Source organism: Callorhinus ursinus, unplaced genomic scaffold (assembly GCF_003265705.2).
Source record: "Callorhinus ursinus isolate GAN/ISIS: 27379988/994484 unplaced genomic scaffold, GSC_fseal_2.0 scaffold38, whole genome shotgun sequence".
Taxonomy (NCBI): Eukaryota; Metazoa; Chordata; class Mammalia; order Carnivora; family Otariidae; genus Callorhinus; species Callorhinus ursinus.
Genome location: NW_027397100.1, coordinates 2,086,892 through 2,156,251, shown reverse-complemented (window position 1 = coordinate 2,156,251; position 69,360 = coordinate 2,086,892). Strand labels below are relative to the sequence as shown.

The 69,360-nt window shown below is 51.0% G+C and overlaps 3 protein-coding genes across 5 annotated transcripts; 1 reads left to right on the top strand and 2 right to left on the bottom strand.

The window, feature by feature from the left end:
• Window positions 1-16,383: 16,383 nt before the first annotated feature.
• Window positions 16,384-28,005, bottom strand: MATN4 (matrilin 4). Of its 2 annotated transcripts, none has more exons than XM_073880361.1 (11): window positions 27,877-28,005; window positions 25,533-25,646; window positions 24,264-24,833; window positions 23,408-23,530; window positions 21,531-21,653; window positions 21,317-21,439; window positions 21,101-21,223; window positions 19,364-19,777; window positions 19,106-19,258; window positions 16,613-16,719; window positions 16,384-16,516 (listed from the first exon to the last, which is right to left on the bottom strand). In XM_073880361.1, the coding sequence occupies exons 2-11, from the start codon at window positions 25,609-25,611 to the stop codon at window positions 16,457-16,459; spliced, it is 1,875 nt and encodes a 624-aa protein (XP_073736462.1). In that variant the 5' UTR covers window positions 25,612-25,646; window positions 27,877-28,005; the 3' UTR covers window positions 16,384-16,456. The 2 variants fall into 2 exon arrangements, with proteins under 2 accessions (XP_073736462.1, XP_073736463.1); XM_073880362.1 differs by lacking the exon at window positions 27,877-28,005 and adding an exon at window positions 27,029-27,039.
• RBPJL (recombination signal binding protein for immunoglobulin kappa J region like) lies at window positions 26,541-35,871 on the top strand. Its single transcript, XM_025875655.2, has 12 exons — window positions 26,541-26,618; window positions 27,845-27,953; window positions 29,219-29,344; window positions 30,501-30,571; window positions 30,741-30,856; window positions 31,116-31,290; window positions 33,183-33,320; window positions 33,689-33,798; window positions 34,077-34,229; window positions 34,934-35,089; window positions 35,210-35,313; window positions 35,402-35,871. The coding sequence occupies exons 1-12, from the start codon at window positions 26,597-26,599 to the stop codon at window positions 35,673-35,675; spliced, it is 1,554 nt and encodes a 517-aa protein (XP_025731440.1). The 5' UTR covers window positions 26,541-26,596; the 3' UTR covers window positions 35,676-35,871.
• Window positions 35,872-42,651: 6,780 nt separating this feature from the next.
• Window positions 42,652-61,811, bottom strand: SDC4 (syndecan 4). 2 transcript variants are annotated; one of them, XM_025875407.2, is made up of 5 exons: window positions 61,698-61,811; window positions 50,000-50,138; window positions 48,864-48,910; window positions 47,859-48,057; window positions 42,652-44,772 (listed from the first exon to the last, which is right to left on the bottom strand). In XM_025875407.2, exons 1-5 carry the CDS (start codon window positions 61,764-61,766, stop codon window positions 44,621-44,623), a joined length of 606 nt encoding a protein of 201 aa, XP_025731192.2. In that variant the 5' UTR covers window positions 61,767-61,811; the 3' UTR covers window positions 42,652-44,620. The 2 variants fall into 2 exon arrangements, with proteins under 2 accessions (XP_025731192.2, XP_073736460.1); XM_073880359.1 differs by lacking the exon at window positions 61,698-61,811 and adding an exon at window positions 55,488-55,640.
• Between the last annotated feature and the right edge of the window lie 7,549 nt (window positions 61,812-69,360).

The window sequence follows — 69,360 nt, the reverse complement described above, 5'->3', positions numbered from 1 at the left end:
TGCCTTCAGCTCAGGTCATGATCCCAGGGTGCTGGGATCGAGCCCTGCATCGGGCTGCCTGCTCCGCGGGAAGCCTGCTTCTCCCTCTCCCACTCCCTCTGCTTGTGTTCCCTCTCTCGCTCTCTCTCTGTCAAATAAATAAATACAATCTTTAAAAAAAAAGAGAGAAAAACAAGTCTATAATTCTCTTCTCAAACTCTAATTATAATATCAAACATATGATATAAAAAATAAAAGCCACAAAGTTTCTATCCATGCTTTCTTTGTTCTAGTCTCTGAAATAGCTTGGGATAGAAATTGTCTCTTTATTATAAGTTTGGCAAAAAACTAATCCACCACCTATCATTTCCATATTTGAAGAGAGAAATTTAATCACCGAATTGAAATATCTTAACCTATTTCATTTTACGAAGGGAGAAATTTAATTACCACTTCGAATTCTTTAATGATTATAGCTTTATTCAGGTTTTGAATTTCTTCCCGAACCCAGAAAAGACAAAGAGGGAGGAAAGACTGGTCATATCTTGTCCCCACTAGAGCAGTTCAGTGCGGACCCTTGTTACAACTCCTGAAAAATGAAATCAAGGAGCATCTCACCCCTGTGTGTGCTATCTTAATTTCTGAATAAAGCCCAATAGAAAGTCCTAAACCTGACCGTCAATAGCAATTAGGAACACTTTCAATCGGAAGTGGAGTGTGCATTGGTGTAGAGAAGAACCTGGAGCTCAGCCTAAAGGAAAATAAATATGTACCATTATTGTCTACAATCACTGTGTACTCATCTCAGAAACATAACATCTTTAATGCCCACCACCATAGAAGAAAGCAAGTATTATTGACCAGTTTACATGCCTGGAAATGGAGGCTCAGACAGGTGAAGTCATGGGCTCAGCATGTGAGTGCTAATAATGCACAACTATGATTCAAGCTATGATCTGTCTGACTCAGAGCCCTCTGTTCTTTCCACTTCTCATGCTGAGAGAGGAAGAACACAAATCCCATTACCTCTCCCACCTTTCCCTCTCCTTCCATCATCCCACAGGTCCTGGCCAGACTTCTGTCCCAGACAGAAACTGAACGTGCAGAAGGCATGTACTGATTCACTGTGTGTATTACCCACTATGTGCCTGACCCTGAGCTGAGTGCTCGGGGCATGCAGATGAATGGAATCCACAGTTATTCTTGAAGGATGTGCTCACACTAGGGACAAATCCTCTGCTTTTCCATCCAGGGAGGAGAAAGAGAGTCCTTGGACCACAGGACTGCACACTGTACATCCATTCAATCATTCAACACATACATGTTAAAACCAACTATGTGCCAGGCACTTTCCTACGCGTGGGGAATTCAGCAGTAATGAAAACTCTGTCCCTGTCCTCTTCAACCTTGTAGAAAATGAGGAGATTATGTTCTACTGAGAGCAGTTTCCACTCTCTCCCGTTGGTGGTGGGAATCAAGTTTGGGGGATGCAATCAGGCCCATGCTTCAGCATTGGGGACCTGCTGTGTTTTCTTCCCAACCTTAGGGTTCAATGGGATGGATGGAGGCTCAGCACAGAAAGACCACCAGCTTGGGTTGGAGAGAGGCAAGTTCTAACCCTGGCTTCACCTGACCCCCTGTGTGAACAAACAGTCTTCTCTGGGCCTCAGCCTCTCTAGTCACAGAACATTGAGATCCCATCCATGATCTCAGTGGCAGTGGCAAAGCTCCAGAGGACTTTGGAAAACCTGTAAAGGTGTTTTGGGGCTTCAAATGATTGTGGAGGAGTACTCACCTCTAGTGGATGAGGGCTGAAGATGGCAGACATCATATGTTGCACAGAAAATCTTTCACACCTAGCAAGTGTCAACATCTTGCATGACTGTCAAAATGTCCCGTATCTGTGAGTCATGCTGCTATGAACATTCATGTATAAGTATTAGTTTAAATACTGTTTTCAATTCTTTTGGGTATATACATACCTAGGGCAATATTGCTAGGTCATATGGTAATTCTATGTTTACCTACTTGAGGAAGGACTGAACTGATTTCCACAGTGTTGGTACATCCATACAATGGAATATTATTAAGCCATAAAAAAGAATGAGGTCCTGATCCATGCTAGAATGCGGACGAACCTTGAAAACACTATGCTAAGTGAAAAGTCAGATACCAAAGATCACCCACTTTTATGAATCCATTGTATGAAACTTCCAGAATAAGTAAATCTATAGAGACATAAAGCAGACCAGTCATTCCCAGGGGCTTGGGGGAGAGGGGAATGGGTAGCAACTGGTTAATGGGGGGACAGGTTTCCTTTTGGGGTGGTGTCTCCAGACAAAACAGAGGTGATGGTTGCACAACACTGTGACTACAGAAATGTCACTGAATTGTGCACCTGAGGATGGTCAACAGTAAATTTATGTTATATGAATTGTACTTTCATTATAAAAGGTTTTTTTAAATGTCTTACGGACATTTTGAAGGTGAAACATCTGTTTATATGAGCCTGGTACTAAACTCACATTATGTATAAGCACAAAATATTCTTTGTCCAGTTTTAATAACCTTTTTTTTTCTTTTCCAGAAATGCAACCACCATCTAAGTTCAGGGAAGTTTATCTTTTGCTCAGAATTTTATCAAGAGCTGTTGACCATTTACAACATGATATCCGCAAGAGAGACACTTCCATAATCTTTGAGTTGTAACTACAACCATCTGCATTTGTGGACATCACATCCCAATATAACATGAGATCTTGACAACATCATCATATCTCCGAGTAGCCCTGGTGGGGCATTTAATTATTGGAACAAATATCATTTTACTATAAATTTTACTTTCCTTTCACTTCATTTCTATCATTATTGTTAGTACATGGTAGTGACCTGCTTCTGGTATTACACATGTAGATTAGTTAAGGGGATGCAACAAAAGATTTGTTACTAAAAGGGTGCAGGACATTGGGTCCATAGGGTTGAAAAGCACTTATTTAGATCACCTCCAGAGGGACTCTGACTATGAAACAAGTTTGGGCTTGACTCTAGGCAGCAAGCCCACACTCATTCCCAACCCACTCAGAGACCCCAGCAAACCACTTTTTTGTGGAGAGGAGAGGCTAAGGCAGAATCTGTGGATTGATTCACTCACTATCCATTTCGACCTCTTTCTTTCTGGCATAACTCTCAACAGCACAGAGGCTGGAAAGCTAAAAGTTACATTGCCATGATCCCCCAGAGCTGGAGTTCTGGCTGTGATTTGGGTTTCACCAACCAGATGCACTCTCTAAAACATTGAACCAAAGCTTAGTGGGGAGGGACACAGAGCGCAGGGCACAGACTGTGTTCGGCAGCATGGTTCTCCAGTTGTTGCTTCCTGAACTGTGCCAAGGCAGTGTGACTCAGAGGAGGAAATTTTCCCAGAAACTCAGTTTACAGCCTCCACCAGCCCTCTGAGAGATTTCGTAGGATACCAGTTTCTGATAATAAATCACTCTCTGCTTAAACTAGCTAGAGTGGTTCCTGGTTTTGCAACCAACCCTTAACCAGTATCGACAGTAAGAGAGATACAGGGCTTGCCTGAGGTCAAATGCCAGTCAATGGTAGAGCTGAGGTTCGAATCCAAGGCTCTTTAGGATGTGGCCTCCATCTCCCCAGCCCCAAGCAGCTCTCACTCCCAGAACCCCGATAAGAGGGGACTGGGGTAGAGGTGCTTCTTGAGGAGATCTTGTTGGTGAAGGAGGGATTCCTGCCCTGGCGTATGAGGATGGTCAAACACATAACCCCCAATGCTGGACAGATGATAGCAACAGCAGCTTACCAGTCACATACACTCACAGCTTGAGGGAGGACACCACATACTGCACAGTGGCACATGGTGGTGGCACTTGAAAACAGAGCAAACCACCAAGGGTTGTGGGAGGATGGATTTGTAGTATCAAGAGGGTGGGGTATCCCCTGGTTCCCATGTCCATAATTGCAAGGAACTGAAATGGGCTACTTAGGAGTAAGCAAGAAGTGTGCCTGGTTCTTTGACAAAGGGGTTGTTTAGCTCAGAGACTTTATCAGTGGGTGCAGAGAGGGATTGAGGAGAGACTGAGGTTCGGACATTCTAGGTTTCCCCCACTCTTACCAGTCGTCAAGGCAACACATAATATTGAGTCTTAATTTGACACCTTACACCACAGCGTTTTGTGCAAAATTGTTGAGGTGATGGAAGAAAGTGTTGAAGATAGAAATGCCGGACAGGTGCTCCCCTAATTGGTAAACAGGCAGATTGATCTCTTATCCATGGCCCAGGGCACAAAAGGCTGTGGTCATAAGGGAGTTGCGTGAGACCAGCCTCCCCTGGATCTTTCACAGTGGGAACACATGTCTGTCCACACACACACCCATGCAGCCCTGGCCTTTCATCTCATAGCTGTGTGGGGGTTCAAACATCATATACTCACCTCTGGGTACTTCCAGCCTTCCTTCATCACAACAGGAGCAAGCAAGACCACAGGTCATCCCCATCACCGGGGGTCTTCCCCACCTCTCCTGTAGGTGCAATAGATCCTGAGGATTGCCTTCCAGAATGAGCAATGCCCCTGTGGGCCATTGTTGGAATTTCCCTGCCAATACAGCCCATAACTTTAGTCAGTTTCTGGCCCATTTGCTTCCAGTCAACTCTGTGAACTTGTACCCAAAGCCAAGTATCTTGTTGCATAGATGTGAATTTATCCATTCTGCTCCATACTTGATGTATGCGTTCAATGTGAACACTCACATCTTCCTTTGATTCTGGAAAATCCTCTCCATTGCTTCTTTGCATTATCTCTTCTGACTTTTCTTTTCTCTCACTCTACAACTTGAGCTGTGTGTGTTTTTTTTTCATATTTTTTTCTTTCTTTCTCCCATATCCATCAGTTCTTGATTCATATCCTCCTATTTTTATTTTATAATCTCTTGTTCTTTTTTGTGAATGTTATTCCTTTTATCCTCTCAAGGGTCTTAACATTCTTATTTCAAAGTTATTTGGGGGATTAGACCGTTATTTACATTTTGCCTTTCATGAACTCATCTCCTAATTGTTAAATTTGTTGGCTGTTTTTTCAAGAGATCCTTCATCAAAATGCCTTGTATAAGTCTGAGACCCAGCACTCACAATAAAACTGTTTTTCTCTCTACTGGTTTAAAAATAAATTAATAGAGGGGCGCCTGGGTGGCTCAGTCAGTTAAGTGTCTGACTTCAGCTCAGGTCAGGATCTCAGGGTCCTGGGATGGGACCTCACGTGGGGCTCCATGCTCAGTGGGGAGCCTGCTTCTCCCTCTCCCTCTGCCCCTTCCCCCACTCACGCTCGCTCTCTCTCTCTTCTCTCAAATAAACAAAATCTTTAAAAATAAATTAATAGAGTATAACAATTAAGCAATCACACCAAGGTCCTTGCTCATTTTTCAGAAATATAAACCTTACATGTAGCAACAACTAGAACATGAAATGACTACAAAATATCCATGAGAAGTTCCTCTGGGCCAACACTGGACCAGCTGGCTGATTTGTTTAACGTCCGGGAGCAGAGAAGGATGTGCCCATGGAACCTGCCTCAAGGGCAGTAGTGGGATGAAAACAAGTCTCACCACAGCCAATCAGTTGTGTGTCAAGAGAGGTTAGGAAAGGGAACAGGGCCCCTCCCTTCTTAAAATTAAAGTTATAAAGGGACACCTGGGTGGCTCAGTCCGTTAAGCATCCGACTCTTGATTTCAGCGCAGGTCATGATCTCAGGGTCATGAGACTGAGCCCTGCGTTGGGCTCCGGGCTCAGGAGGGAGTCTGCTTGATGTTCTCTCTTCTCTCCCCCTCCCTCTTCCTCTGTCCTTCCCCTCCCCCGCTCCCCTGCTCTCTCTCCCTCTTAAAAAAAATATGGTGATGACTGAACACTGTTTGAGGAACAGACTCAGAGAAGAACAGAAAAACCATTTGATTAGTCCCTAGGTGAGTGGTTTTCTAAACCTTCAGCCTCATGGATTGTATTAAATTAACCAAAATTAGCCTTAGCTCAAGAATAGGGGGTCTCCCTTAATTCTGTCAACTGCCAAAAACAACTGGCTTTCCTAGTATTATTTTTATGCACATGGGTTCCCATTTTAGTGTGTGAACTTGCCTAGGATGGAAAGTTTCTGTTTCCCTTCTCTATATTTGTCCTTCTTGATTTTGTGGTCACTTTCCTCGAGCCCCCAAGGTCCCTCCAAGCCAGAATCAAGTTTTGTATCCACAGCTCAGAGCTACCCTGATCTGGCTATAATTAGTTCTAAATCCTAAAGCCATAGCATGTTAGCAGTGGAAGGGGTCTCAAAGATCATCTAGGCCAAACTAGTCATGTCTCCAAGAAAGAAAACGGACTCTGAAGACAAGGGGCCTTGCCCAGGTCACCTACAGGGAGATGTTACTCCCAAAGCCTGGTCTGTACGACCATACCTCTCTTGACCAGCTCTAGCTCCTGGAATCCAACCAAGGCTTCTCCACCCAGCTTCCAACACCTCCTCCTCAATCTTCTTTCCTCCTTCAATCCCTCAAAAATGCCTCCTGCATCGTGGCACTGTGCACACTGGGGATGCAACTGTGAATATGAAACACATAGATGCAAAGCAGCTCAGAGGTGAACTGTGAGTCAGAATGGCCTGGACTCCAAGCCTGACTCTGCAACTTGTTTCCTGTGTGATTTCGGCAGATCAAGAGACCTCTGTTATTTCTGGGAACCTATGTAAAATAGACATCAACATTCATCCCTTATTTAGGGCCATTGCTTGAAATAAGTGATGGGACAGTCATAAGGCCTCCAGCTCAGTGTCTGGCAGGCAGGGAGTCGAAAACAGTAGTTCTCATTATTATTACAATTTCCTTCCTGCATGCCTGGAGCTCCACGGGGCGGGGGGGGGGGGCAGGCTCTTCTATCACCTCAGAGTCTCATCTCTGGGGCAGCCTTGCTCAGGCCAGGTGACCATCAGCCCCGTCTGGTCCTGTTCTCTATCTAAGTCTACAGTTCTCTCTCCACAGCCTAGCAGATGCCGTCTTTAACCTTGACCAGAGTCCCATCCTCTCTGAACTGGCAGCTCAGAGACCTGGATCCTTGAGATTTTGTCCCTGACTTACTGCACAATCTCAACATAGGTGCTGCCTCTCCCTGAACCTCAACTTCCTCACTTGTACAAAGAGCGTGTTGGGTTGGGTGAAGGTGAAGACGCCTCCTAGCACTGACACCCCTCAGAGTGTCAGAATTACCATGCTCTCTGCATCCTCCCAGGCCCAAACTCAGGATGGTCAGTCTCCCAATAGAGGAGAGCCCTCATTCTCCCAGGTCTACATTAGCCAGCTTCAGGGAGGTTTCTCAGAAGCAAGATGGCAGAAGGGATCCTCCTTAAATGGAGGCATGCTAGCTAACTTCTGACTCCAGAATGGCCCTGAGGCTCTACACCTCTGTGAAGGCTTCTTTATCTGAGATCCAAGGATCCCTAATGGGATTTATAAACCCCAGGAAATGGTATGCAAATATACACTTTTCAGAGGAGTGAGTCCATACCTCTATATCTCTCATCACAATCCCAAAATGGTTTGGACTCCAAAATGGTTAAGACCCATGGAAGCCTAGTGCATGCCTCTATCCCATAACCTCGAATTTCCTTGTCCATGTTGAAAGGCAGAACCTGGAATCTGGAGTGAAGGTAGCAAAAGGTCCACCTCTGTGGTAGAAGAGGGCACAGACTGGAAGAGCTTGAATGCCTTCCCCACCAATAACTCCATCCAGAAATGATTTGTGAAGATGTCAGAGATACATCAGGGCATTTCTGGCAATCCCTCCAGGGCTCAGAAGAAGGCATCCCTTCTTCAAATTGCAAGCGAAAGAAGCTGCAATCTCTCACGAGGAAATGATTTAGGCCCCTGACAAGACTGAGAGGAGATCATTGAGGATTAAGCATCTGTCAACCAGAGCTGGACACTAACCATAAGAGAGGCCTCTGAACTACAAAGCAGCATCAGTGATTCTTCATTTTTTTAAAGATATAATTTATACTCAATAAAATGCACAGACATTAAATGACTCTTTGATGAGTTCTGATAAACGTGCACAGGTAAGTAGTGTCCCAACAAGATACAGAACATTTCCAGCAACCCAGAGAGTTCCTATAATCAATTTCACCGCTCTCCATGGTCCCAGCCCTAGAAAGCCAATGATCTGCCTTCTTTCATTATAGATTAGTTTTGTCTGTTCTGGAATTTCAGGTATATGGAGTCATATTTACGGAGTCTTTCGTGTCTGGCTCCTTTGGTTCAACATAGTGTTTTTGAGATTCATCCATGTTGTTGCCTGTGTGGGTAGTCTGTTCCTTTTCACTGCTGACAGTATTCCATTGTATGGATATATCACTGTCTGTGTATCCATTCTCTTGTCGATGGGCATTTGCATTGTTTCCAGTTTGGGGCTATTATAAGCAGAACTGCTGTGAATGTTCTTTTCAGATCTTTCCATGGATATTTTCTTTTCTTTTTTTTTTAAAGATTTTATTTATTTATTTGAGAGAGAGAGTGAGAGAGAGAGAGAGCACATGAGAGGGGGGAGGGTCAGAGGGAGAAGCAGACTCTCTGCTGAGCAGGGAGCCCGATGCGGGACTTGATCCCGGGACTCCAGGATCATGACCTGAGCTGAAGGCAGTCGCTTAACCAACTCAGCCACCCAGGCGCCCTCCATGGATATTTTCTTTATATTCTTTTCGGTAAATACCTATGAATGGAATTTCTGGTCATTGAGTAAGTGTATATTGAACTTTATTATAAACTGCCAGTCTTCCTAAGTGGTTGTACCATTTTGCATTTTCTCCAGAAGAGTAAAGAATCCTGGTTGCTCTGGGGCACCTGAGTGGCTCAGTCGGTTAAGCATCGGACTCTTGATATCAGTTCAGGCCATGATCTCAGGGTTGTGAGCCCTCAGAGGTGAGCATGAAGCCTGCTTAAGATTCTCTCTCTCCTCTCCCTCCGCCCCTTCCCCACTCCCCCCACCCCGACGCTTTCTCGCTAAAAAAAATTCTGGCTCCTCCACATCCTCACCAGCACTTGATATTGTCAGGGTTTGTTGTGTTTTTTTTGTTAGCCATTTTAGTGCATATGATATGATATCCCATTGTGGTTTCAATTTGCATTTTTTGGTAATTAAGGATATAGAGCATCTTTAATGTGCTATTGGCCATTTATATACCTTCTTTTGTGAAATATCAATTCAGGTCTTTGTGTTTTTGTGTGTTTAGTCCTTGACTGAGTTGTAGATGCTCTTTATCTATCCTAATAGTTTATGTGTACCCTTTGTCAGATATAAGTATTCCTTGTTAGGTATGTGTATTGTAAATATCATTTTCTGTGTTCCTGTATCTGACCATCCTTCCTAATGGGGGGGACATCCTTTGCATAGATGTACATGTCCTGCCTTAGGAAAAATGTCCCAGATAGAGCAGTAAGTGAAAAGGACAGTTTCAGCTAATGTGTGGAGTGTGATTCCATTTTTTAAAAAGAAGTTTAGGGGCGCCTGGGTGGCTCAGTAGTTAAGCGCCTGCCTTTCGCTCAGGTCATGACCCCAGGTTCCTGGGATCGAGCCCCACATCGGGCTCCCTGCTCCGCGGGAAGCCTGTTTCTCCCTCTCCCACTCCCCCTGCTTGTGTTCCCTCTCTCGCTGTGTCTCTGTCTGTCAAAAAATAAATAAAATCTTTAAAAAATAAATAAATAAAAATAAAAAGAAGTTTATAGGAGATGGCAAGTGAAGTGTGTGCATTTTTGACAACTGTGTACTTTTCTGGTGACTGTACAGTGTGAAATACCATTTTTTATCAAGTTTTATAAAAATGCAGAATTTTCTTTTACTTTTTTTTTTAAGCTATGTCATTAGCACACCGAACACTTCATCGTTGTTTTGGGGAAGGGTATATGTCATGATACAATATCTCCAAAGCTAGATTGAATCCAAGGGGAAAAACCTCTTTCTAGTTTTGAGGAACTTCCTCTTGGTTCGCAGAAGGAAGGATTCCTTGATGTTGACACACATGAGCCATCTTGGCACAAATGCCTTGTGGTGTGGAAAAACTAAAATTCATTTTTTATGTCCTCTACTCCCTGTCTGCCTTGCACATAGACTTGAATCCCTTAAGCCCAGAGACCTGTTGGAACCTGACCCCAAAACCTGGTTCCCCATCAGGTAATCTGGACTTTCCAGTGTCACCATGGAGAGGGCATACCTCCAGAAAATTCTTTTTTTTGGTTTATGGATCTTCAGATGGATAATTCTGCCATTTTCACCTCAGTTCCTGAATGTCAGGGTCGGCTTGTGAAAAGTTATTGAACAACATGCCAAATATGAAGTGTCAGCCCTCACTCTGAACTTTCCCTGTTCAGAGCATCACGTGAAGACTTCATCAGGTTTGAAGCCACCTCAGTGACTTTCTGATGGTGGTAGTCCACTGAAGAAGGGAATTTGAAAGTTGTTGTCTACTGTTGACGATCGTCTGCCCATGTCCTGCCTAAAATACCATGATTGCTTATGAAAAGTATCTTTAATAAAGCTGGATACAGTTTGGCTTGGAAAAAATAAAAATAAATCAAAAGAAGTTTATAAAAATACATACTGAAATCACGTATACAGTGCTGCCCGGATGCTGAGCACTGAAAAGTTTACCTGAATTAATTTCCTTAATCCTCAAGACAACTCTACGAGGGTCGTACTATTATTAACTCCATTTTATGAATGAGGAAACTAAGACAACTGGCCCAACGCATTGGGCAAACAAGAAACAAAGTCAGGATTCCAAACCAAGCACACTGGCTTCAGAGCCCTGCACAGGGCTGCCTCTGGGAGCACAGGAAATGTCTGGAAAGAATCACAAGGAACCACTGTCCTGTGGTTACCTCTGGGGAATGGGGTTAGGAGAGCCAGGGGATTTTCTTTTTCACTTAATACTCTCTGTGCTATTCAAGTTTTATTTAAGTAATGAGCCTGAATTACTTTTATAATTACAAAAAAAAATTTTTTTTAATACAAAGAATTTATTTACCAGTTGTTGTTTTTTTTTTAAATCTGTGTAATGTGGAGCTAAAAGCAGAGCCCGTCCTGGGGGGAGGAGGCTCGGGAGAACGGTGAGCTCTATCAGGGCTGGGGGCTGGGGACACTGTTGGGGGAGCTGTGAAGGAGGCTGAGGAAGAGGAATTGAATGCCATCACTCTTGGGCGCGGGTCACCGCCGGGGGCGGGGGGCGGGGCTGTGGAAACACGGATTGCAGGGCCCACTCTCAGAGGGGTGAAGCAGTAGATCTAAGGTGGGACCTGAGAATATGCATTCCTACAAGCTCCCAGGTGATGCTGAGCCTGGGTCCACACTCAGAGCCAGAACTCTAGCCTTCTCTTGTGGGCAGCATTTTAAGTTTAGAAAGCATTTGAACGTCACCGTCACCTGGTCTCATCGGATCCTCCCCTCCCCTGAGAGAGAAGGGGGCAGGCAAGGGAAGGGCCGCAGAGGTGCAGACTGAGCAGGGCCTCCAAGAGCACATCCAGCGCTGGCGCAGCCCAGCTCTCCTCCCCTCACAGGGTATGTCTCTCCCCACCTTCAACTCCCACCCCGCTGTCTTGCCCACCAAGTTCCAGCCCCGGGGCCTTCTTTCCTTGGCACTGGGGTCACTGGGCTGGTTCACCTGCAGCCCGGCATTTACACTCTCGTCCCGGAACACTGCAAGGCTGGCCCCCTTCTCCTCACTCGGACCTCAGCTCATAGATGACCGCCTGGGGCAGTCTCCTTTCACCACCCCTTCCGAAGCCCTCCCCTCTCTCCCCCCCTACGCTGCCGCATACAGTAACCAATAACCACATGGGGCTGTTTAATGTGTAATTAATTAATTAACAAATTAATTAGGACACTATTTAAAATTCAGTTCCTCGGCCACACGAGCCACATTTCAAGTGCTCAGTAGCCACATGCTGGCTACTAATATTGGACAATGCAGATACATACATGCTGCTGAAGCGAGCACTGGACAATGCAGATATAGAACATTTCACGGAAATTCTACTGGACAGCACTGCTCGTACATTTTATTATCTTCTTAGTATTTATCACTATTTGAACCTTTATTCGTTTACTTATTTGTTGTCTGCCTTCCCCTCCTAGAACATAAATTGAAGACAAGGAGTACGATCCTCTTTTTTACCACTGCATCCCCAGTGTTTAGTATAATAGCTAACATATCTCTGAACTAGACATTCAAGAAATACTCACTGGGAAGGTATTTTTTGAACACCTGCCAAGATTAGGATTAGTTGTCCTCTATCAGAGGACAGAGGCCACCCTGAGACTCTCTTGTCCATCTGGGAGGAAACGGACCTGACTGTCCTCCGAGTGTTGTGTGATGGCACTGGTACCTTCCTCTGCCAGTTCCCTCCACGACTCCCCACCCCCAGCTCAGCCGCAGGGGAGAACTTCACCTGCCTTGTGCCCCCTGGTGGGGGCGGAGGGGGAGTCCCAGGGGAGCCACGGAAGGTTTTATTCACTTCAGGAAAAAGACTCTCCCTGGACCTGGGAAAGGCAGAGCAGGGCATGGGAGCAGGTAGAGAGGGGCTGCCCAGGGCAGGGCGAAGAGCAGGAAGAACAGTGACCCACCGACCTGGGAGTTTTAAATGTGCCTGAGATACCCCTCAACAGAGAACCACCATCCCGCCCCCTCCTCCCTTCCATACCTTGGGCTTTGCTTTGGCCTGCCTTGTAAGTTTCCCAGTAAAAGTTTACTTGAAAAAGTTCAGCTTTGTCCCCGATGACTTGAAAGGTAGAAATGTGAGTGGGGCATACTCTGGGATCAGGGACACCTGGGTTCCAATCCTAGCTCTGAAGCTCTGTGAACTTGACAACTGGACTCTTCAAAACTGTTTTCCCTCCTGTAGGTTGAGGGATTTAAACAAGATGGTGCAGGTGCAAGGCATAGCATGGTCCCTGGCACACTGTAGGTGTTTTGTGATTGATAATTCTCTTTTTTCCTTTTTCTCGCTATCTTGGGTCCAAAGACCCAGAAGAGTAGATGACCCTTGAAGAGAGCAACTCTGTCAACCAGAGAAACTGAGAAGAGCTTCGAGCTAGAATAGAAAGATAAAAATGCCAAAAATCACGGAGAAACAGAGAGAGGTGGAATTCAGAAAGGGTTCAGAAGGACTAGCTGAGGCTGCAGCCCTTCCTGCCCTTGGCTTTTCCGTCTGAGACCAGGTCTAGTGCATGTTACCAAGGATAAGAAACAGCTCCATGAGTGACCTCTCGGTCAAGCACTGCAGAAGATACTGTCCTTTTTAAATATTCAAATCTGCAGGGAACCAAGAGGGCTGAGGGCTCTGAGTTCCCTCCAGGACACCTGGGCTCAAGAGTCCCCCAAAACATAATTGCCCTGTGGCCAGACTGACCAGATTCTGAGAGCCACATAACCTCCCTGCTTGTCTGAACTCAAGGAAGACCCGTGTCTGTTCAGGCTCCTCTCCTGAAGACCCGTGTCTGTTCGGGCTCCTCTCCTGAAGACGCATGTCTGTTCGGGCTCCTAAGTTTGCTTGGCCGTGTTGCTTTTCCTCCACTGTTACTTAGATTCTGATTTTCTGTTCTTGGGTTAATGGATATTTGTTTTGCTGAACCGATGAGCCTTTTGTAAGTCTTCTATCCTTTGAAGGAGGAGGGGGCAAACAAAGAAGCGAGGGCTAGCTCTCCATCTGTGGGACATTCTTTCTTATCCAACGGATAAAGGGAATACAAAGAAAGGGAAATGAGGGGGGGGGGCAAGTTGGGGGATGGACAAGGCAACCAGCAGCTGTCAACACCAGACACACAGCTGGGGAGGAGCAGGGCTGCTCTACAAATCCAGGAGTGTATGGCCAATGCCTAAGGAACAGAAGCAGCTTCTACGCTCGGGTTGTGGGTCTCCCAGAGTGGGGAAGGGGTCTCAGAGGAAAGGAGGATCTTACGGAGAAGAGCAGACCTGGTTCATCAGACCAAGCGCCAGGTGCCAAGAGCCTGTTAGCGCTCTGGGACCCAACTCCAAGTCAGTGCTCCGGGCGCCATCCAGTGGCCGCTAGGGAGACTGCAGGAGGAAAGAGCTGGCGAGGAAGGAAAAGCCAGAGAAGGCAGTGCTGGCCGGTTCTGGGCAGGAGGGAAGGAGGGAGCCGCTCTTTGCCCTCAGTGCTCCCCTCATCAGTTGAGGACTCGCTCCTAATCAAACTCCCCAGGCCGCTGCCTCACCCGGCTGGGGTTCTTTCACTGCGTGACCCTGGGCAGGCAATTCTGCCCTCTACACCTGGTGTGCCGATGAGGTAACATGCCAGGCACCTTGCTTAGCACTTCAGCTCACCTGCCGTTCCTGTGTGGGGAAGATCTCAGTCACCCTGCTCCCCCATACTCCAGTCACTCCTGACCACACACATTCATGCCCAGCAGGAACTCCAGCCATGGACTAGGTCTGGGCTCCTGGGCTCCTCCTCCAGGACCTCTCCCTGCTTACCTGCCCTTACCCACCTGTTCCACACCTGAAGGTCCCTCCTTCTGCTCCAGCAATAGTCAGGTGCACCTCACCCCCTCAGCCCTGAGCTACCCGCCCACCTCCCCTGCCATGGGCTTTTCTCACTTATGTTTCTCCCTCTTCAAGCCTAGCAAGGTGCCAGGCGTAGACATGCTTCAGAGGTCTGCTCTGAGGTCAGGCTGTGGGGCTTCAGACCCATGTGTCGGCAGAATAACGCCCCCCCCCAAAGAGGTCCACACTCTAATCTCTGGAACATGTGAATATGTCACCTTACGTGGCAAAGGGATTTTGCAGCTGTGATGAAGTCAGAGACTGAGATGGGGAGATTAGCGTGGATTATCTGGGTCAGCCCAGTATAATCACAAGCATCCTTGTAAAGTGGAGACAGGAGGGTCAGAGTCACAGAAGGAGGTGTGACGCCAGAAGGAGAGGTGGAGGTGACACCAGGCCACAAACCAAGGAAATTGGGTAGGCTCTAGGAGCTGGAAAAGGCAAGAAGACAGAAGCTTTCGGAAGTAGTGCAACCCTGCCAGCCCCTTTTGTTGGACTTCTGACCTCCAGAACTATAAGGTAATGAATGTGTGTCGTGTAAAGCCACTGAATTTGTGACAATTTTGTCCCAGCAGCCATAGGAAACTGGTTCTGCTTCTTACTAGTTCTGCGACCTTGGGACACTTACTTCACCTCCCTTTGCCTCAGTTTCCTCCCTGTAAAATGGGGATGAGAAAGGCAATCATTCCTACCTCATAAGGTTGTCTGAGGATAAAATGAAAACATTTGCAAATCACTTGGAGTAACGCCCAAGACAAAATATGTTAACTATTATTATAAGATTAATAGCTACCGTTCATTGAGGGCCTAATAAGTACCAGGCACAGTTCAGATGCCTTGGAATAACTTTCTCCATTCTCACCATCACACTTGGGGGTAACAGTTTCAATCCCCATTTTACAGATAAGGAAACAAACCCAGAGTAATTGGCCAAAACCTAGAGAAATTGAGTATTTTAATCTTAGCAATTTCTTACATGCACTTGGGCTCTTTCCTGATAGAGGGGTTGGCTTTTGCTTTTGTTTTTGTTTCGGAGGGTGCGGGGGGGGGGTGGTGGTGAAGAGGGTGGGTCACAGCCTGAGCGGCAGCGCTGGCCACAAAGCCTGACCTCCTCTTCTTCCTTCATAGCGCAGGAGGGACATAAAATCCAGGCGACACTCACCTATCCGCCCCCACCCCGTCCATTTAGGGGTTCATGACTGTCTCTCCCTTCCTCACCAACTCCCTGACCCAGTTCTAGCAGCTTTTCAGCCCGATCTGGGGGGCACCACGAGATAGGCACGGCCAGAGAGCGAAGCGCTACATCCTCCGGGGGATGGAGGGGCGCAGTCTTGCTCAAACCCCGAGGGTTCGCGCTGAGCCCCCTCCCTTCCCGCAGCCCGCATAAGGAGCCGTCTGTTCGCGGCTGAATAAACAAGGGGGGAAAGCAGCGCCTGGCCCCCTGCCCCCCAGCCCGACCCCCGCACAATGCGCCTTTCTCTGAGGAGCCGTCGTCCGGGCGCCTCGGGAGCGCCCGGCGTCTGGCCTCCCCTCCCCGTGGCGGCACAGCAAGACCCACAAACCGACCCCGTGGAAACCAAAAAAAAGAAAAAAAATTTTTTTAAGAAAATGAAAACAAAAAGGAAATCCAACAAAGAACTGAGCGCAGCACGCAGCGAGGGCGTGCGGACCTAGCGCGCCCCTCGGTCCCCCCGCAGTCCGGCTTCTGGTCCAGGCGAGGCCAGCTCGAGCGCAGCGCTGGGAGCCCGCCAGCGCGCCCTCCCCGACAGCCCAAGTCCTCGGGGCCCCGGAGCTGCCCGGCCCCGGCGCCCCGACGGCGCCCCGAGGGCACAGTCCACGGGGCCGCGCCCCTGCCCGGCTCCCGGTCCCGGCGGCCCTCACTTCTGGGTGGCCAGCTGGTTCTCCAGATCCTCCAGGCGCGCCGTCAGCTGGGCCAGTGAGCAGTTAAGGAAGCCGCTGGGGGTCTCGGGGGTTCCTACACCCCACCCCCACCCCCAGCCCGGGCCCCTGGGCCGCGGGGCCCAAAGGATATGGTTCTGCGTCAGCCTCTCGAGCGCCCCCAGCGTGCGGCCCTGGAACTCCACGAGGCTTTCGCATTCGCACGGGCTCCGAAGCTCTGTACCTGGGCCGATGCCCTCCTCTGCCAGCCGGGCGCAGAGAGTCAGGGGAATGAGAATCTGCAGGAGGGGCGAGCGGGCCCTGGCAAGGCCCTCCGCCCCTCCACCCGCCTGTGGCTGAGTATGTGGGCTTCGCATTCAAACAGACCTGGGATGAATACCAGCTAGGTCGCTGTGAGATACTGAAAAACTCACTCAACCTTTCTAAGCCTGAGTTTCCTTGTCTGGAAAAACGGATACAATGAGAAAAGCTATTCATTGGGTGGTGCTGGGGATTCTATGGGGTGTGTGTGAGAGAGAGAGAGAGAGTGTGTGTGTGTGTGTGTGTACACATCTTAGAAGAGTATTTCTCAAACCTTAGTGCTCACTGGAATCACCAGATCTTGTTAAAATATAGATTCTGATTCTGAATGGTGAAGGAGCTGAGACTCCACGTTTCTAATAAGCTACCAAGTGATGCTGACGCTGCTGGTCTGTGGACCACACTTTGAGGTGCAAGGGTCCAAATGACAGCAGCACTCTCCAGGTGAAACTTCAGGCAGTGATGGCAATATTCTGTTGCTGGTCTGTCCAGTGCCAAAAACACAAGCCATATGCAGCTATTTAACATTTGAAATGTGGCTAATGTGATTAAAGAACTAAAATTTTTAACTTTTTAAAAGTAATTTAAATTAAGTGGGCACATGTACCTTATTAGAGAGGGAAGATCTAGTGTACTACTTAGCTCAAGTATACACTTTATTGTGTGTTTCAACTAGACCAGTAATTCTCAAAGTGTGGTCCCTGGGCCAGCACCATCACTATCACTTAGGAAGTTATTAGAAATGCAAATTATCAGACTCAAGCTCAGACCTACTGAATCAGAAACTCTGGGGTTGGAGCCCAGCAAATGGTGTTTTAACAAACCCTCCTGGGTGAATCTGATGCACCCTGATGTTTAAAAACCACTGGTACAAACAAACAAAAAAACCACTGATCCAAGTTTACCTCCACACACATTCTAGCATTTCTGAAATCAAAATATGTGCCTTACAATTAAATTTGGCACCTATTTTTTCTTAGCAGTAAATAATAATGGATAGTCTTACAATGGATGGTATCTTAGATCCGCCAAAATTTTGTAAACGTGTGCCATTTTTCATATAACAGCACAATACCTGGTGCTTGGCCTTCACAAAAGAGTTGCTCTTACAATTTAAGAGCGATCTCTTAGTCTCATTGGACCCTTAGCAAATTGCTGTACGATATGTCATCAATGGTCTTGATAACAGTCCTGCAAAGACTCCTAACTTCACAGCTGGGGAAACCAAGGGCCAGAGAAAAGGAAAGTTCTGCCCAAGGTCATAGAGCTGATGGTGAAGAGCCTCAACCGTAGAGCCCAGATTTCTCCAGGAATTTTAGAGCTGGAAGCAAGCTTGGGCAGCCAGCGCCCTCCCCTGTTACAGAAGTGGGACTTGATGGTAGGGGTGGAGGTTAAGTGACTTGCCCAAAGTCACACTTCGGGGTACATAAGAGTCAGGACAGGAAGGACCCTCACAGAGAAACGAATCCGGTGCCCCCGTAATATCCTAGCTAATTATCAGAGTTAGCCTAGAGACGGGGGGGTGGAGAGGGAGAGAGGTAGGTAGGTGTGTGTGTAGACACATGTATGTATACACACACATATATTTTTTAAAACGATTTTTTTTTAAACTATCGATTCTCTAGGCCAGCCCTGCTCTACTGAACCTAGCTCTAGAGGGGCCTGGTAATGTGAAAGAGTCACGTCTCTGGCCTGGGTTAGAGTCTAAAGACTCTGCGGTGAAAATTCCCCCCGAGAAGTCCCCTATATGACCTATAAAGTACAGTACACAGGCTCAACAGCCCACTTCTCCTTCACAGAGAGAGTTGGTCCCTTTTTCTTCAACTGAGCACCAGATGAAGTGGATGGATTGAATTTATGGGCAATATTGAAAAAAAAAATACATGTCTTTGCGTACTTGGAACACTCTCAGTCCTGCCACTTTGCCAGGTCTGTGTAGTTGAATTCCAACACGTTAAAGGAATATGTGATGTGACTCTGCTAGCAAGGAGTTTGGCACGCCTTTGAAAAAGTTTCCTACAATTACTGTGAACACCCACTAATTTGAGGGGCAGGTAGCCAGCCCAGTGGAGTACTGAACTTGGACGTTCTTGGGAATCACCCGAGGGTCTTGTTAAAGTACAGAATCTGATTCATTCGGCCTGGAGAGCTCTGGAAATGCTCGCTGTTCTAACAAGCCTCTGCCGCTGGTCCATGGACCCCACTTTGAGTAACAAGGCTCTGTGTAATGAGTCCGGACCCCGGCTATAACTCTACCAAGGGGATAGGGGTGGACAGAAGGAGGAAAGCTAGAAGGCTGGGCACTGAGTGAAGTCAGAGGCACTCACCCGGGCAGATGCTGCCTCTGAGGTCCTCCAGCAGGTGCGTCATGGTGCCAAAGTCGGGAGAGTAGGACACGTGCAGCTCCGCGGGCTCGGAGGCGATCTGGCGCAGCTCCTCTTCCACTGCCTTGCCCACGCCCACGGCGTACATGACAATGCCTACAAGGCAGGGCGCGGGGACACAGGGGGCGCCCCAGACCTCAGTTAAGACCCCCTCCGGCGTCCAACCCAACCCCAGGCCAGTGCGTCCCGCGCCAAGCCCACCTTCCTCCTTGGCGCGCGCGGCCCACACCGAGACGTCATCCTGGGAGCGGCCGTCGGTGAAGACCAGGCCCACGCGAGGCACGTTGAGGGTGCGGGGCCGTGCGCCTTGCGCCTCGGAGAAGCTGTGCTCCACCATGTGGCGCAGCGCCAGCCCTGTCATGGTACCGCGCTCCATGTATTCCACGGCCAGGACCGCCTGCTTGACCTCGGCCGCCGTGCCGTAGCGGCCCAGCGGGAACTCGGTGCGCACGCGGCTCGAGAACTGCACCAGCCCCACGCGGGTGCCCTCGGGGGACACGTCCAGGAAGTCCACAATCTGATTCACAAAGCGCTTCACCAGCTCGAAATTCTGCGGGCGCACGCTCTTGGAGCCATCGACGAGCAGAACCAGGTCCACGTGGCCTTCCCGGCATCCTGCAGAGTGAGGAGAGCTTAGATTGGGAGCCAGATCCTGGCCTGGCAGCAACCATCTCCCCACTGGGTCATTCACATTTATTACACAAGAGGTACCGTGTGTGTGTCTGTCTGTGTGTGTGTGTGTGTGTGTGTGTGTGTGTGTAGTCCTTCCTGTGCCAGGCACTGTACTAGATAATAATAGTAATATTAATAAATTAATAAAACTTTATGACAATAATAAATTTATCAACAATAATATATATTGAAAAAGTATATGTTGCTAATATATAAACAATCACAATAATAAATAAAAACAAAAACATTATTATTTGACAGCTTACCATGTGCCAGGTCCTGGGCTAGGTGCTTCATATATTTTTTCTCAATCCTCCCAATAATCTTGCGTGGTATCCCCAGTTCATATAACCTTAGGTTCTGAAGCATAAGGTAATTTGCTCCAGACTCCACAGCTCGTAGTGGCTGAGCAGGATTTGAAGCCAGGTCTGTCTGACCCCAAAACCCATGCTCCTGAATCACTCTACAATGTTACCTCCTCTGTTCTGAATCAGGGACTTCGCTAGGCCCTGAAGGGGGTTCAACAATAAATGAACAACCTTGACCCTAAGGAAATCAGGACAGAACAGAGCAGTCAGACATGCCCTATGCTGCAGCCAAGGAAAGTGCTCGAATAGAGGGGCATGTAAGGAGCCCAAGGTAGGAATAATTCACTCTTCCTGGAGTAGGCAAGGAAGGTTACATGGAGGTGGTAGTAACATTTGATGTTCCCCGAGGATGAGCAGGTGTGCTAGCAGACCTGCTGACGGGGTTGGCTGAGATGAGGTGAGGCAGTGGTTTCAAAATTTTGACCACACCCCACAGTAATGATAATAATACAAAAGGACACACTTGAATTTTGAATTTCATGAAACAATACTTACTCTTTCCACATGCAGTAAGCTCTATTTTCTCCTTTTTTTAAAAAAAGAAAAACTAATTTGATTTCATTATCCACTAATGTGGCTGCACCCACCATCTGAAAAACTCAAGGTGTAAAGCATCTGAGCTCAGGGGTAAGCACAGGCAAGCCCAGAAGACTCTCGAGGGAGGGAGAAATAGGATCAAATGTGTACTTTTGACATTAACCTTGGCAGCAGGGTAGAGGATTAAAGGGGAAAGAGATGGAGGCAGGACACGGCACGCCCTCCACTCCTCACCCCACCATCACCAACACACACACATTCACAGCGTACCCTTGGGCCACAGCAAGGGCAGAATCGAGGATGCTCAGAGTGTGGGCAGTGGGGCAGGGGCAGACAGAACACCCTCCCAGCCGTCACTCACGGTTGCAGCTCTTGCCATCTGCTTGGAGTTGCTGGCCCTCAGGGCACAGACAGTGGTAAGAGAGGCCCTCACTCACACACTGGAACTCACATCCATGGTCTACACCATTGCAAAGGTCCCGGGCTTCAAGGAGAGACAAGTCAGGATGAGTCAGGGTGGACTCCCCCAGCCAAGATCCCTTGCCCCTCTGCACAAATACAGGAGACCCCTCCTTACCCTCACAGCTCTTCCCATCGGGCAGCAAGTCGTGGCCCTCTCTGCAGTGGCACCGTGGCCCAGCAAAGGTGCTAACACACTCGTGCTGGCAGCTGTGGTTCCCAAAGCTGCAGTGGTCAATGGCTGGTGGGAAGGAAGAGAGAGAGCAAAGGTATAGCTTCTGACTGGAGCCATCAGGGACCTCAGTCCAGGATGCTAGTGGTAGGGTGCTCACCCCTGCAGCTTCTCTGGTCCTGCTGGAGTACAAAGCCAGCTCGGCAGCGACAGAAATAGGAGCCTGGGGAGCTGATGCAGTGGTGCTCACAGTCTTGGGTCCCTTGAGTGCACAGGTCAATGACTGAGGAAGAGGTGAGGTCAGCATATGCCCTGGGTGGGGCTGCACTTCTCAGCCCCAACAGAACAATCATCTGAGGAGCTTTTTAAAAATACCTATGCCTGGGCCCCAACCCCTCAAGATCCTGACTGGGTGACCCAGGCGTCTCTGATTTCTACAAGCACAGGCCTCCTTCCTAGTGGGCCAGGTGGCTCTCCCAACTCAAGGCCCAGCTGCATCCCAATGTGCCCGTTGCTAAGCCAGGCATAAGAACAAGAATCAACAATTGTAGAAGACAGGTTCCCTGCCCTCAAGATGCCCACTGACTTATGGAGGAGAACCAGGCTCTGCCACTACCTACTGAGCCTCTGTTTACCCATCTGCAAAATGGGAATATAATGGAAGAGTGCAATTGCTATTTATAGCTTCCTTCTAAGGAGGGTGAGCTATCGCCTGATGAGTATCTTGATGGTGTAGATGTGCAAAGACAGCCCAGAGCTGGAAAATAGGGACTGGGGAGATGCCGATTGCCCTGCACGAAAAAATGAGAATTTGGGGTTCCTAGAGAAGAGATGGGAGTGAAGAGAGGAAGAGCAAGAGAGATAGTGAGAGCATGAGTACCTGTGTGGGCTGAGGTTGCCAGTGAAAAATCACTCGTAATGGGGTGACAGGGCTTTGGGATCAGGGTATCTAATATGAAACTATTAACAGTAGGTGTTTCTTTTGTGTATGTACGTTTGACTTCACTTAGGTGTAATGCACACCTCTGGCCACCGCCATCTTTAGTAAAACGGACATATGCGTGACTTACCTATAAACACACACATGCCCTTGTGTGCCTAAGTGTGCAAACCAAGGAAGAGGCTGATTTATATGCATAGAACAAGAACAGCATGTGCGGGTTGAGAAATTGAGCGAGGACCCATAAACTGAATGAATTCAGCAGAAGCTCAGAGTGAGAGGTGACCATAGAATGGAAGCACTTGGGGAATTCCCAGAGATGTTGGGGAAAGATTCAAATGTTCAGAGGTCATCACATGAGGCTTCAAGCCAGTCTTTTCTAAGTTCTAGAAACAAGAAGACCCCAGCCGACATCTGCATTATTGGGAACACATGACTTATTTTCCCCAGTTGTCATGAGATTGAGAGATGATGTATGGAAAGCTTCAAGTGCATTGTCCAATACTAAATCAGCACTCCGAGAAGAGTAGCTGCCATCATGATCAATGGAGTGGACACACATTCACAGGAAAAAGCAAATCCCAATTGTATACGGGAGGCATAGTGTGCCATAGCTTTTCAGGAGACAAAATGAAGAACCAGGCCTTGAAGCATTTGCAGAGAGAAGCAGCAAGGGTAGCCCAGAAAGAGCTGAGATGCAGGGGCAGAAACGAGCAATGTATATAGAGGGGTAAGGAGGGGTATGGAGACCCTAACTGAAGACCCCAACAGTGAGTGTCTAAGTAACAGAAACAGTAAGAAGATATGCACGTGAGAATTCACAAACAAGTTTGGGAGGCATATTGGAGGCAGGTAGGAGACAAGCCTGAAATAAGAGAGACAATGATGTAGAAAGCACACTTAACCTTAGGGGTCAAGATTTCACCAAGGAGTTGTTTGGCTGCAGGCAATACCTTCCCTTTCTTAGACCCATAAAGTAAGGGCGCTGAACTTTTACTTCCAAAAGCCCTTCCAGACTCATTGGTCTGATGCTGGGGCAATGGGGAGCCACAAAAGACTCAGGAGCAGCGAGACTGCAGGGCGGGGGCAGCTCTCACCCAAACAGCTCTTGTTATCTGCAGCTAGCTGGTAGCCAGGGTTGCAGGCACAGTGGAACGTGCCTGGGGTGCTGACACATTGGTGCTGGCAGCCGTGTCCCCCCTCAGCACACAGGTCCTTTCCTGAGGACACACAACAGTAGAATCAGCGAGGGACGGATGGGCAGAACCCTCCAACAAGGAAAAGCTGGGTGGGGTCAGAGGCAGGCACCGAGCTCGAAGACAGCTTTAGTTGGGACAAGCCTCATTTGAGAGGGCCAATCCAGATGGAAGGGCTTAGGGAAAGAATAGGGCCTGAGTAGCTCCTATGAATAGGCTCAGCAGGGGTCACCGGGCTAGATGCGTCAATGGGATAGGGCAGGAATGCACAGGGGGTAAGGCAGAGGAGGTAGAGAGGTACTAAATCAAGGTGGGGGGGGGAATAGTTCAAGCTGTGACTAGAACAGACCTGCAGCATTGTGGGAGGAATCAAAACGAGGGTGGGCGGGGGCCATGCCCATGTGGGCAGGACATGACTCTTTCGGGTGGGCCATTGCTCTCAGCTTTGAAAGGCGGTGCTTTTTGTGTCAAGGGGCGATTTTGGAGTTTGACCTTAGGCCTTGGTAAACCACCACAACAGCTCATCCGGGTGAGCAGGCACGCTAAATGTTGCTTCTTGTGGGCGAAGCCTAAGCAAAAGTGGGCAGAGCTGCAATGTGACAGCCTGAGGCAGCCCCGCACGGCTCCACTACCTGGTGGGCGGGGCTAGCGCTAGAGTGGGCGGCGCCTCCCGGGACCGGAAGTTATTTACGTGGTGGGAAGGGGCGTCTAAGCGCCTGGGAAGTCCGCGCATCGCTCCAGCGCTCCCCTGACTCACCACACAGCCGGCCCTGGAACTGCAGGCCAAACTCCTGGATAAGATCGAAGGACTCAACGAGGAAGACGTGCTCGTCCAGCGGGGGAGACGCCATGGCCCGCAGGGAGCCCACGTCGGCGCGCTGCACCCCCACTGCGTAGATCTCTATGCCGCGGGCGCGCGCCTGCGCCGCCACCTCAGCCACACGATCCTGGGGCCGCCCGTCGGTCACGATGACAGCGATGCGCGGGACGCGCGCCTCCGGGGGGCGCGCGCCCTCGGCCACACTGAAGGCCACGTTCATGGCGTACTGGATTGCCAGCCCTGTCATGGTGCCTTGAGCTAGCGGCACCAGCGCGCGGATGGCGCGCTCCATATCCTCGCGGCGCGAGAAGGCGCCGAGCGGGAAGACGCTTTGCACTTGACTCGAGTACTGGATCACGCCGACGCGCGTGGCATTGGGCCCCACGTCCAGGCCGCGGAGGAGGCCCACCAGGAACTGCCGCATGGTCTCGAACTCAAAGGGGCGCACGCTGCGCGAACTGTCAATCACGAACACCAAATCCAGGGGCCCCGACCGACACCTGGGACCTTCGAGGAGATCAGGAGGGACTTTCCTAGATCTGCAAAACCTCATATTGGAGGAGATCCCCAGGGAAACCCAGGGCAAAATAGTGCTATCCCGGCGTTAACAGCGCCTAGCACAGAATTAACCTGACAAATGTGAGTTAGGTACATTCACTCATCCAGCATTTGCTAAGGGCCTGGGCCAGATTTCCCCCAATTCTCTATCAGCTATTAGGGCTATTCTGAGGAGGTATTCTCCAATTCGGGAGTGGGCGAAGGGATGTGTGCAAACTCAAATGTCTATAGGGGACCAGGCAGGCAACATAAATGAGTGAACTGGTTGGATTAGGTTGGTGGACACCCGTAACCCTCCTCCAGCCAAATGCTGCCATGCAGCCATGTGGACCCCAAGTTAACAGAGCCTTGGGTTTTTCAGGAGAAGTCCCAAATCGGGAATTGTATGTGAAGTCTCCTGATTTTTCAATTAACTTTTTAAAATTAAACACCAAATGGGCGTTTTTGCATGAGCCCAACTTTGTCACCTCTAAGCCACATCCTACAGATAAGGAAACTGAGTCCCAGAGAGGGGAAGCTGTGAACTAGTACCCCGCCTCTTTATGATTTCAGAGCCTTTGCTTTTTCTCTCCCCAGCAGACCTAGCTGCAGATGGAGAACCAGCTTTTGCTCCCTTCCCCCTGTTGGTGAGGGCTGAGCCCCACTCACCTGCAAACTGGAGCTGGGTTTCCCAGGGCTGGAGAAGAAACAGCAACATGGGCAGTGGCGAGCAAAGAAGGCCCCTCATGGCGCTTGGGTGGCAGGGAACGGAAGTGTCGGATCCTGGAGGGTGCAAGGAAAAAGGCAAAGCAATAATATTTACGGAACTCTTATTCTGGGTGATGGGCACTTGGAGGGGGAGAAGGATCATGGATTTCTTTTACTAATCTCTCTACCTTTGTGTATATTTGAAGTTTGTCATAATAAAAAAAGTACTGCGTTACAGTGCTGGGAAATACAAGGAATTCTACTTTGCAGAATTGCAGAATAAAAAATAAATAGAAAGTAGATTTTTAAAATATAACATTTAAAAAGAAAAAGCCCCCCTCAAAGAAAAGAAAACCAAAAATAAATGAAAAAGAAAAAATGCCTTTCTAAATACCGAGCACAGTGTTAAATGCTTTTCATGCATTCGGACATTTAATCCTCTCGGCAATTCTCGCTACCGTACAGTCCTATGCTTAAGTGGTTCCAAAGATCCGTTCCGCGCGCTCTCCTCCTGGGAGAACCTCTGCAGACGAAAGCCAGCCGTTCCCCACCTCGACCCCCTCCTCTGCTCACACAAGGCGCTTCTATGTGGCTGTCGTTCCAACACGCGCGCGCGCACGCACACACACACGCACGCACACACTCAGACATGCACCGCCCAGCCTCAGGCCGCCGAGCAGAGACGCGCCTTTTCACGGGGCTGGGGGGTTGGGGACCCTCAGCACGTAGGCCAAAACCCACCACGCAAGTTTGGCCCCCCTGTTTCCCTCCTGCTCTCAGGAGAGGCCGCCAGGGGGCGTCTTCCTGGGACTGGCTGCGTTGGTTGGGTGGCCGTGGGAAGCCCACATCTGCCTAGCAGGTGTCCCTGCCCAGAGCAAACAGTGGCCGGGAGCCCGGAGGCCTTGGAGATAAGCCCGGGGCAGGATATATCCCGCACGAGGGCCGAGGAGCAGGGGCGCACAGGGTTCCGGGGACAGCTGCATTGGATTCGCCCGGAGGGCGGTGAGTGAGGCCCGAGTGCGGCCATGGACCCTATACGGGCAACAGGTGAGCGCTCACTCTTCCACTGCCCTTGGCGACGCCCCTTGATAATTCCAAAGGATTCCCGTGTACAGATGGGAAAATTGAGGCCCGAGAAGGCTGCCCGCCGAGGTGCAAAGGAACCTGCGACTAGAACCTGGGACTCCTGGCTCCCCTTCTTCCTTCTGGGCTGCCTGGCTGCCTAGCAACCTGGCGCCTAGGAGTCACTAAACCTCTTTTCCTTACATTCACTCCCACTGCTCTGTACCCCGCTCCACCCCCGCCCCATGCTGAAGCTGCGTTAGCCATTTTTCTGTTGCTTGTTTCTTGGCGGAGGGGACCAGCTGCCCTAACCCAACCGCAGCCCCTCTACCCCCCCCCCCAATTCCGTGAATGGGCCTATTCTGAGCAAGGTTGGCTGCCTGCAGCTCACTCACTCCAGGCGGCCTTTCCGATCCTCTCCGCCCTCGCCTTTCAGGCCTGGTGGAAGAACAAAAATCCCTCTGGCAGGGCCCGTGGTGGGAGGTTGAGTAAGCCAGATGTGTCAGCTGCCACTGGAAACTGGAGGGTGCAGAATGCCTTTCCCTAGCTTGGGCCATAGCCAGGGCCAGAACCTCTGGGGAGCATGGGGGTCAGGACAATGGGGCCTTTGCCACCTCCTGTTCTTTCCCACCTGCAGAAGCCTCTGGGCCCTCAAATCTTGATTAGGATTCCCCCTTATCCTGCTGTCGGCCTGAGGCCACGTGTCGCCTGGCACCCCACCGCCACCCCAGGAATCCTAGAGAGTCAAAATAGAGACTGCCTCAAAGTCCATCACCTTCCCAACCCTCTCGTTCCACTCAGGGATAAATAAGGTCCAGAGACTAGTGTCTTGCCCAAGGTCACACAGCAACGTGGTGACAGGTCTGACACTAGAGCCCTGAGCTCCTCTGAGGGGTTAATCCTAAAGTTAGGAAGATTCGGAAATGCCTGAGGGTGGGGAGACTGGGCTCGAAAGGCAGGAGAGGTCTGTGAATAACTGAAGAGTTGGCTGAAGAATAAACACCGTGGGGACATTCTTGGCGGTTCTTCGAGGGAGGAGATTAAGGGAAAAGTCCCCCTCCCCGTGGTGGCCTTGTTGGTGGGGGCTCAACTTGGAAAGGACCCCACAGAAGTGAAGAAGGTCACTGCAAGTCAGATGGGGGCACCGTCAGTGGTACAGCCGCGGTTAAATACGGTCGCCCGGTCAGGCTTGACGCCTGATCCCCCCGCAGACCCCTCAGCGCCCCCAGGCCCTTTGACTCACCTGAGCCTGCCGGACAGCTCGGAGGCGCGGCCGCAGAGCGGAGCCGACGGGCGGAGCCTCCCGGGCAATTGGACCAGGTAACGGCGCAGGCAGCGTGCCCGAGGTGGGGACGGCCAGACGGCTGGAGCGAGCGGAGGCGGCGGCCGCATTTAACCGGGGCTGGCGGTGGGGAGGGGGAGCGCGGGCTGCGACCCCTCCTACCGGCAGGGAGCGATCCCCTTTCCTCGGAGGGCTGGGGCGGGGCTAGCGCGGCGCCCCTGCTCCTGCCACCCCGGGAGCCGGCGGCGCGAGCTGCAGGGCCGGATTTCGGCTCCCAGCGGGAGGCTGGGCGGCTCCGCTCTCCGCCGCCGGAATGCGTCGGAAGCCTCCGAGGCCCTTCCCGGAGTAGAGCCCCGAGGGGCGGAGCGGGGCCTGGCTCCTGCCGCCGGCGGCCTGGCCCCGCTTCCGAGGGAGCGGCCGGGGTGCTGCCCTCCGCTGCCCCCTGCGGGAGTGAGGAGAGGCCCGGGACTCTGATCCTGCGCGAAAGGTGAAGGGTTCAGAAGGGCAGCCGCAGGGTTCATGGCTCCCCGGGCCCCACGTAGTGGTCCCTCAAATCTCCGCCCTCGCGGACTTCTCCGCCGGATCTCTCCGCGATTGCTCAAGTCTTGGGCCTACCCACCACCCCTCGCTCCTCAAAACTCCCAGACCACTGGGCTCTGACTGGCCCCATCCCTGAATTGTGGAGGCCCTGTAATCAAGGGAAGAAACGTTGCGACAGGAACAGGGCCCTTCTCTTAGGAGAAAGGGGGTTAGGAGGATTGTTTTGACCCCCGAAGGGCTCAAATGTTCCCCCTGGGTTCTGGGGACACGGTTTGGGGGGTGCTTCCATGTTTCCAGGCTTCTGAGGGCAGGCAAGAGAGCACTCTGGGCCAGGGGGTCCAGCAAAACTCTTCTCCCTGGCATCAAGAGGTCACTGGGGTGCACCCCCTCAAAGTACAAGGAAACCATGCACCCTCACATAAGTCTCCATCCCAAGGCCGGCACAGTGTGGCCTTTGTGCCCCTGGGGCCTCTCCCCAGTGCTGCAGGGGGGCATGACACCAGGCCTGTGGAGTGGCGCCTGGGTGGTCCTGGTGGGCTCCGTGCAGGCCTCATTGAGTACCTGGCAGCCTAAATATTTAACCCATGACTTACACTCAAATCCCCTCTCTTGCCTAACGCTTCCCCTCCCTGACTCCGAGTGGGGCAGAACTACATTAGCCCCTTCCCCCTATGCATTTCATTCAACCGGCTTGTTGGGTTCCATGCCACCTCTCCCCTTAACAATCACTGCTGTCCAGCCGCCGGCTTGCCCCTACTCCCAGGTCCTCCCCAGAGCGCACCCCGGTGCTGAGGGAAGGCGTGCGCCAGTGCCTGCAGCAACGGTGTGAGCAGACAGTGCGGATCCTGCACGCCAAAGTGGCCCAGAAGTCCTACGGAAATGAGAAGCGGTAGGAGCCAAGCCCTTCCAAGAGGCCACCTTCCACTCTACGCTTGCCTCCCAGTTCGGTGCCTTTTAGAACCCTGGGGAGGGCTCAGGGCTCAACTCTTGGCCAATCAGGAGCCTTCTTCCTCAGCCCCCACCAGCCCCCATTTTGGAACCTCCCTGTGAATCTACAGTCCCCACTCACTCACTCATCCACCCATTGATTCCTTCTTTCATTCAACAACTACTTAGTGGGCGTTTAGCAGGTGCCAGGCTCTCTGGACAGTGCAGGGCCCTGGGCATACAGCTCCAGAAGCCAGATACAGCCCCTCCTCTCAAGGCATCTTCACTGTAGTGGGGAAGAGACAGACCACAAAGTCCCCTCAGTGAACAATATCCTTCCAGATGGAGAGAAGAGCTAGAAGAGTGATAGAACAGCATAATGTAGCAGATACTGAAGTGGGGGCACGTTAGCTAGACAGGTCACGATGGTGGACAGGCCTTTTAAGGAGGTGACATCTGAACTGAAAGAGAAGTCAGACAGGAGAAAATCCAGGAAAGGTGTGTTCCAATTAGAAAGAAAAAATGCACACACCTTGAGGCTGTATGAGCTTGGCCTGTCCTGGTACAAAAGAAATCAGAGGGGCTGGAATTAGGAAAGGAGAGGGACGTTGCAGGGAATAAAGTCGGAGAGGTAAAGCAGGGGTGCATCAGGTGAGGACTTCGGATTTAAACCACCGAAGGATTTTAGGAAGACAAGTTAACATGATCAACTCGTGCTTTTTAAAGAAAGGAGAAGACAGTGTGACTGCTTTGTGCAAAGCAGGTTGGGCGGGGGCGGGGGTGGAAGCAGAGAGAGCCGTGGGAAGGCTGATGCTGTGGTCCAGGCAAAAGTGATGGCAGTTGGGATTAAGGTGGAGGTGGTAAGAAACCCGTGGATTCTGGATGTGTTTTGAATGTGGAGGAGACAGGATTGATTAACGGGTTGAGTGAAAGCAGTGATAAAAGAAGGTTCAGATGTTAATGGGGTCCACAGTCATGGAGAAGCCCCAGGAGGGCGGTGGGAAAGGTGGAGGAGCAATCAGGGACTCTGCCCCATTTATGCTGCCTTTGAGATGTCTAAGGGACGGTCAAGTGGAGATGGACGTGCGAGTCCCGCGCTTGCTTGCATGTCTCCGCAGGTTCTTCTGCCCCCCGCCCTGTGTCTACCTCGCAGGTCCCGGCTGGAGGGTGAAGCCAGTGCAGGGCCAAGGTGAGGGCGGACTCCTGGGCTGCCGTGCGCCTCCCTAGGCCAGGGGACCGCACAGTGGGCCTGGGAGCCGGGCCGGTCGCAGGCGCAGTCTCGCCGCGCCCTCTGGCGGCCAGAACTCAGCCTGCCTGCCGCCTGAGTCCTTCCTGAGCCCGCTCGCGTCGCTTTCCAGCCCACCAGCCCGGGGAAACCGGGCCCACGGTCTGCGGTTACATGGGACTGGACCGCGCGTCCGGCAGCGCCGCCGAGACGCAAAAGTTGAATTTTGAAGAGCAGCCGGACTCCAGGGTGAGAGCGCACGGGACACGGTCCGATTCTTGCTCCCATCCTTGCCCCTCCCTTGGCGAGGAGGGCTCCTGCACACACACCCCCACCCCCGAAGACGCCAAGAGATAGGTAGAGAGGCGGGGGAGACCGGGGTTCTGCCTCGAGGGTGAGCCCGGGAGCTGGGGTCGTGCTGCTTCACGTCACGTCTGATGAGGCAGACGTCAAAGACCTGGTGGCGCAGGGCTGGGATGAGACGGCCCCGCGCCCGCGTACCCCGTAGGAATTCGGTTGCGCCAAGACCCTGTACATCTCGGACGCAGACAAGAGAAAGCACTTTCGGCTGGTGCTGCGGCTGGTGCACCGAGGGGGCCGAGAGCTGGGCACCTTCCACAGCCGCCTCATCAAGGTCATCTCGAAGCCCTCGCAGAAGAAGCAGTCGCTGAAAAACACCGACCGTGAGCCGGGCGGGGCGTGAGCTCCGGGCGGGGCGGGGACGCGCCACCTGGTGTGGAGCGGCGGAACTGGGGAGGGCGGAGGCCTAGACTGGAGGGGTGGGGCCAGAGTGGAGAGGTGGAGTCTGAGTCGAGAGAGGGGTGGGGTCTGGGGGAGCGAGTGCGGCTGAGGTCCGAGAATGAGAAACTAGAGAAGCAAGCGCAGAGAGGAAAGGGGACCGACCTCACACTCTGGGAAAGGGGGCGGGAGGGGGCGTCCAGAGCAGACAAAAATGGCCGGCAGGTGCTGAGCTAAAGACAAATTAAAAGTGATGGAAATTTAGTCAAAAATACCTATTCAGTGCCTGATGTAGGCCTGGCTCTGTGCAGGACGCCGGGTCCCTGTAAAGTAAGGACAAGTGTCTGTTCTGGAGGAACCCACAGCCTAGCTTGGGAGAAAGACACACATCGCTTATCAAAGAGACAGTTTGAAATAAATACTGCCCTGGGTGCCAAGTGACAAATCCCAGGGCTGGGGGCTTTGAGAAGGGGGGGGCGGGGGGGGACGGGGCAGGGCCTGAATAACAGTGAGGACACCACCACTACCCTGGCAGGGAGGTGGGGGAAGACCTAGGGGAAGGTGGAGCTTTCCTGGCCAACATGAACACGAATCATCCTATTTGATGTTCATCAGGTCCCTCTGAAGTGGGATCAGTGTCAAGCCCTAGAAATATCACTCTGAAGTGGGTACTATCATTGTTCATATGTCAGGGATGAGGAAAATGAGGTCTGGAATATTCACCCATTCATTTAATGAACTATTGGGGCCTATCACAATCCAGATGACTTGGCTAAGACTGTCCAGCTAGGAAGAGACCCAGCCAGAATTTGAACTTGAGTCAGTGTGCCTCCAGAGCCCAGGTCCTACCCCTACATCATATTTACCTTCTGTCTGTTAAAAACCCCGTAGAACGTCTCAGACCGAGGCAGTACTCTGTCTGGCCCTTGGCATCAGGTAAGTGCTAGAATGTGATGGTTAGGAGTGCAGATTCTGAAGCCAGGTGGCCGGAGTTTGAATCCTGACTCACCAGCCTTGAGATGTGGAGCAAGTTGCTCTCTTAAATAGAGATAATATCTGCTCCAGAGCACTGTTGAGAGAATCAAATGAGCTAACACATATGAAGCATTTAAAACCGTACCTGACACACAACAAATGTTAGCTGTCATCATTATCCAATGGATGGGAACTTGGACTAAGTATAAATTGAGCACCTACAGTATGCCTAGTCCTGGAAGGGGAGAGAGGGAGATGACCCAGTGCTTTCTCCCCAGGTGGTCAAAGCTCAGTCAGGAAACAAAACCATGGCTCTGAGTATGTGTGATAAGCTGGAAGAGATCAGTGTCAAGCCCTAGAAATATCACACTGTTGTTTCACACCACATGGTCTTTGCTTATGCAGGCCTTGAGCAACTCGTACCTACCCCCTGCTCCCCAGCTGAGAATATAACCTCCTCCAGGAAGCCCTCCTTCACCCAGACCTTACCACATCATTTTGAAATTTTATATTTATGTCCTTCCTCTCTGAGAATGTGAACTCCTCCAGAGCAAAACTGGGTCTGATTCACCCTTTGGTGCCCAGTACCCAGCACAGTGCCTGCCCAAAAGGAAGTACTTGGTGAACGCTTGGTAATATTATTTGTTGAACTGAAGGATGCCCGGGCAGCACTAAGGAACTGGCCAAAGTTCAAAAGCAGGACTACAAGCAGGTACTAGGTAAATGACCATGAAATACGCCCAGTGTGTCTAGGCCAGTGAGCATATGAGGGGACTGACACAGGGGACAGAGGACCAGAAATTGTCTGGCAAGTACAAGCAACCAAGCCAGGCTTGGGTGCTGATTTCACCTCCCTTCACAGTGTGCATATCCTCGGGCTCAAAGGTCTCCCTCTTCAACCGCCTGCGCTCCCAGACAGTGTCCACGCGCTACCTCTCTGTGGAGGACGGGGCGTTCGTGGCCAGTGCGCGCCAGTGGGCTGCCTTCACGCTCCACCTGGGTAACCGCAGCTGTGGACCTGGGGCTGGGCGCTTTGCATACCTGAGTTCATTTCACCTTCACTGTAACCCCTTGAGAAAAGTCAACTCTGCCCACGGAACTGAGGCTTGCCCAAAAGTCCCAGTGAGTCTGTGACTCTTCCAAGCCATTCTGGCTCCAATGTCCAGCCCTCTCCCCTCATCTCAAACCCCACCCCAGGAGCAAACATCTTCAAGGATGGCCACAGATGACCCCTCCGTGCATGCTGACCCTACCCACGAGATCCATGTGCGATGTGGGCTGGAGCCAGAAGCAAGGAGGGCAGGGTTGGGGGCAGAAGCTTGGAACCCCTGAAACCTTCCTTCCTTCCCTTCCCTCTTTTCACACCAGCTGATGAACACTGTCCCCAGGGGGACTTCCCGCCTCGAGAGGGCTACGTCCGCTATGGCTCCCTAGTGCGACTTGTCTGCACTGTCACAGGCATCACACTACCTCCAATGGTATGAGCAGGGAGGGCATACCTGGGGGGGGAATCCCCAAAAATTCATGTGGAAGGTATGACCCACAAGGACAGGGCAGTCATAAAGATGCCTGTTCTCACTCTGGATACTTAGTGCTTTATGGGGCTGGATGGCGGCAAAGGGTGGATGGTGGGGGGGTGGGGGGAGGAGAATCTGCCAGTGCTCACATGGCTATTGGATAGCAGAAAGCTAGCTGGGGTGGGGGGAAGCCTCTGGCCACCCAGGCATCTTGCTGCCCTGCACCCTTTCTGTTGTAGATCATCCGCAAAGTAGCCAAGCAGTGCGCGCTCCTTGACGTGGACGAGCCCATCTCCCAACTGCACAAGTGTGCATTCCAGTTTCCTGGTGATCCTCCCGGAGGGGTTGGCACTTACCTATGCCTGGCTACAGACAAGGTGGTGCAATTCCAGGTGAGGGGTAGGAGTATTGGCACCAAGCATCCCAGAAAGCCAGAACACAGAGAACCATAGATCATAAGATCATCATCATCATCACCATAATGACTGCTGCTTACTGAGCAATACTGCCTCTCAAGGAATGTTAGAGTCATAGACTATCGGGACAGAATCTGAGAATGAAGATTATTGAGCCGTGCTCCTTCCCAAAGAATATTAGAGTCACAGAATGTTTGGAGATAAGATTTTAAAATGAAAATAAAAATAGCAATAAGTAATAGTATTGAGTATTATTGTGCAAAGAGCATTAGAATCATAAAATGTTAAGCCATAGGATTATAGAATGTGGAAAATTATTATTATTATTATTAAGCAGTACAACTCCCAAAAGAATATTGTCAGAGAATGTTGAGATAAAATCATAATGTGTAGAAAATAACATTATCATTGAGCAATATTCCCTCTCAAAGAATTTAAAACTGTAGAGTAGAATTGCACAATGTTAAAAAAAAAATAGCATTCTAGAATCCTAAGAAAATAGACCTTTAGAAACCAGCTAGTTCAGCGAACCTATTTACCTCAGGTGACGGAAGGGTCTTGTCCAAGCTCACAGGGCAGGTAAAGCTCAGAGCCTAGGACTGGACCCTGGAATGCAGAGGCTCAGGCACTATGCTGGCTCCCCCATGTTGGTGGCCACCATCGCCTTGGTCTCCTCCCAGGCCTCCCCCTGCCCCAAGGAGGCAAACAGGGCGCTGCTCAACGACAGCTCTTGCTGGACCATCATCGGCACTGAGTCGGTGGAGTTCTCCTTCAGCACCAGCCTGGCGTGGACCCGGGAGCCAGTCACTCCGGTGCCCCTCATCAGCACCCTGGAGGTGAAATCTGGGCGCAGGCCGGCGCTGGCGGGCGGGGATCTGACTGCGGGTGTGGTGTAGGGGCTGGCGAGGGAGAGCAGGAGGCTCTCGGCCACAGCACCCACTCCCTCCCTCCCCCAGCTGAGCGGTGGGGGCGACGTGGCCACGCTGGAACTCCACGGTGAGAACTTCCACGCGGGGCTCAAGGTGTGGTTCGGGGACGTGGAGGCCGAAACCATGTACAGGTATAGGGGGCGCCTCCCTTGGGCCGCGGGGACCGGACGGGTGCGCGTCATCGGCGTCACTGCAGCCCTAACCTTGGTGCCGCCTCAGGAGCCCGCGGTCCCTGGTGTGCGTGGCGCCCGACATAGCCGCCTTCGGCAGCGACTGGCGCTGGCTGCGCACACCCATCACTGTGCCCGTGAGCCTGGTGCGCGCCGACGGCCTCTTCTACCCCAGCGCCTTCTCCTTCACCTACACCCCGGAGTACAGTGCGCGGCCCCGGCCCCCGGGCGACCCTGAGCCCGCTGCGGACGCCGACTCGCTCCTCGAGAGCATCCACCACGAGTTCACGCGCACCAACTTCCACCTCTTCATCCAGACTTAGGTCCGCGCCCATGCCTGGCCCGGGCCGGTTTTCTGGGTCCCAGGCCCTACCCCCGGCCCCTTGGCTGCCAAGTGAAGGCCAAAGCCTGGGTGGGAGGAAGCTCTTGCCATAGAAGCCGTCACTCACATCTCTTTATACATCCAAGAAGACACAACCTGAGTGATGCTATGATGTCTGTGTCCAGACACCAGTATGGATCTCCCTGTGTCTGTCCAACTCTTTTTAAATCGAGCAATCTTTCTCTCTCTCCTGCAGTAACTTTGCACGTCTCCCTACTGTGTGTCTCTATCCCTCCAACTTTGTTTCTCTCTGTTTCTCCTTGTCTCACTAGGATTTCACACACTCTTAAGAGTCAAGTCTAGAGTGTTTACCCTCCATGCAGTTGTGTCTCCCCTTGAAGAAAAGACGCCTAGTGTCACACACCCAGGCATGGAACCCAGGCTCCTGAGACATGCCCTGGAGCATCGTGTCCTACATGCAGTACTAGATCTGCCCTGCAGTGCCAACTACCTAGGGCACCAGGTCCTGCCTAAAGCCCTGGCTCTTACCTGGAGCTTTCGGTGCCGCGTGGATCACTACGTACTGCCTGGAGTGCTGGGTTCCCCTTGGAGCAGTAGGTCACTCCTAGAGCACCGGGTCTCACCTGGAGCACTGGGCTCCCCCAGCCCACCAAATCCCACCTGGTGCAGGTGCTTGCTGGAGCACCAGGTCCGATCCGGGACACTGGATCCCACAGGAAGTACTGAGTCCCTTCTGGAGCGTGAGGGTCCTGCCCTGAAGTACTGGCTTCCATCCTGGAACACAAAGACCTGCCCCCCCCTCATACTCGCAATGGCTGGACCAGGCGCAGTACCCTTGCCCGTGATGGCTCTCTGGCCTACGGCTTTGGTGCCTGCGACCGCGGTCAGGTGCTGCCCTCTTAACTTTCCCCCCAGGCACTTCTCTGCAGGCCCAGCGGGATGCAGTCCTGCAGATCAGGGATTCCTCTATTGCCAAGGCAGTCTCATCTGCATGACCCAACTCTCCAAGGAGAGGGGTGCTCAGTGTACTCCCCCCATCACACACACACAGAGGAAGGGACCACAAGTCCGATGGAACAGAGAGCCTACCTTTTTGACCCTTGCCAGAGAAGGAATGGCATTCAGAAGCAGCTAGCATCCCTGAGCTCCTGTCCCTGCCCCGGGGCCCACCTGTTGGCTCTGGGAATGATTTACCCTTCTAGCTATCCCCCCAATCCAAGCAAAGATGCTCCCCAGGCCCAGGGGCAAACACAGGACAACTCCAGGCAGAACTGCTGGGATCAGCCGGGTGATAAGCCGGCTGAGAGAGGAGCTGCTCTGCATGGCGCCTGGGGACCGAATCCCAGTACATCCTGATCAACCCGCACCTCCTCTGTCATGTCTGTGCTTTACAGGGAAGTAGAAAAACCAGGCAGGGTCCTGGCTCAGGCGGTTGGGACCAAGGATATAGATATACCTTGGGTGGTGGAGACCTGTACCAGTCCCCGTGGTTCCCCTTGGGGAGAACTGATCTGAAATGCGGGTTCAGGGCTCTCACCCTTCTCGGCCCTTCCTTGAATTCTGAGCAAGGGCCCAAAATTTCCCGAGGGGAGGAGGTGACCTTTGCTCTTTAAACTTCTCAAAGTCATCGGGAAGCTCCGTCATCTGCCATCAGGCTGAAACCCGCTATGGCAGGGAAGGAGAAACTTGTTGAAGGGCCCTCGTGGCCCCCAAGAACGCGTCCCGGCCCAGGAATGCAGGGAACAAGTTGAACGGGAAACGGCCCGACTCGAGTGCCCACCCCACCAGAGTTTGCTCTCACGGCCCCGTGATGCTGTTGAAGCAGGAAGCCACTTGTGGGAGACTGAGTTTCACAGCACATCACACAGGGCGTTGGGGCACGAGGGCCCATTCCTCGCTGCCCTCAAGGACTTCCTCTGCCACTTGACAAGGCAGGAGTCCTGGAAGCCAAGATCCAGGGCTAGCCTGAGAGCCCAGGCCCAGCCGTGCAGCTTTGTCTTCCTTGGCACTCCCCTCGGGGCACCATAGGGCCCTTGGTCCCACCTGTGTACCCACGTGGACGTCTGTGACCTCACAGCTCCAGCCCTGGCCTGTCTTCTACGTTCCAGCTGCTGTTCTGTGCTTGGAGGTCCTTCTAGCCCCGACCCTGAATCCCTCTGTCATCCAGTCTCCTCCCTGCCCACCCCCTCACAGCAATGCGCCCTCTATCTCCCGCCCTCACACCTCCCCAACACAGAGGCTTAAGCACTCCACCTCTCCATCTCGCCTTCTGCACTAGAATAGGCTTCCTTCTTTCTTCTCCCTCCACCTACTGCCTTGTTCTCCAAGTCCAGCTCAAATGTCTCCTCTTCCAAGATTTCCCCAGGGGAGGTTCAGCTAGCTACCCATCTTATGGGGCCCAGTGCAAAACGAAAATATATGGGGGGAAAAGCGAAGAAGAAGAAGAAAATGAAAATGTATGGCACCTTGTTCAAAAATTATTAAGAATTTCAAGACAGTGACACCAGAGCATAAAATCAAGGCAGGCCCTTCGAAGTATGGGGCCTTGAGTGACTGCACAATTCACATGCCCTGGCCCCACCCCATGTTCCCCGAGCACTTCACTCGGACCATGTTACCACCCACCCTGCATCAAAGAGCTTTATGTACCTGTCAATTGTCCCCTCTAGACTGTGAGCTCATGGGGAAAGAGGCTCATGGCTGTGTCCCATAGGGCGCATTAGCATACCTTGGACTTTGAGTGGGGCTCAATAAATACCATATGCCACACACTGCCTTGGCAATTTGGATATTTGCAAGTGCAAAGTGAAACCAGCAGGTGGCACTGTTTCCCGCCCAAGAGTGAAGCTTTCATTTATTTCTCGTTCAAGAACTGTTAGGGTCTTAAAAGATAATCTTAACATTTTCACACTGTCAGCATCAAAACTGGGCTGAGCGTCCTTGCCCTAGTCCGTTTTACAGACGAGGAAACAGGCTCGGAGAGAAGGCCCCTTAGATCCGAGAACAGACTGATGGCAGAGCCTAATTTAAATGCCATAGTCCTGATGTTAAATCTGGGACTCTGAGGTTCTCAGAGTAAGAATAAAGTCAAAATCTCGGTTCTAAAATCTCCTAGCTTACCAGCTCTTCTGTTGCCTGAGGTTCCACCATGAACAAGCTAGCCTACAGGCTTAAGCATTGACCTTTGGGTTTCTCTCTCTTTTGTTTCTTAAAAGTGGGGTTTTCTCAAAGAGAAACTGTTAAAACTGCAGTGTGGGTAGCATTCTGACACCTTCCTCCCTGGGGAAGACTGTAGACTGCTGAGGGCACATACCGTCAAGACAGCAAGGGAGGGAGGAAACAGCTTTAAGGGGAATGAAACCAATAAGATAATATCCAGTAAGTTTTGCAAGGGTCATCCTCGCCAAAAAAAAAAGGCACTCCGGGCAGGCTTGGCTCTCTCCCCGACCCCAGGGGACAAAGGCAGGCGGGGAAGTAGGCACAATAATGCTCTCAGGGGCAGAAATGATAAACACCTGCTCAGGCTGGCTGCTGGGAAGGCGAAGGCAGAGCCTTGTGACCAAGTTCTTTATGGATTCACTTTGATTATAGAGTGCTGAAGTGGAGCCCACTCTGCAGAGCTCATCCCCAAGCCCCCATCTGGTTCTAAACCCCCTCCTCTCCTCCCCAACCCTGGCTGGTATGTGAAAGTGTGCCATCAGTGCCTCATCCTGGCGAGGGGTGTCCTGGGCTTGGCTGATTTTGTCCTGGAATCTATCTATCTATTGATCCCCTTCTCCTCACACTAATCACTCGTATGTATTTTCAGAGGGATCACCTTAAAACCAAGGAACACAGAGCAAATGGTGGCTTTTCAGACAACAGCCATCTTGGAGGCAAAGTCGTACGTTGAAGCTGGGCAGGTTTGGCAAGTTCAAGTCACTTAACCTCTCTATGCCTCAGTACCCCCTTCTGTAAAAAGGGTAGTATTTGTTTCACAAGACGTCACGAGGAAGAAAATAACCAATATATGTAAAACACTTTCAACAGGGCCTGGCCCACTGTCACCACTTTATAAGAGACCCTTGCTGTCATTGTCATTATTCCAGAAGTACGTTTAGAGGTGATCCAGACATTGCGCTCCCCCCCGCAACCCCATTTCACAGATGGGGAAAGTGGTGGTCCAGAGGAGGCAAGTGACCTTCCTGTGTTAGTTTTCTTCGCTGTGTAACAAACTACCAGAAACGTAGCAGGTTAAAATAACACCTGTTTATTGTCCCACAGTTTCCATGGATTGGGAGTCCAAGCACAGCTTAGCTGGGTCTTCTGCTAAGGGTCTCCCAAGACCATAGTCAAGGTGCGAGCCAGGACTGACAGGGCAGTCTGTCTGCCTATTCCAAGCTCACAGTTGTTGGCAAAATTCATGTCCTTGTAGCTATAGAATTCATTGGAAGCTTGCTTCATCAAGGCCAACAGGAGAGCATCTCTCTTACCGGGAAGGTTCCAGACCCTCTTATTCGTGCTTTCAAATGATTAAGCTTGGCCCACCCAGGGTAATCTCCCTTTTTACTAACTCAAAAATCAACTAATTTGGGACCTCGATTACCTCTGCAAAACCCCTTCGCCTTTCCTATCTGATGTAACCTCATCATAGAAGTGGCATCCATCATGTTCACAGGTCCTGCCCACGTTCAAGGGAAAGGAATATACAGGTGTCTACAACAGGGGGAAGAATTCTTGGGGGCCACCTTAGAATTCTGACTCTCCCACCCCCCAAAACTACTTATCAAATTCCTGGCAAGGGGGAATCTATTTGGCCCATAGGCCTCCCCATGCCCCATGAAGGAATTGCCCCATACAGGGGTCCATGCTTCTCCTACTTCAGGAAAATGGCAAGATCATGAACAAAATGGCTCAATATTGTCTAAAATCAACTTTGCATCCTGTGCCCAATTCTCAGAAATAATATCATCCCAAGTTGCCCTCAGAATTAGCGCCCTAGGGAAATTAAGCCCCGTCCAGAGTTGACCAGCAGCCAGGCTATATGGTAACCAGTCTTTAAGATGGCTTCTAAGGGGTCTTGTCTCCTGAAGGCATTCCTGCCCTCGTGTAGACTCCTTTCACAATGAATAGGGCTGACCTATGTGACCAATAGGATACTTCGTGGAAGTGACAGTGTGTGACCTGAGGTTTGGCTGTAAAAGGCATTATACTTTCCACCTGGCTCCCTTGGATCACTCTCTGGGAAAAGCCAGCCGCTATGTCATGAGGACACACAATCGGCCCTGAGGGTCCACATGGCAAGGAACTGGGGCCTCCTGTCAACAGCCAGCACCAACTTGCCAGCCACCTTGGAAGTGGGTCCTCCAAGCCCAGTCAAGCTTCCAGACGACTGCAGCCCTGGTCAACATTCTGACTACAATGTTATGAGACCCCACAACCCCCTAGCTCAGCAGCTCCCACATTCCTTGATCTGCAGAAACTCTGTGAGACAGTGGTCCTAAGCCCCTACATTTGGGGTAATTTTGCACAGCAACAGGCAATAGAGGGGCCTGCGGGAGCTAATACCTCACCCAAAAGATGGCGCTGATGATGAGAATAAAGTGCCTTTTGTTGAGCACTTCTGCACAGCGGGCTCTGAACTTCCCCCCTGCAAGCCATTGGCGCACAAGGGAACGGCTGGTAAAAAACTGAAGTCCAAGTCCAGAGGCCCCGAGCCACCGTCTCACATCACCCGACATAGACCTGACCAAAATTTCTGAGGCAGTGGAAATGTTCTGCTTCCGTCCGCATGACCCAGGGTAGCTGCAGCTGCAGCTGTTGATCACTTGAGATGTGGCTAGTACAACTGAGGAACTGAGTTTTTCCTTTTTAAAAAATTAATTTGAACTGCAATAGCCACTTGGCCAACAGCTACTGTACTGGACAGCACAGGTCTAGCAGATGTGAGAAACTTCTGTGAGAACCAAGTTATGAGGAACAGAGATCCACCCAAGCCTCACGGGACTCAGGAAAACCAGGCGTAGTGGGGACATCGGCAGGGACCTGAGACCAGACTCGCTGCTTCAGAGGGGGTTAGCGGGTCCGAGCAGCCTCCAATGGAGGGACCTCGGGCCACATAAACCCTCTGATGGGCAGTGTGGTTGTGGGCAGCCTCCAGAGCCCAAATGCCTGGGTTCAAATCAACCGTTGCTAAGTTGGGTCACTTTGGACAAGTCCTGTAACCTCTCAGCGGCAGGTCCCCATCTGTATAATGGGGACACTAACAGTACCTACTTTGTGCCGATGAAGTGGGTTCCCATGTTGAAGCCTAGAATGGGTTCTGGCACACGCGTGTGACATGAGGGTTTGCTTCTACTGCCGGTCCCGCTGTATCCTTCCCGACCCCAGCCAAGCACTGGGCAACATGGTACCAAGGTTAGACCCCCAAAGCCCAAGGCCCGGAATTAAGGCTTAACTCTGCAGACAAGTAAGGGCAGGCTTCCGCCTTGGTAAAAATGCTCTTACCAGGATCAAGACAGGCATCAATGGGGTCTGCAGAGGCCAAGTGGGCGACATGAGCGATAGCAGGTGGACAGAGACTGGCAAGGCAGAGAACCCACGTCTAAGACAGGATCCTGCCTGTGGGCGACTTCCAAACGGGGCCAAGAGGCTGGAGAGGGGCCAGATCTTGAGTTTTTCCCCAGAGAAGTGGGGAATCTGGACTTATATGGGGAACATCCTCATTTCTATAGTTGGTACCTAATCCAAGGAATTTTTGTGTTTGCTTTTGAAACAAGGTGCCTTCTCAACAGAACACCAAGGCAGGCACAACGAGCCCACAGGCCGCCATGTGCACTTTCTGACTCTCCTCTTCTCCAGGCCCTTTCTTGGCTTCTTACGTCTCTGCTGCTATCAAGGGATACAGAACCCAGAAAGGATGACTTCTTACAAACTTTAAAATGACAGGAAAAAAAAAAATGACAGACACAGCAATCTAGAAAGTACCAGATTTTATTCTTATAAAAAAAAAAATTAAGTAACAGACAACAGTGTGAGGTGGCTCCAAGAGGTGCTCACTCCCAACATAGCCAGAGGGAAACCAGAGGGGTTGGTGGGGAGGGCAGTGCAGAGGACCCAGCCAGCTGGGACCCTGGGTTGTGGCGGTGAAGGGTGAAGGGTGCAGGAGGCAAGCGTGACTCCCCCCGTACCCCAGCCAGTGGGGTCAGGAGAAGATGCAGCCTGCCCAGGCTAAGCCACCAGGCCTCTTCTTTGGGGGGGGGGGGCAGTCACCAATAACAAGATCCAGAGCCAGGGCCCCGTCAGTCCTCCCCCACCTCCACCCCCCTTTGCCCAGGGAGACCAAGGTCAACCCCGCAAGGCTGGGGCTGGGACGTGTTAAGCCAGTTTAGTTCTCTAGCACTGCGGTTGAACAGGCTGACATGGTCCCTACCTGCGTGTTCACTATAGCAGCCACGAACCATACGTGGCAAATGAGCACATGAAATGCGGTTAGTGTAAATGAGGAATGAATTTTTAACTTTGGGTGATTTTCACGTATTTGAAGAGCCACATGTGGCCGGTGGCCACCACAGCGGATAGCACAGCTCTCCAATTTTCTCATAAATTTGGAGAGAGCAAACAAAGGAACACCGGTTGGGCTCAAAGCAGAAGCTAGAAAGAAGGTAGAACTGTCTACCCTCAACTACTCCAGCCCAATCGGGAGAAGGCACCAGGAACAGAGAGAGAAGAGAGAGAAGAGAGAGAGAGAGTGGCAAAAACCCACTCAGCCAAACAAAAACCCACTCACTCAACCATCCAGCCAACTTCAAATGGGACATACCACACTATTTCCTGAAAAAAATATATTTATCTATTTTTCTAGAACCAAGGAAGAATAATAATATATTACAAGAAGAGACACAAATATTCCCACCATCCCTTAACATTATATTTTGGGATCTGCTAGAAAAGTTTCAGCAAAAGCTACTTCTTAGAGGAAGCAGCTTCAGCAAGGGCCAAGGTCATGAGCTGGGGGAGTGTTAAGTATTAAAAAAAAAAAAAATGGGGGGATATTTAAAGAAAAAGAGGAAGAGGGCCCTGTCTGAAGCTATAAATAGTAAAAAATAATAATAATAATAATAAAAATCATGTCTCCGTCTCTTCTCTCATTTTCAAAAAACAAAAATTAAAAAAAAAAAAAACCATTAAATACAAACTTCGCAGGCCCTGCAGAAAGTGCAAGAGTGGAGGACATCTCAGCACCGGCACACTCTTGCCCAGGCACAGGCTCTGCACCAAGGACTGAACCATTCGGAAAAAAATACCCCACTTAAGATAGATTTGCAAATACTCTGCAAATCCATTTCAGTATGAACTTTCAGTTCTTCTTCCCACCCTCCCTCCTTCCCCATCCCCTCCCCCAAATAAAAAAGGTTGATTTCCAGAAAGTCACTTGAAAGAGCCGAGAATGGCCCAAGGTATACCACAGACTCCTGTAGTGTGATCACAAGTGCCCTTTGACGGACACATCTCAAGGTACAGATGGTTCTAGTTCCTTCTCCTGGCTCCTTTTCACAAGAGGGAGGGAGAAGGCCCACTGGGGGCAGAGCCCCAGCAGGACTCCTCTCCCAGCTTCAGAGGGGCTCTGGGTGAGGCATGTTCAGGACAGGGTGTAAGCTGGGCCCACATTTTAAGTGTAAGATTAAGAAATGATCCAATCCCAGACCTGCCTTTAGCAAGGCCAAGTGTAACCCTATTTTTCTGCCGGGACAACCGAGGCAGAGAATCGAGAAGAGGCAGGCAGGAACAGAAGATGATGTCTCTTCTGACGCTTGAAACATAATCAGAGCTGGAGATGCGGACAGGTCAGTATTAGGTTGCCCTCCCCCTACCCTAACGTCCACCCTCCCAAATCCTTCGGCTTCCTTCCCCACGGAGGTCCAAGCCGGTGGCCAGGCGGGCGCTTCAGGCATAGAACTCGTTGGTAGGGGCTTTCTTGTAGATGGGTTTCTTGCCCAGGTCATAGGTGCCTTCATCCTTCTTCTTCATGCGGTACACCAGCAGCAGGACCAGGAAAACAGCAAAGAGAATGCCCACGCCGCCGCCCACGATCAGAGCTGCAGGGGAAGAATGGGGAGAGCTGTGGGTCAGGACCTCGGGTACACTGCCACTTCCCCGCAGTCAGCTCTCACAACTATAGACATGCTCCCCCTTGCTGTTGCTTGTGCTCGGCATGACCTCATTCACAAGACAGCAGGGGGTCGCCGTAAGTCACTGGAGACCACAGAGCTAGGGCGGCAAAGCCACCATTCCAACCCGCACCTGCTGGAGCCCACAGCCAAGCACACACCCCAGCGACAGCTTAGCACTAACTGCGCCAGGAGCTAGCAGACCCGCAAGCTGCGACGATCTGCCCAGACAGACTCCTGGCACTCTCGTGAGTGCACACACCTACACAGACGGGTATACACGTTCTCCATACACACAGGTGCACGCTACCAAACACAGCTTGGACACGTGGACATGGCCGTGCTGCTGTGTCACAGACAATGACACACTGTGGTTTCCCCCCTCCTACGTGTGCAGCTCGGTGTGTGCTAAGGCCTGCAACCCACTCCCATTACTCATCGCTGGCTGTGTGATCGGGCAAGTTCCTTCATCTCTCTCATTGCAAAACGGAAATCGGAGGACCTTTCTCACACATCAGTCCTAAGGATTAAATAAATTAACCCACCGAAAGTGCTTAGAACAATGCACGGCAGAGGCTCAGTACTCACTACTTGTAAACCTTGGTAGTTTGTATGTGTGTCCCTAGCACCCTGAATTGGACCCTGGCACAACAGTGAAGTGCTTATGAAATGACTCTCCCAATTCAGCTCAGAGAGGAGCACCGGCCAAGGCTGCCTACTGGCATCAGGCAGATGCAGGCTGCTAACCTCAGGTGAACAGCTGTTTTGCAGTTTGCCAGGCCGCCTGAAGGGCTCTATCCTGTTTGCTGAGGGGGCAGGGATACCCCACAGAATCCTTGCTGTGGCAGATTGAGTCCCCTAATTCGGTCTTCTAGGGCTAAGGAGATTAATTTTCCATCCCTGCACACACTCCCAATCTATGCACAGAATGGGGGCAGAACGGAACAGAGGAGCCCGGTAAGGTTCTTTCTTGGCTAAAACTCTGAGAAAGCAGCAACAAAATGACCCCAGGAAATACAGAAAAAGCACATGGAATGAGGTATCCCAGCTCCATGACTGTTTTTATCACCTTTCCCCTCTGGTAACCCCGGGCGCCTCTTATCAGGACCTTGGTCAGCGCTGGGACTCTGCACTAGGCTAAGGTTCAAGGGCAGTCTCAAAAGTGACTGTGGTCGGGCGCCTGGGTGGCTCAGTCGGTTGAGCGACTGCCTTCGGCTCAGGTCATGATCCTGGAGTCCCGGGATCGAGTCCCGCCTCGGGCTCCCTGCTCAGCGGGGAGTCTGCTTCTCCCTCTGACCCTCCCCCCTCTCATGCTCTCTCTCTCAAAAATAAATAAAATTTAAAAAAATTAAAAAAAAAAAAAAAAGTGACTGTGGTCGTAGGTTCACATGCCGGGGCTACCAGTGCCTAGTTTTGTGACTTTGGACAAGTAATTTGGCTTCTCTTAAGCCTCAGGTTCCTTATTTGTTAAGAGTACAGATAGCCAACCATACCTGTCCAGTTGTGGAGGCTCAGTGAGGGGGGCACATGGATCAGATGGCTTCTAGCAAGCACTTGAGAAATTTCCAGGTGCAGAGATGCTACTGGAATGGAGGTTCCCACCCCAACGAACGCAACAGCAGAACTTCTCACATGAAGATCTTATGTTTGTCTCATTCTCAACCGGAAGATTTAAGAGATGACCTGGCTTTGGTTCTGTCTTTCGCTATGTGACCCAAACAAGTGGTTTGCTTTCTCTGGGCCTCAGTCTCCCCATTTATAAGACACACTTGGTTGGACTAGATCAGTGGTTTTGCACTTTTCTTTAAAAGCAACAAAATCCTTAGTTGGTGAAAGCAAAACCTTATGCTGATCCCACATATGCCAGCTAAAAGTGAAACTCTGTGGTTGAAAAAGAGGGGGGAGGTTTTTACCAAATATTTCGAAGCTTAGAAGACTAAAAGGCCTCTAAGGGCCCCTCTGGTTCCAAAAGCATCCCCTACCCCTCTTTACATTGCTCAGCAAGTAGCGAAGGTAAAGGAGAAAGAACATTGGCTCCAGTATCAGGAGGCCAGGGTCAGGGCTGAGCTGGGCCCAACGTCACCTGGGGTTATATTCCCAGGGAGCCTTATCTGCAAAATGCAGGGAACAGGGCTCTTTCCTTGTACCTCAGGCCTCCTAGGCGGTGCTGGCCCGGCTGGCTGCCAGGAGACAGGAGTAACTGAGCCTGGGTCCAGGGCAGTCACTCACCGGGCTGGTTCATGCAGACAGGCCCTTGGCCTATAAAACTTGGCCAGAGAGAGAGTTCCCTCTGACAACCCGCCCCCGCGAGCTTTGGAGATCCCCAAGCTGCCAGGGAAGGAGAGCGGGAGCCGTCCCCACCCCGATGAAGGCCACACCCGAAGCCCCACCCTGGGACAGAGCTTCCACAATAGCACACCACAGTCAAGAACCCTGCGGCTCTCACGTCAGGCCAAACCCTGAACCTCCCCTCTCCAAGGCCTCTGTGTCTTAATCTGTCCTATGAAGGATCCCGGTATGCCACCAAGTATGAAAAGTCAGTGAAGACTCAATGACAGATTACACCCACCAATCAGAAAAGCGCTTTCCAGTTGGCCAAATTACTTCAGATTCTAATTTGCATGGAGTTATGATACCAACCCAAGGGGTAGCATTGTACCCATTTACAGAGGAGGAAACTGAGGCTCACCTCCCCACTGGGGCTGGAAAGCTTCTCAGCCAAGGTCACAAGGCTGTCAAGTGACAGAGCAGGGGGATGGGGAGCCAGCCCAATGGGCCTTCATGGGAAGTGAACGTTTAATAATTAACTCCCCAGGTACCAACCCTAGGCTGTGCAAATGTTTTTAAAACAAGACAGAAGGACTTAAGGCAAGTGACTGACTCTCCGGCTGTTCTTTAGAAGCCTTTGATATCCTCGAGTCTCCAGGGTACCCGGGGGCCCCAGGCATCCGTGTCTGCAGCACTATCTCCCTCTGAGTCCTCTCCCCCTTCTAAGTCTCTGGTGAGGAGCTTACCTGCCAGAACCTCTGTCCTCTCAAAGATGCTGCTGCCCTGCGCGGTGCTGGACATGGACACCTTGTTGGACAGGTCCTCGTCCCCTTCAAAGGGTGAGATCCTTTTTGGGATGACCTCATTCTCCTCCAATTCCTTAGGTTCGGTGGGGACCCAACTCCCAGGCCCTGCCCTCTCAGGAATAAAGTTATCGAGAGGCACCTGCATGGGGTGGGAGGAGGAGAGACAAACACTCAGCGTGGTCTGGGGACGAGCCTGGGGCAGGGGACAGAAGCATTCAGCCAGGGAGCGAGTCTGCTTTTGCCATCTTGCTGGCTGAACCAGGGGGTCCTGGGACAGAAAGCAGCACCAAACTCTCAACAACGATGCCATCGAAGGCTCACCCTCCACCTTTCCAGGTCTGCCCCAAATGGGGAATGAGTAATGTGACCAAGGGCGCAGGGAAGCACGTGGTCCCACTCACTGCTGGTCAGTGGGTATTCGAGAATCACCACCCCGGAGGGCAGTGTGGCAGAGCTGCAGAAATTGCTTGGGACCCTGTCCCAAGGAGCTAATCAGAGATTTGAGTGAAAGAAGCTTGCTGTAGTGTTATAATTTTAGAAAATCAGAAAATCCGGAACATTTCCATCAAAAAGGGAAAAGCAGTGAACTATGATGATGCAGCCTATAAAAATGAATAGGAAGTACATTTAATTATGGGAGGAAATAAACTCAAACTCCTGACCACTTTATATACACAAAACTGTATATACAACTTGATATTAACGTTGGGAAATACCTAGAAATGCACAGAAAAGGGGCTGGAAACACATCTAAGTGCTGACAGTGATTATCCCCTGCAGGGAGGACGGCCTACCCATGACCCACAGCTGTGCCTGCCCCCAGGGAGCCAGAGCCCTGAATAAAAGCTTTCTTGCAGAGAGAGGTCAGACCCTCACTTATGGGCCCTTCTCAACAGGTGTTAGAGAGGAGCAAGGGGGGAGGGGCAAAAGCATGTAATCACTCACCAGGGGTTGAATTACTTCGGGGAAGATCTGGGGGTCCTCTGAGCCATCTGGAAGGTCAGAAAGGCTGAGTGTGAGGTCACTTCCCCTTAGATAAAGGACCTCCCCCTTCTTCAGCCATGGCTAGGGGGAGTCCTAACGTACAACCAGCCCTCAAATGCTCAACGTACAGGAAGTGACCATTCCCACCCCAGCTTCAGTCACCTCATCTGTAAAATGGGGCTCCAAAGACTGGGCTCTCTGGTTCTTTCACAAGAATGCTCAGCAGGTAGCTGAGCAGATGCTTTGTCAGCTCCAAACCCCTGCTCCATAATTTTGGATCCAGGGACCAAAAGCATCCCCTGGGTGCCGGTTAGAAATGCAGAATTTCTGGGCCCACTGAATCAGTCTGCAGTTTCGTAAGATCCCCAGGGGATTCCTTTGAGAAGACTCTAGATTGTAATATTAAATATTAGAAATTGCAACATTAAAATATATCCTGAGTGCTCCGTATATGTGCCAAGAGAGCTTTAACTCAGTCCAATCCCCAACACACTGATTTACTATTTTACAGATTTGGAAACCAAGGCTCAGAGGTCACAGAGATCATCACAGCACTCCGTACGGAGGAGGGATGCTTCTGTGCTGCAGCCTGAGCCAGGGAGTCACAGAAGACCATGAACAGCCCTGCCCTCCCCCCCCCTGCCCAGTCCAGCCACCCGAGGCCTGGGCCCCTTCACCCACGCCCCCCTCTGAAGCAGGAGCTTGTTCCTGGGCCCCCACCCACACCTCTGCCCACACATGCTCCCAGGCTTTTGAGCTGCTCCTTTTCCTTTTCATAAGAAGAAAACACTATCAGTTCTTTCCAGCCCCACCCCCACTAGGTCCCCAGCCACAGGCAGACAGGTCCAGGCTGGTGCTCAGAAAACCTAGAGCTACAAAGGAACTCCAAGCAACAAATAACTCACCCAAGGAGGGTTGTCAGGGATGGAAAAGGGTTGATAGTTACTTTTGTTTCCTCTCTTCCGAGAGGGGAAGAGCTCTGTTGGAAAGCCCCCACACAAATCCAAGTCTCAAGGCGAGCTCACTCCCCTGCGCTCGGTGAGGCCACCTTCCCTCCAACCCCATGACCCCAGGCCTGCCCACCAGACCCTCCATACCCAGATCTCCAGAGCCAGAGAGCTCAAAATCATCGGGTTCCTGCCCAGGCCCCCCAACATCCTCGTCGTCTGGTAGGGCTCCAGAAAAGTATCGGCCTTCTAGGAGGTCTTGGGGGTCGATGACTTCGGTCTCTCGGATCTAGGGTGAAAAAGGGAGTCACGTCAGCCACATTGGTAGCCCCCTGGGTGCTCTACAGCAGCCCCCGACCCCCAAAAGGCAGTGAAGTGGGCATTCAGTAAGATAACCTGGGGTGCTGGAAGGTAATCAGGCCAGAACCTGGAGATCACCCCTCCTGGTCCCTAACTTGCTGTGTGACCTTAGGCAAATCTCTTTCCCATCCTGGGCTAATAAAAATCATAAAGTTGGTAATAATCAGAACATTAAATATTACTAGGTACCATTGACTAAGCAAATAGTATGTGTAAGTCCCTGTTCTTAACACCAAAGGCATGTCTTTAACCTCATTTTACAACAGAGGAAACTGGGCATTTCCTTCTGGCACAAGTAGGTCGGAGAGAGAGGATTCAGCATCGAGCTGCCTGAATGCAGAACCACACAGGCTTGAGGGTGTGACGCTCCAGGGTTCTAGGATGCAAATGCAGTCACAGCTGATTCACCCGAGGCAGGGAGAGGGCTGCTGGCACCGGTCTTGCCCAGTCCAGGACACCTTTCCCAGCTGACTCAGACTGGGCTGGGGCAATCAGGGCTGGCTCACCCACGCCCCAGGGCAGCCTCAGGCCAGGCACTGTGCAGACCTGGTGACTCACAAGTACGTAAGCACACTCTTGTACTCAGCTTTCCAGCATCTCCCATAGATCTGTTCTGTACCAGCACAGGGGAGGGCACAGAGAGGCATCCTGTGGAAGGACCATCCACTCCAGCACCCACAAATGTCCTCGGCCCCTACCACGCGGGGACCCAGCCCGTCACATCACAGCAGAATCTTAAACCCCACTTCCACCAAGAAGCTTTCAAAGGGAAAGTATCAAGGTCCAGGGAGGCAAAAACTTCCCCAAGGTCCTGTAAGTACATCAGCTACTCTGTTCCCATCCCCCAGAGCTCACAAGGGTAGGAAACATTCAGAATGGTTACCACCTTCCTCTTAGTTCTGGGGCTGAGGCTTCCCAAAGGACAACAGCCCTGAGCAAAGTTCATTTCTTTCCCCCGCTGATTAACTCAAATACTAAAGTGCCTACTATTTGCCCAAAGAGTTAGGGTTTCAATGAAGTTCAATACACACCCCTCCTCTAAACATTCTCCTCTTCTTTCCCAGAGCCCCTAACTGTAGGAGATAGGGGCTCTGCTCAGAACCACCAGAATACCAGTTACAGAGGCCGGGGAGGTCCCATGCTCTCATTTCACAGAATCTGAGAGAATCTGAGCTCTGGACAAAGCAGTGACTTGCCTAAGGTCACATAACTGAGTCAGCCAGACAACTCAGAGTGGAGAGGCCCGGTGTCTTTTTGACTGCCCCAGGCTATCCTTCACCCAGCTGAGACTGCCAGTGACACCGGGGGAAGGGGGGGGAGCCTGAGGAGGAATAGCTGTTCCTAAGACCAGGTAAGCATTGCAGGAGAGGCCCAGGCTCTGTACTTCCTCCACTGGCTTCCCGGGAGAGGTGGGCAGGACCTGACTGTCATGCCCTCTTCCACCCCCTAGAGGGCAGATGCTGGATTCCCGGAAGGGAGGAGGGTCAGGCCAGGGGGGAAGGCTGTGGGCACACAGCCCTCTTCCACCGGATGGGAGAATCTTTGCTGAACACTGGGCACACATGGGGGTGGGGAGCCAGAGGGGTTAAGCCCTGGCTGGGGATGACTTCATGACTTGGGAATCAGGAGCTGCTGAGCTGCTGGTGTTGGAATTCCAGCCCCCGCACACAGCCCCGTGCCTGTGGCTTCGGTCTGGCAGCTTGGGAGGAAGGCTCCTCCGTGGTGGTTGCGAAACTGTCCCCTAGGGCGAGGTCCCTGTGCTCCTACCCCCATCTCCTGCCGCGAATTCCCCCAGGCCCCAAATCTGAAAGAGCAGGACCTCTTGAGCCCTTAGCAAATGAAGTACGTTCTCCTGATAGATCTTGTGCAGAAGTGGGCAGAACTGGAACTGGGGCCTCAGAAAGGTTAAGTGGCTTGCCCAAGGTCACATCGGCAGAAAGTGGCCACACTGGACCAGAACCCAGGCATGGGTCACTCGAGCCTTTAGCCACACGCGAATGAACACGCATGTACACAGAGTGCCCAGCCACCCAAGCTAGGAGGGAGCCCTGTCAAGTGGAGGTCAAATCCAGCCCAGCAGAGGAAAAAGGTATTTTGGCCCCTTGTCGACCTGGCCTGGAGACTCCGGTGGGAGTCACAGCTCCAAATCCTCAAGACAAGGGCTGGGGTCCCAACCGTGGGCAGTTTCAGGTGGGAGACCCTCCCCACAGGATTCTTATTCCCCAAAGCCCTGGAATGTTGTTTACACATCCTGCCCTTCTTTTACTATGTGAAAGTGTTAAGGGGTGTTTCAAAATAACCAGCGGGATCAGCATGCTGATTGGCTGACAGTTACTAGCTCAGTTTTTCATTAGCCAGATGGAGGGGAAGAGAGGAGGCAGGTATGGTGGTCTCAAAACCAAAGATGAAACCCAGATTCACTGGCAGTTCAGCCCTCCTAGGGGTCACCTGGTGATTCCCTCCCCCTTCCTTTCCATACCAGGTTCCTGGGGAGGATAACCAGCTTGGCTAATGTCGCGCCAGGGGTCAGCGGCACGGCCAGGAGTAGACCCAGTCAGACACCCATCCCGGGGCTCTCAAGGCTGCATTAGAGGGGCCCACGTGCCTTCCTCCAGCAAGTCCCAGGGCCTGGAAGAAGCTTTGTGGGGCGTACCCATGGGAGGGCACGGGAAAGCAGATCTTTCTTCCACTCCAGAAGCACCCTCTCTGTTCCTCTCCGCCCATGACTCCTGACAAGAGGGCCATTCCCACATGGGAACCCTTTAAGACTAGGTCAGCAATGGGCAAGCAACACGGGCAAGCATCCCTTTGTGTGTATGGGCGTGCCAACAGCCCTCCCTTGCCTCACCTGCTTTGCAGACAAGGGCCATTCAGTCTGGGGTGCATCTGAAGAAGGAGGCCACTAGCAGCCAGACCCTGCCTTGACCAGAGAGGACCCCATCCTGCTCCCAGCTGAGCTACCCATCTATTCTCCACTCACCCCCATCCCTGCCTGCGGATCGTGTGTTTACACAGGCACCCTCTCTGGGCCCTCAGGTCTCCTTTCTCACAGACCACAACAGAAATAGGTCAGTGGACCTGGGTTCCACAGACCCTGCTTGCCCCAGGGCTGGTGGGCACCTGGGGTTGGTGCCTGGGGGTTGAGATGCTGAATGCCTTCCCAGATTACCCACAGAAGAGGGGGTAGGCGCCGTTTTGTTCCAAAGGAACTAACACCTGCCAACAGAAGGTATCCGAGGTCACTGAGCCCAACGGTCTCATTTTATAACCCAGCAGACAGATTAAAAGACAAGGGACTTTGCCAAGGTCACCCAAGCACTTGGCAAGCAGAGCTGGACTTCGAACCTAGGTCTCCTAACTTGAGGCTGGAGTTGTCCTCCCCGCCCTGCTTCAAGGATTTTGGCTGCAAAACGAAGGGTCTCAGCAAACCCACAGGCCACAGCTGTCACTCCAGACATATTCCGCATCCAGTCCTTACACTATATAGTCACGAAGCTAGGAAAAGGTCACCGACCCTATCCCGAAGTCCTACAGCTTCAGTCACCAGGGAAAAGCATAGGGGCTGGGGTGACTAGCTCAAGTATCCACCACAAGCCAGGCACCAAGCTGGAGTCTTCCCTTTATGAGCTCATTTGTACCGGCCCAACAGTCTTGTAACGTGCTCTGGCCATTTTGCAGGAAACTCAGGTGCAGTAGAGTCATTTATCCAAAGTCACACAACTAGAAAGCAACAGAGCTGGGATTTGAACCTAGATCTTTCCCAAGACCACACCTCAGCCACAACCAGATTTCTCACCGCCACCCACGTGTCACCTCTCCACCCCGACCCCACACTGCCAGGCCAGGCTCCACCAGGGAGCAAACAAAGGTGAAAGTGGTTTTGCTTAAACGAAAGAACAAAAACTTGGCTGGGGCACCAGGGAGAAGTTCGGGATCAAGGCCTGGTTGGCTGGTGGGAGGAAAAGAGGGAGGACAGCCTCCTCCTCCCCCTCCCCCACCTCCACCCTCAGGCTCCTCCACAGCAGAGGTAGGGTCCGGGACACACTTGACCCTTCTTTCAAGAGGTGAGACCAGAAGGACAACTGTGCAAGCCAAATTCAAAGGGGGGGGGGGAGCAAGGACACTGGGTTCCAACCACTGAATCCACCAGAGTGATTCTGACCAGAGATCCCAAAAAGCAGCCTCTGGTACAATCACTGTATTCCCCCATCCCCCTTTCTGAAGGGTCAGGTACCCCCCCAGAAGGAGCACACCCAGGAGCCACAATCAGAGACCTACACCTCAGCAGAAATGAAGGATCTGCCAGCAGAGTGGTTCCCCACAAGCAAAGCACAGGCTGGCCACTCCGTAACTGTAGGAGTCTTGGGGTCTACGTCACATCTTGAACCCTCAGCTTTCTCTTTCGGTACCCAGGGCTAGGAGCACCCTGCAGGATGATGAGGATTAAGTGCAGTGCATTAGTGTGTGCAAGGAATCCAGCATATGGCCTGGTACACAGCAGGTGCTCAATGAGTAGCAGCTATTATCAATCCCCACCTGCCTCCCTTCTGGCTAAAGGGATTAGTGCTCAAAGGGTCAGAGAGACCTGGGAAAAGCTGTGGAAGCAGCTCCACTGCTAGAAAGAAGGTGGTCAGTGGATCGGGGTGTGGGAGGAGGTGCTTCACAAATCGTGAATAAATACCTATAATGGGTATTTATTTTGCTTCTGGGACAACCGACCAGGTCCCCTGCATCCCCAATTGCAAAGGACCCAGAGATGGGCAGAGACCACACAACTTGGAGCACCCATTCTAAGACAACAGAGGCAGAGGAAACGCGGTTGTATTTTTCCAAAAGGAGCAAATGGAAGTGACTAGAGACGCCTGACATTCTACTGGGGGACCTGTACCCCCGGGGGGTATTTACTGACCTGCCTTAGGGACAAAAAAAAAAATATCCAAGAGGCAAAAAGAAACCACATACAGCTAGTGCCCTGGTACCTGGAGGGTTAAGCCAGGTCTGGGGGTAGGGGTGGGGCTGGGGGGGTTCGAATGTCAGCTCTGCCCACTCCAAGGTCGGGTTACTCTGAACACAATCACTCAGGAGAGAAGCCAGGCCTGGCACTGCCAGCAGCCAACTTTTCACCAACCCCCCGCCCCAGGGCAACCCATTCCACAGCAAGGGCTCCAGGATGCTGGGGTGCCAGCTAGGAATGGGGGTGGGGGTGGGGACCTGCATTCTGGACATCCCCCTGACAGCAGGTGATGGAGATTTCCCCACTGGGCCTCAGTTTGCCCACCTGTAAAAGACGGTTCTCAAAGAGACAAGCCTCCGTCTGTCTCAGGGCCTGGTAACCAAGCTGGGCACTGCTCCGATTACCGCTGGAGACAGCTGGGAGGGGGCTGGCTCCCCAAGGGCTGCAGAGACAGAAGTGCATTGAAGCTGGGGCTTGTAATCTAGGCAGCAGATCCGAAGTCCCTGCTGGATCTACGGGCGGGACGTAAACAAGCCTCCCGTGTTCTCAAGAGCAAAGTCAATAGCCTCGTCTCGGCTGATTAGATCAGCCCTGGGTGCTGGCTTCCTGCCCCTTCCCAGCCTCCCCCTTCCATAACCCCCACCACCACGTGAGGAAGCCACTGCTCCAGACCAGGTCAGTCTGTCCCACAGACGTCTCCCAGCTGGTCTTTCCCTGGGAGTGTCCCCACTCCCTGTGATCGGCCACGGGTCATCTCTGCCCTCATGGCCTGAGGTCCGAGTGGTATAGCCAGTCCCGCAGGCCTGGCCACGACCAGCGGGCTCCACCAAGTCACAGTTTCCACACACACCAGCCTCTCCCTGCCTCCCCTTTCCATTACCCCAGGTGTCACCTGACTAGCCAGCCTCTGTGCCAGAGAAAACTGGGGCAAGCGGAGCTCCCGGCCTGCAGGGCGGGGGAGGGGAGAGGCAGACTGGGGGGGGGAGGCTGAGTAGGAGGGACTGGCCAGGGTGGGGGTGGTAACTGGGGGCACAGACAAGGTGGTAAAAAGTAGGAGGGATGGTAGGGGGGACTGCAGAAGGCCAAAGCTGGGAAAATCTGTTCAAATCACAAAGTGATCTCCTGGGGACTCCTGGAGCCCTCTGGAAAGGAGAAAAAAGTTTTGAACCCCAAGAACTGTAACTATCGGTTTACATTTTCGGCGTGCACTCAGATACCACCTCCCTGAAGCCAACATCTGGCCCCGGGGAAGAGCCCTCGTCTAGCCACTAAGAATAAACCAAGATCAAGCCAGCACTTTACAACTTTGCCAAATACCGATTATGACCCTTGAGTGACACAGGTGTTTTACTGAGGACATACTGGTGAAGTGACTTATTAACTAACTGCATGTCCCTGGGTGAGCAGCAGAGCTGGGATGGTGACTCAGGTTTTTCTGGCTATTAAATGTACCCACTTCCACTCACCTAGCAGACAGGGCCAAAGGGCCTGGCCAGGTGCAGGGACGTGCCTGAAGGTCACCAGTGAGTCAGGCTTCCAGTACTTCTAGGGTTAAATCAGGCCCCAACTGTTGACACAGGCCTGCTCCTCCCTCTCTAGAGGCCCATGTACTGAAAATCTACCCGCTTTTCAGACACTGTACCTTCCCGGCCACCATTGAAACCCCTCTCCAAGGCCAGAGCACTCATTGCAATTCACTCAGCCTCCGTAGGCCTAGAAACTCTGCCCCTCCAACTGAGGAGGGTGACCCTGTTCTGGGCTGTGTCCAGGTGGTCCCGTACCCTTAGCAAACCCCCATCACCCTCCAGGCCGCAAATAGCTCAGCGAGGGGTTCCTACAGATCCCAGCAGGAGGGGTGGGGCTGCCGAGAACTGGTTCTTGTTTAAATATAAACCGATCTGATAATTAGCAAACAGCCCACTTCTAAAACAAACAAACAGGAGATTTGAACTCTATCAGCCCCACCCTGGACTCCTCCCTTCCCACCTTGCAGCTGTTGGGAGGGAAGGAGTGTTCCAGGGGCCCTGGGAGTGGGATCCTCAAAGGTACAGGAACCACCTGGCATCCCTGTCACTAAGAAAGCAGCCTCCCAGTGAGATTTACCTCCAGCCTTGTCACCTCCTAGCAGCCTCACCACAACACCCAAGAAGCAGAGGCCGGGGAGACTGGGTGACACGGCCACAGTCACGTAGCTAGTAAGGGGTGGACTTCACACCCCTTCAAGTTAGGTCTGCCGGGCCCCAAACCACTGTTCCAGTGCTCTCCATCCACTTCCAGAAAGCAAGGAGAGGGCATCAGAAAAATCAGAGCCTCCTGGGGTGCCATCGTAACTGGGCTGCCCCAGCCTTGCTCTAGGAGCTCAGAGCTTTCAGGGAAACAAAGCACTACCTTCTCTGCACAGGTCTGAAGACCAATTCTGAAGACTGGCTGAATTTGCACCCTGTCAAAAAAGCCCACCCACAGGCAAGGCACTGGGAAGGTCTGAGGCCTAGGACTAGCATTTCCTGTACATCCCCTCAAAGACCGGGGCGCTGAGACACTACCTTTAGTAGGCTCTCAGAGGACGAGGTAAACTCGGGAGCCCATTCCAACACCCCCACTAGAGTCATCCCACTAGCCAAGAGGTTGAAAGGAAATGGGTGACTCAGGCCAGCCACCACTCTCCTCCAGTGACTCACAGGCCCTGTCCAGCCCCTTCCCCCAATTTTAAATGGTAATTTGGAAATCACACCCAGCAGTCCAGGAGGCTGAGAACAACTAGGAGCCAATTCCTCCCAAGAGGGAACTGGGGCGGGAAGCCCAGCCTGGCTCTCCACAGCTCCTCATTCAGGACAGCCTAGCACTCCAAGTCCTTGGAAAAGCCCTCTGTTTCCAGGAGCTGGGGATGTTGGGAGCTGAATGTCTCCACCCCCCACCCCCCAGCTTCTCCTCTTGTTTAGGATCTTTACCAAGGGGGGCCAAGAAAGCTCCCCTCCCCCCACGGGTGTGTTTTCAGGGCAGGAAGGACCCTTGGAGGGCTTTAGTCCAAGGTGGGCTTATTATAGAGTTGGGGACACAGAGACCCAGAGATAGGGCACATTTGCTCAAGGTCACCTTGCAGTTCAGAAGCAGAACTCAAGGTATCTGCTTTCAAACCCAGCCAATTTCCTCATATGGAATGTTCTCTGAAGATGCTCAAAACCAGACTCCTTGTATTATCAGAGAGGCCTGGTTCTGACCTTGGCAAGCCACTATCTTCCTCTGAGCATCAGTTTCTTGTAAAAATGTAAATAAAACTTACCTCACAATATCCCTGGAAGACCTTCATATCAGTGATAAATAACCTCAATGCACCTTTTAGAAGGAAGTCACATGCATGAAGTCATTCATTCATACAAACATTTCCTGAGTACTAACTAAGGGACAAGTATTTCACTGAAGATGAATAGAGCAGAAATCCCCCCACCCCCACGCCCTGGCCGGGTGTGGGTGGAAGTGGTATGTGTGGTGGGGATGGGAAGGGCTGGGCTTACCACTCAGAATTTGGTGGGATATACGTATTAATTATCTCACAAACTAAGTTTCTTCAAGGGAGGGAATGCCTTAGATGTCCAGGGTTTCTACAGTCCCTTTCAAAGAGTAGGTATTTAATTATTAATAGAATACTTGGGCTGAAAAGGGCGTTCAAGGTCATTTCTTTCAAACCCCATTTTACAGATGGGGGAATGTCAACCTCACAGAACCCTCTAAACCATGGCCCAAATATCCTTAGTGGTTCTCTGGGCTTCTAAGAATTCCAAAGAGCTCTCACTGGCCACTCAAGGGTCCCAGAGCCCCTGGGCTTCTGCCCCACTGCTACCTTGGTACAATCAAGGAGAGAATTCTCAAGGAGACCAGAAACATCTCTAAGCTAAAATACACTTCCCCAGAACCCACTGGGCCTGGTGCCACATCAGCAGGCTGTGCCCCTGGGGAGCAACACCTCTGGGGGGGGGGTCCGGCTCCCCAAACAAGGCTATCTTTAATTGGCTGGAGAAGGAGTGGCAGGAAGGCAGTTCAGGGGAATGCTCCCAGCTGGACAGGAAGAACTGGTTTGGGATAGCAAGTCCTGCCAGGGAAGAGGCTGGCTGCTCAGACTGGGTTCCCTTCCCAAAGCTTGTGGCACCAAGCCCTCAGGGTGGGGGTAGGGTACCACCCAAGGGGAGCACAGGCCTTCGGCTTAAACCTAAAACTTGGGGAGGGCCTCAATAGCACTACTGGAGGGAGACCTCAGTGCCCTCATCTGTAAAGTAGGCATAATATAATCCCCACATGCTGGGATTTTTGTGAGGATAAAATGCACCAGACCTGGCATTTGGCAAGCACTCAACAAATCATAACTGCAATCAGAAAATCCCTTCTCCCTGGGCCTGTTTTCTCCACCTGCAAAAAGAAGGCAGACCTCTCCATCACATCTATTCAGCTATGACTAGGTCTGATTTTTCCGGCCACAACCTTGGCAGGAAGGGGACAGGGGAGGCAAAAGGGGAAGCCCTGTGACCCAATTAGAGGTGGAAGGTCTGTGACATTCGCCAGGACACCTCTCTCCGGAAGCAGCTGCTCAGGGCCTACTTCTCCCCAGCTGATGGGTCACCATGCGCAGGGCTGACACAGCTGCCCTCCCCCAAACCATATCCTTCCGATGGCCCCCAGGACACAGCTGTCTGCTGCTCACCCTGAAGCACCTGCAGACTCAGCAGCCCCTGAACCGGGACTGCCATGTGACTGTCCACACAATGACCTCACAACCTCCTGGGCCTTTCTTTCCCCCCCACACACTGCCCAGGCCAACAGGACCCAACCTGGCATTCCTTCAGCTGTCTCCCTAGCTGCTTGACTTCAACACATCTCTCAGCACCTAGTTTAGAGCATTGTACCAGGGAGCCGCAGGTGTAGGTTGGAGTCCTGGCTCAGACACTAACCTTTCGGTCAGGTTGCCCTTACTTTGGGTTTTGGGTAAGTCATCATCTCACTCTGGGCCCGTTTCCTTCCACCTCAGAATTTCTTGAGGCTGGCCAGCCCCCAATCTCAACAGATTCTAAACTCTTGAGTTACCTGAGGATGGGACAAGGGCAGCCACTCAGAAAGCATCAGACTGCAGCTTATCATAGGAGCAGGAACTTGGAAGACTGGCTGCCTAAATTTGAATGACTCACACCCTTATTAGCTGTGTGACCTTGGGTAAGTCAGCTAACCTCCTCAGCCTCAGGACCAATTTAAGAACAGTAAACTGCCGGGTTGTCAGAATTAAGCTAGCTGATAGGCCATTAGAACAGCCAGTAGAAAGCTAGTAGAACACCAGAAGGCACACCATAAGCGCTAAATGTTTGCTATCATCACTGCTTGCCTGCAATTGTGCTGGCAGGTTATTCTCAGGGTCTCATTCCTCAACAGAAGCTGCCAGGCAGACAAGACTTTTCCCTAAGCCCAGAGAAAAAGAAGTCCCATAAAGGAACCGACAATGACTACACTCCACAGACTTGCTCCCCCTAAAAAGGGGGGCTTAAGGGCATGAAGGGGGCACAGAGCTGGGGTTCTTGGGGGGGCCGATAGCCTCTCCCATCAATTCCCATTCGCCCAACTTCCCAGATGAAATTGCCACCCTCCTCCCCCCACTGGCCGCTGGGATGAATGGAGCTTCTAGTGGCCTAGGGCTTTGTAAACTAGGACAGGGACCAGCGGGCAGCGAGGAGAGCTTCTCGGGGCTGAGATCTTCTCTCCCCCAAACCCCCTTACCCCACTCAAGGTGGGTACTCCGATTTCCCGTGCACAGTTCATCAGAAATAAACAGTATTCTCGCAGAAAGCAGAGGTTCAACTCTTTGGTGAAGTGCTGAGCCCAAACCATCCCTCCCGTCCGCCCTTGAGGTATCAGAGTCCCAACTTTGTAGGGACCCTAAAGAAGCACTGGCCATCTCCTGCGGCGCTCCCCCAAGCCCGTTGTGCAGATGGGGAAACTGACACTCAGAAGGGGCAGAGCCTTGCTCTGTCACAAGCCAGTGACAGGGCTGGGGCCAGACCTGAGGTCAGGGCTCAGTTCTTCGCTCCCCGGTGTGTGAAACAAGCCCCCCCCCCCGCACACCCGAACCCCTCCCCCTTCCGAGTACACGCAGCCCCCTCGTCCCCAGGCCCTGTAGGATTCTAGAGCAGCGGCTGTGGGTGCTTACGGAGGGCGAGCAGGGGGATCCAGGACTCGGAGCCTGCCCCAGGATCACCAGGGAAGGGCGCGAGTGTAGGGGTAGAAGAGATGACACCGGCTTAGTCACGTCCGAGCCTGGAGCGCGCGGCGGGGCCGAGGCCAGGGTAGGCGGGAAGAGCAAGAGGCTGGGGCGCACGTTCGCGCGGGGGAGCCACTCCGGCCCGGAGCCTCCCCGTGACTCCAGAGCCAAGTTTCCAGCAAAGTTTCCCCGGCCTCGGCGTCTAGTTGGGGGAAGCGCGGCCCCCTGAGCCCCCCTATCCCAGGCCCCCAGGAACAAAGGAGGCACCGGGCCGCCTCCCGGGATCCCCCAGTTCCTACCGATTCGGCAGCGGCGGCGGGGGCGCCCACGAGGAGCAGCAGCAGCGCGAGCATGCGGGCGGAGGCCATGGTACCGCGGTCCGCACAGCGCGCGCAGGCGAATGGCCCGGGCGGGTGTGCGGCCCCCTCTTATAGGCGGTGGCCGGCCCCGCCCCGGCCCCGCCCCGCCCCGCCGCCGCTCCCCGCCCGGAATTCCCCTGCGAAATCTGGGCCTTGGGGAGCTGCGCCCGCCCACGCGGCTGGAAACCCCGAGGGACCCGCCCGGCGCGCGCCTGCCTGCCCGCTCCCGGTCTACCCCGAGTCTCTGTCCCCTTTATTTCTTTAATGCCCTGCCAGGCAGGCCCCCAGAGATCACTCACCCCGTTTTATACCCGGGGAAGTTGAGGACAGGGACTTGCCCAGGGGCTTCAGTTTAGACCCGCGCTCCTCAAACCCGGTAACGCTCCCCTCGGAGGGTACGGAACACATTCCAAACGGGACGTGAACATGCATAGCCTTAAGGGGTCAGCAAACTTTTTTCTTTAAAGAGCTAAATGTTTTCGTCTTTGCGGGCCGTTCGGTCTCTTGCAATACTTAACTCAAACTCCAAACTCCGGCATCGTAGCTCGAAAGGAAAGCATCCTTGTTGTTTTGAATTTCCCCCCAATCGTTTAAAAATGTAAAAGCCATTCTTAGCAGCGGACTGAACAAAAACAACCAATGGGCAGACTTTTTGGTCTTAGGATGGCTGACTTCTGCTTCAAGGGACTCTTTGTCCGGATTTGGAACTTCAGAAAAAGTTTGATCTCTCTGAGAACTAGTCTGCAAGTCTATCTCAGATCTGCTAACACCCTTTGTAAAAGAAAGTTGTGTGTCTGCCTTACCCCGGCATTCTCCCAAGCAATAGGGAAGGAGTGGAGGTGGGAATCCTCTGGCGCTCCCAGGTACAGATCCTGTTGGAATTATCCTATGGATAGCATCCTATGGAAGCATCCTATGATAATCAGTCAAGTACCAAGGTGCCTAGACTTCTCTCTCGCCTTGATTGATTTCCATATGTATTTTTCTAAGGCAGGGGCATGGCTTCATAACCAGAGTATTTTGACCTCTGTGGGCAAACTGTGAATTCATACACTTCGTGGAGTAGAGAGTTGGGAGCGATCTCTCCTCTTCCCTGCCTTAATTATTATCAAAGGTTGAAAATATCATGCTGCAGAGATCCTTGACAGTAAAGCAAATTTCAAATGCCGACCATATTTTTTCCCCACGGATTTAAAGGTAAGCAATTTTTTCCAGCTACTCCCCTAGGATTGAGAAATAAACTGAGAAAATGAGTGAATTTCACGTCAGAGTAAAAAATCCTTTCGCAAGTCGGATGGTTTTTGCAATCTTTGCTTTCCACACAATTGAAGGAGGGCCTAATCTAGTTGTCAGTACATAGATCGTTAAAATAATTTTTGATGATAGATCACTGTGCGATTTTGGTTACCTGTCAACACATCGCTATAACAAAACTCCTTTTATTCCCACCAACTTCTTACAGCCAGTGGTGTGCTGGTAAATGTTTAACAATAGGTTGGGGGAAGTAGGAAGTGCTAATTCGTACCATTTGCCAATTTCTGTGGTATAAATACTCCCACCTTAGCTGATTTCAAGTTCCCAGTGTGATGTCATTGAACATGGAGTTGGTTAGAGACCAGCAGTATTTCTACCACATAGAGTGCAAAATAATAGGCACAAATAATATCATGAGCATAGATAACAATAAGATATAGTGAAATAATTAGGAAGTAATGAGTCTTGAGTACAAAGTATTTCCTTTGTTTTTAATATACTTAATTATAAGTTGACATAATTTAGTTTTTAGTAATGGTCATGTTCCCTAAGGTGCCTAGCCTCTGTGGGTGCCTATACCACCCACAAATTTCCTAAAAATTGAACCAGTACAATCTGACTCTGGTACACCCCTGCTTGATAGCTATAAATAATTAAAAGTAGGAATAATATTATTGCTAAAGCCTGTCCTCATTCTTGTACAAACAATAGCCCTCCAGAGACACGTGGACTAATGGGGGAGGAAACATTAACCAGTTTTACTTTTTTTTATTTAATAATTATTTATCAAAATCTGTAGAACTGGTTTCACCAGTGTAGACGTATGTCAGATTGCACACTTTAAATATGTAGAGTTTATTTTATTTCAGTTATATCTCCAAAAAACCGTTAAAAACACTTTTAGGACTTCAAAAAATTGTAATGTATTTACACTGTTTTGATCAAATGCATTTTTATGATAATTGTAATGATTGAAAATTTTAAAGCTAGTTTTATGGTCATAGAAGGTAAAATAATGATTCCATTTACATATATGTATTTTTAGGCAGAGAAATATGATAGCGTTATCAATAAGCTATTTAAGCATTAAAAAATACATTATTGGTGGGGAGCCTGGCTGGCTCAGTCAGTAGAACATGGGACTTTTAATCTCAGGGTCATGAGTTCAAGCCTTCCATGTTGGGCATGGAACCTACTTAAAATTAGAAAAAAAAAATACATATGGTAAAATTTTAATGTGGTGAAACATGGGGTGGAAATTTGAGTTTGAATAGAAAAAAGAATGATGTGAAATTTCCATTAGAGAAGAGCCCTTTCATGATTGATTGATTGATTGATTGATTGATTTTAGTAATCTCTACACCCAACATGGGGCTCAAACTCATGACCCAGAAATCAAAAGTCACAGGCTCTATCTACCCACTAAGCCATCCAGGCCCCTCTGTTCATGTATTTTTTAAAAGGATGGTTGTGGGTATCAAATTGCTAGGATATTTAATTCAACTGGATACGTTTAAAAGAATGACATGAACGTTTATTTTTGAGTGTATGAATTTATAATATGTCAGAAATTGTAGCCTTTGCAGCTATTTAAACTCTTGATGATAAAAGGTTAGCTGTCAACTAAAAATGTGCCAGGAAGTACATAATTGTTCAATAATCATTTGGGAAGCACACTAACAAAAAAGATTGAATACTGCCAGATTAGACAGAAGAAGCTCTTCTATAAAACCATCCCAAGGGGAATTCATTTCCCCTTCGAGTTCTGAGAATCTCTCTGAAGGCATGAAACATGTTTGAATGTGGTTATTTGTAGATTTGTGGGGTTTTAACCTGTGCTTCGTGGACTGCAGACAAGGGGGAACACGGATGGTCACTAATTCCATAGGGTATGTGTCTCTATGCAAATTCCTGGGGCAGGAAACTTCAGATTCTCTCTTCCTGACCCCCAAGAGGTTAAAAACAATTTGAACAGATCCTGAGGCCTTTTAAGACGTCTTAATGGGTTCTTCTTTGGCTCCCACAAAACAAAATGCAGTAATCAAAGGTTTAGTGAACTGGATTGAAGTCCCCAATTCCCTACATGGGACTGAAGTAAAACACAACACAACAAAACAAAAAGCCAAGACCTATCTCTTGGAATAATTAGGAGGATAAAATAAGCTGAAGTGCTGGGTACCAAGTCCATGCCCCCTACATTATGGCGCTTCCTTATTTTCTACCTCTGAGGTGGAGGAAGCCTGGGGGATAGCATGGGCCACACACAGATCCTCCTCACAGCTTCCTTACAAGCAAAGAGAAATGATTTGGGGAGTCAACAGGCAGTAGATGGCTGAAATCTGGCCTATAACTGAGGTAAAACTGCCCCTCTCCCTTTTCTCAGGCATCCGAGGCCAGAGGTAACCAAGGCTGGGTATACACCTGGAGCATCCAGAGATGTCCAACCCAAGAAACTGCAACTAATTCTGTCCTCAATGGCCCAGCTCAAGGGCTTCCTCTCCTGGAAGGCTTCTCAAAACCTTCTCACCTTTTCCTTCTAGCGCTCCTCTCCCCTTCCCCTGAGACCCCTGTCACTCCATCTGCCCCTCTCCTTGGGCAAACATCCCTTTCTTTCTTTTGTTGGATATTAAGGGCACAGGCTTCAGGGTCAGAGAGATCTGGGCTATAATCCTCGCTGTGTGACCCGAGACAAGACACTTTACCTCTCCATGCCTCGGTTTCTCTTTAGTAACTTGGGAGCCATGCATGTTGAGAGTGTGGTGCCTAGCACAACACCCACCACCAAAAAAATGATACCCGTTTTTACGATCACAGAGGTCTTCCTCTAAGAGTCTTGAGTTGGGGAGCTTTCTTGCCAAAAGCTCCTCACACAAAGTAAATAACAGGTAATCATGTCACTATTTTCAGAACAGCTGAGAGAGTGGACGTGGGGCTCTCTCTCCCAGAATGGTGCCAACCCTCTTTGGTCTTCCTCACTCCATGCAAATCTCTCTCAAGCTCCAGATAATGACAGCCTGGAGTTTCCAGAGGCCATGGAATGTCCAGCCACTGCCTTGCATAACCACAGAACCTGGGAACACTGGACAAGGAAGGGCCCTCCCAGACCATTCACCCCAACAGCACCCTCATTGTAAGACAGGCAAACAAAGGCCCGCATGGTGAGTCAGCACCCACCGGAGGGATGGTAAAGAATTCTAAAAATAGCCCCACCCTCTCCATTCACTTTCTCCTTCCTTTGCATTATTTATTTTTTATTTTTTTATCATAACACTTCCCTCACCTGACATCGTGTCTTTATCATTTTCCTTGTTTATCATCTCTTTCCCCACCAGGTGTAAGCTCCATGAGAGCAGGGACATTGTTTTGTGTGTAGATGGATCCCTAGCATCTTGCCCAAGATCTGGCACAGGTCAGTGTCCAGTAAATGTTTGTCGTATAGATAAATGAATGAATGCCATTTGGATGTTTGTCCTCAGAGATTCAGACACAGGTATTCACCCATTTGCTCATCTATCCAACAAACATTTGATGAACATCTTCTCTATGAGAGATTTTTTGAAAAATCCTGGTGAATGAGACACTGCCCTTGCTCTCCAGCAGCTCCCTGATTAGGGAACAGTAGCCACCAGTGGCTTAAGGACCTATTATATGCCAAGTTCTGTGCTGGCAACTTTATGTGCATCTTCTCTGTATGTGCAGCTACTGCAATTGCAAAGAACCATGTCTCACTCCAGACTCCTTAAGACAAAAGGGCTTGGGGATTAGTAGAAGGATACAGGAGGGCTAAAGACTAAAACAGAAAGGAAGACATCAAGAACTGAGATGATTCCAGGGACTGGCCACCTTACCTCTAGCTTGTAAAGCCTGCATGGTCTTTATTTGAGGGTATCTCTTCTTCCTGGATGTGTGCCCCTCTCTCTTTGACGGACTTACTCGCTGTCTTTCTAGTTTGAGTTTGGGGGGGCAGTCAGTCAGATTGGCACAGCCAGTGGCCTTCATTGTCTCCCAGAGTGAGGATTTTTAGGTCAAACTGCTTCTTGGATTACTAGTCGGCCTAGAGGGTGAACATCACCTCCTGAACAGAGGGTATCTTTAGTTAGAAGGGAGTGTTGAACATCATCCTCACTCTGACCCCATGAAGTTGGTAGTGTTACCTCTATTTTACAGATGGGAGAACAGGCTCAGAGAGGAGAAATGACAACAAAGCTGTAACAAAGCTGCCCCAGCTGACCTGCAAACCCATGATTGAGAAATACATGCCATTGCTGTTTGCCACTGCCATCTATGGGGGGGGGGGGCTTTTGTTATGCAGCAACAGCTGACTAATACAGGATTTAAATCAGGTTTCTCTGATTCAGTCTCACTATGTTGTCCCACTGAGTTGATAGCTCTGATTCCTGTTCTCCCCACAAAAACATTTTTTAAATTTATTTTTTAAATTTAAATTCAATTAATTAACATATAATGTATTATATGTGTCAGGGGTACAAGTCTGTGATTCATCAGTCTTATATAATACACAGTGCTCATTACAACACACCCTCCCCAATGCTTGTCATGCACTTGCCCCATTCCCCACACCCCCCTTCCCCTCCAGCAACCCCCAGTTTGTTTCCTAAGATTAAGAGTCTCTTATGGTTTGTCTCCCTCTCTGGTTTTGTCTTGTTTCATTCTTTTCTCCCTTCCCCTATGATCCTATGCCTTGTTTCTTAAATTCCACATATCAGTGAGATCATATGATAATTGTCTTTCTCTGACTGACTTATTTCGCTTAGCATAATACCCTCCAGTTCCATCCATGTTGTTGCAAATGGCAAGATTTCGTTTTCTGATGGCTGTGTAATATTCCACTGTATATATATACCACATCTTCTTTATCCATTCATCTATTGATGGACGTCTGGGCTCTTTCCATAGTTTCGCTATGTGGACATTGCTGCTATAAACATTGGGGTGCATGTGCCCCTTTGGATCACTACCTTTGTATCTTTGGGGTAAATACCCAGTAGTTGCAGTTGCTGGGTCATAGGGTAGCTCTATTTTCAACTTTCTGAGGAACCTCCATACTGTTTTCCAGAGTGGCTGCACCTGCTTGCATTCCCACCAAGAGTGTAGGAGGGTTCCCCTTTCTCGGGATCCTTGCCAACATCTGTCGTTTCCTGACTTGTTAATTTTAGCCATTCTGACTGGTGCGAGGTGGTATCTCATTGTCCCCACAAAAACATTTTGAAGTGTTCCATCCCCAGGAGCAGAGAGGAAGATGCTGGAAAAGAGATTGAGAGATTTGTCCCTGAGAACCTCCTGCATACTTAACTTGAGCTTCCCCTGCAGTCCCCTACTCTGACGGCTAGAGAAAAGCAGAGATAATAAAAATCCCAACCATTCACAGAGTACTAGACAGTTCTTCAAAGGGATTTACATACCTCAAACTGTCCCAGAGGGTAGCCAGGGCTGGTGTTACTACAACCAGTTTATAGTTGAGGAAATAAAGCTCAGAGAGGTGAAGTGAGTTGTCCAGATTACAAAGCTTCATGTGGTTTCTAGCCCTGAGCTACTTCCACACACCCTTTTCTCTGCGTCCTTGGCAGAGACCATCATCTGAGCACTTGCCTGTGGGAGGCATAGCACCATGGGACACACATGCCACAGCCCGGGGGCTGGAGTGCAGGGAATAGAGCAGGACCCTTTGAAGCCCACTTTACCAACATCCAGCTGAGTTTCCCGTTCCTCCCAACTTTCCCTGCCCCTCTGAGGTCCTTTCCCCCAGCCTCCATCCAACATCTGGTCAAGGTGGAGATAGTGCAACTATTTTTCTAGATGCCTCAGCAATCAGAATCTGCTCTTTGCAAACAGCAAAACCTGTTGGTGCAGCAGAAATGGGGCAGTGAGGTAAAGAATGTCAGTTGAAGCCTCCTCAGCCATTTGACTTAGGACATGGGCAGTCCACCCACACCATGGGTCTGTTTCCCCCTCCAACAAATGAGAATCCTCCTGTGATGATGGGGCTGTGACAAACACTGTCTCCTTCCCCTGGCACATCCCTGCCCAGGCTAACTCTACTCATCTTTACGGTCTAGTACTTTTACCACTTCCGCAGAGAGACCTTCCCCTGAGGCCTAATTGTCTTCCTGCCCAACTTCTTTGACATTGCTTCCTTCCCAGCATTCACTACAACTTATATTTCTACCATTCCGATTCTGTTTTCTGGCTTTGTTGTGTAGAGGCTCCCCAAGGGGAGGGACTAAGTCTGTTTTCGAGCATGGGGCCTGCTACATAGTAAGTACTCAATATATACTTGTTGGATGAGCCAATGGACGAATCTACTTTCTTCCTCTCATCCCTCCTGCCT

What these genes read in the sequence shown, in the direction of transcription:
- RBPJL (XM_025875655.2), top strand. Translation starts at nt 26,597, where the DNA reads ATGGACCCTATACGGGCAACAG. An exon ending in GGACCCTATACGGGCAACAG is followed by an intron (nt 26,619 to 27,844) that starts GTGAGCGCTCAC and finishes ATCCCCCCGCAG; the next exon opens with ACCCCTCAGCGCCCCCAGGC. An exon ending in ACAAGGTGGTGCAATTCCAG is followed by an intron (nt 34,230 to 34,933) that starts GTGAGGGGTAGG and finishes GTCTCCTCCCAG; the next exon opens with GCCTCCCCCTGCCCCAAGGA.
- SDC4 (XM_073880359.1), bottom strand. Translation starts at nt 55,625, where the DNA reads ATGCACTTCTGTCTCTGCAGCCCTTGGGGAGCCAGCCCCCTCCCAGCT. An exon ending in CTCTGGCTCTGGAGATCTGG is followed by an intron (nt 48,911 to 49,999) that starts GTATGGAGGGTC and finishes CTGACCTTCCAG; the next exon opens with ATGGCTCAGAGGACCCCCAG. An exon ending in GAGGACAGAGGTTCTGGCAG is followed by an intron (nt 44,773 to 47,858) that starts GTAAGCTCCTCA and finishes CTTCCCCTGCAG; the next exon opens with CTCTGATCGTGGGCGGCGGC.
- MATN4 (XM_073880361.1), bottom strand. Translation starts at nt 25,611, where the DNA reads ATGAGGGGCCTTCTTTGCTCGCCACTGCCCATGTTGCTGTTTCTTCTC. An exon ending in AGATAACAAGAGCTGTTTGG is followed by an intron (nt 21,654 to 23,407) that starts GTGAGAGCTGCC and finishes CCTCTTCCTCAG; the next exon opens with TCATTGACCTGTGCACTCAA. An exon ending in TCGAGAGGCTGACGCAGAAC is followed by an intron (nt 16,517 to 16,612) that starts CATATCCTTTGG and finishes CTTAACTGCTCA; the next exon opens with CTGGCCCAGCTGACGGCGCG.